We start from the raw sequence: 72089 nt of genomic DNA on the forward strand, positions 1-72089 counted from the left end.
ACGCTGTTCCCCACTCAGGGTATTCAAAAATAATCCCTAAAAGCAGCTCTTTCCAGGGCAATCTTATCAGAGAAATAACAAAACCCCATAGCAAGGCAGCCAGGGACCCAGCCTCTGGGTCCCTATTCCTTTATTGGGAAATGGTAGCACTTGGAATAACCCACACTTTGATCCCTGAGGGATGTGAGATCAAGAACCAAGCTCATGTCTTTCTTCTTTTTTGCCAGCTAGTTATAGGGAACTCTCTCATAAGGTCATACGTGTGAGCTAAGCAGAAGGCATTGGCTCAATAGTGGTAGGTGTTGTGGAAATCTGGGCCACTTGTTCCCACAGCTTACTTGTGACCTCTGGACCTGCTCATGCTTGATTCTAGATGTACCCCTTTAATCTTACGGTGTATTTCTTCTGAGCCCATGTAACCTCATGACTTGGTGGGTGATGATGGGTGTTTATAGCTACAGGTCACTTGGTATCTCGTGATAAGGTATTCCATCTCTTTCATGCCAGGAGTTATTTTTCAGGTGGTATATAATTCTCTATATACCTTCTACATGCAGAACCCTAAGAATATGCTGTGACTCTCCACTTCGGGCTTGCCTGAGACTTCACAAGACAGCTTTTTCTCCCTCTAATATTGTTGAATCTGCCAAATGGTATGACCCAAGTGGTAGGATGGCTTGTACTACAGTCTGAACTTGATACTGATCTCTTCCTTCCTCTGAGCTCCATTCATAATTGGACACCTTCAAAATCATTTGATAATGAATCAGAATGTTATTCCCAAGTGTGAACTATACTTAATACCTATTAACCACTGTGATTTTTTTTTTCTCTTAGTGGTGGTAGGTACAAAGTATAATAAACAGTCTTTATTTTGGAGGTGATGTCTTAGAATGCCCCAGAGTATTAGACCCCAGAATTTTGGAGCTAGAAGGACTCTGAATCTTGGTAGTTTATTTCCCACTCTCTGGAGTCCATATATCTTACAAAGACATTGAGAATACTTACCCCTTCTAGCTTAACAGGTCTAATTAACATGATCTCATCAATACAGTAGATACAGTGTGATGTTCTGCAAAATGTCCAGATGATCTAGGTTGCTTTGGGACTGTGATATAACAGAGAAGGAGAATTAGGAATCTGGGGCAAGATCATGAATGTACGTTGTTTCTTAGACGTGAATGGGATCTGCTTCTGATCTTCCCTTCGCAAAGATATGGAAAATAATACATTAGCCAGATCATTACCTGTATATCACATTCTAGACCATGTGTTAATCTCTTCTAGTAAAGATATCACATGTGGCACAATAACTGCAAGGCTTCTGCTTAAGTTAGTGCTAGTCCACTGCCATCACAATAATTCATCAGGTATTTGTGGAGGCCATACAGGTGAATTAAATAAGATTGTAAATCATGACATGGATCATGATTTACAATTATGGATCATCACCATTGCATTGTTTAAATCTGATAGTGTTATTGAGCAAAAGGGGTCACTGTCTGATGTGGTAGAAACCAATACTATGACACTGGGTTTTTGAGAAAAGCAAAGCGTTATGTTGAAAGTCAACTCCAAGGAAACATAAATCAAACTCAAATTGTTTCCCGATAATGGTTGCAAGGCAATATTTTTATTAGCAAAGCTTCTGCGGGTAGATTCTGAGATTAGAAGGTGGTTGGTAAAAGGAAAGGGGAAGTCTGGAAAGTCTTTGGGCATGTGCAGGTATCTCTTTGTTAACTCATGGGTCACATGTGCAAATTTTGGGAGAGTTAGTATGAAATGTGGTGGAAATTCAGGTTGTGATGTCAGCAAGCTCATTCGGCACAAACTCCAGTCAGCCATCGTGGTTCCAACTGATTTCAGCCAGGTTTTGTTTTTATTTTTTAATCTCTTAAGTAGAGGGCATTTCAGCATGTTCTTATCTTCTGTCCTGCAAACTTGAAAATTTGTTAGTTACTGGTTTCTTACTCTTGAGATGGGGAGAGCATAGTTTCAGCTTTTTTAGTTTCAATTATTTCTTTTCTTACCTGCTGTCCTGTAAGTCTAAGAATGTAGCCATTGATTTATTTAACTCTTTGAGGCATGGCTTCAATAGTAGTCCTAATCTCTTTCATTGCTCCCTGGGAAGCAATATTAATTTTTAATTTATTATTTTGGCTAAAGCCGGCAGCAGTTTCAGAGGCTTCCACTTGACCTTTCCTACTATAATTCTTTTACTTTACTGTTAAACCAGTATCCAATGTGAGAGTTTTACAAATTGGCATGTCCATTCCAATTGTACATTGATGAACTGGAGATACAACCACTAGGTAGATCCATAAACCCAATGGACTCACTATGAGGTCTATAGGATTGGGTCAGGAATTCATTTATAACCTGACCCCAAGCGTCTTCTCTAATAAAAGGTCAGAATGGTACTTTGGTTTTCTGAGTATCAATGTCATTTGGGACCTTGTGTCCCACATCCTTTTAAAAATATGTACAGTTGGCCAGGTGCAGTGGCTCACACCTGTAATCCCAGTACTTTGGGAGGCCGAGGCAGGCGGATCATGAGGTCAGGAGTTCGAGACCAGCTTGACTGATGTGGTGAAACCCCATCTCTACTAAATATACAAAAATTAGCTGGGCATGGTGCCATGTGCCTATAATTCCAGCTACTTAGGAGGTTGAAGCAGGAGGATGCTTGAACCCAGGAGGTGGAGGTTGCAGTGAACCAAGATCACTTCTCTGCACTCCAGCCTGGGTGACAGAGCAAGACTCCATGTCTTAGGAAGAAAAAAAAAATGTGTAGTCTACTTCCCCCAGTACATGGTTATCTGAGTAAATGCCCATGGACCCCTTTCAGGAAGGACTAGGGTAATCACTACTATATAAATTTATTTTGGTATTGAAGCTTCTTTATTTTTATTTTGATATGTATTTTTTAAAATTTTTACATCCTTTCAAATTTATGGAAAAGTTGCAAGAATAGTTCAAAAAATTCCTAGATAACTTCTACCCAGATACCCCAAATGTTAACATTTTACTACACTTACTGTAACCTTTTCTCGATAGATAAATGTATATGTATCACACACACACCTTTTTTTTTTTCTGAACTGTTCAAGACTAAGTTGCAGATATGATTCCCCTTTATTTTTAAACACCTCAGTGTGTATTTTCTAAAAAATAATTCTCTGGCCGGGCACAGCGGCTCACACCTGTAGTCCCACCACCTTGGGAGTCTTAGGCAGGTGGATTGCTTGAACCCAGGAGTTTGAGACCAGACTGGGCAACATGGTAAAACCCCATATCTACCAAAAAATACAAAAATTTAGCCAGCTGTGATGGTGTGTACCTGTAATTCCAGCTACTCGAAAGGCTGAGGTGGGTGGGAGGATCACTTGAGCCCAGGATGTTGAGGCTGCAGTGAGGTGAGATCATGCCACTGTACCCCAGCCTGGGTGGCAGAGTGAGCCCTTGTCTCAAAAAAAAAAAAAAAAAAATTCACAGTACACTATGCAGGAGGATACATTGGTCCCCACCATGGATGCCTGAAATCGTAGATAGTGCCAAACTCTGCACATACTATGTTTTTTCTAATATGAAAATACTCAAGGTAAAGTTTAATTTACAAAATGGGCACAGTAAAAGATGAACAATAGCTAATAATAAAATAGAACAATTATAACAATGTATTGAAATAAAAGTTATGTGAATGTGGTCTCTTTCTCTTCCAAAATGGCTGATTGTACTGTACTCACCTATTTTCCGACTGCAATTGACCTTGGGTAACTGAAACTGAAGAAAGTAAAACTGTGGATAAAGGGAGATTGTGATAATCAAAGCAGGGAATTATCATTGATAAAATACCATTATCTGAACTACAGACCTTATTTAGATTTTGCCAATGTTTCCAATAACATTCTCTATAGCAAAAGAATATTCAAGATTATGCATTGCAGTTAGTTGTCATGTCTCTTTGAGCTCCTTTAATAGACAATAGTTCCTGAGTCTTTGTATTTCATGAAATAGATATTTTTGGAGAGTACAGACTAATTATTTTGTACAGTGTCCTTCATTTTGGGTTTATTTGTCTCATAATCAGATTCAGGTAGTGCATTTTTGGCAGAATTATCACTGAAGTGATGTTGTGTCCTTCTCAGTGCATCATAGCAAGAGGCACCTGCTATAGATTAGTTTCATTACTGGCAATGTTAAATTTGATAATTTGGCTAAGGTGGTTCCTGTCAGGTTTCTGCACTGTAAAGTTCCTATTTTATGTTCTGTAATTAATAGGTATCTTGTGGAGGTGACAGTTGGGATTATGTGAATGTTATTCTATTTCTCATCAAACTTTCACTATTTTAGCAGTCATTAATGATTTTTGGCTGAATCAAGATAATTATTAAATGGTTAATGTTAATTTCCTTATTCCTTCTACATTTATTTGTTGGCTTTCTACTGCAAGAAATAGATTTTCCTTCTTTATTTATATCAGTGTAGGCCCCACGGATTTTTACTTAATGTTATAGTCCTCTACTATCATTTTCTTGATGCTCAAATTGTCCCAGATTTGTCTGTCTTCTCAGTGAATTCTGGATCTGAGACCTTACTCGGGATTGGGCAAAGAATCATGGCTTTCTATTGGGGCAGTGATCTCAACTTTCTGCTTACACATTCTTAGTCTCTTAATTCTATTAAGCAATATTCCCTTTGCTGTCTATATATTTTGCCTCTAGTAATGTGTTTTCTAGATTACTGTAGGTCAGTCAACCTTGGCTACCATTCTGACTTTGCTGCCCATCATTCAGTGCTGATACCAGGCCTCTGCTATTTTGGGGGTTTATGATCCCCATATCTAGTAATAAACCCAGTTCTGAAACTGCATCCTCTACCTTAGAAGAGAGCAACTACTAAGCTTCTCAATGATACCAATAATACCCACTCACCAGTACACTTCATATTATATTGTCTTGATAACCAGAATGATCTCTGGGCTCTTCCAAGAAACAGTCAGCTAGTGGGTTTTCTGGTATGATGGATTATAATAAATCTATTATAAAATGCCTACTTCTCTGAGCTTTTTTAATCCTTCATCTACAGTCTGCCATGGTTGTTCTGGTATCTCTTCTTCATTTACTATGGGCCATCAAATTTTTAGGCTTCCAAGAGCCATTCCAACAGTGGATTAGGAAAAACCTCTGGAGGCTTATCAGGGTAGTAAATCTGGTGTCATGGAAGAGTGGCCCATATTGATAACTCTCCCTTATCCAGCTTTATATTGTCCCTTTGAATTAGTACCCTGAAGATCCATGTCCAGGCAAATTCTCCCCTTTTCTGTTTGTACACCTTTGCCAGCTCCTGCAGCTTCTTCAATGTTCAACCCTCTCATCCCTTAGTAGATCTAAACTTCTGTAGTTGGGGCCATGCTGAGTTTTGACCCTAGTTCTTGGTTCAAACGAGATGTGGGAACAGATTCTGAGGCGGACAAGCATTGTCCTATAAGGTACCTGCCTCCATTGAAGATTCTGCTTTGTCTTCGAGTGAGGGTTAGCTGTTTTCTTCTAATAAGGGGAAACTTTTACAGACTCAAAAGGTTCAGTGAAATTTGTGTATTCAATGTTTTCAAGTGTATCTACTCAGATATCCCCACCCCAAGTGTCAGAATTCCATTCTCTGTCTATCAGGGACCTGAATGTAGTGTAGAAAACCTGCTAGGGCTGATAATTCATCCTGCTAAAATTTCGATAGTCATAAAATTAATTCCTGACCTTGGTCTTAGTTTGATCAGTCCTCTGGCTGTAAGAGATGAGAGTTTCTTTAAACACAGCAGGGATGTAAGGAGGCTTACTGATGTTTACTCTTTGGTGAGTAATTACTGAGAACCTATCATTTTCTCTTTAAAGCATCTGCAACAGCTACCAATTCCACACGTGCTTATAACTCTATTCCCTCCCATGTTTATCTCACACTTGAATTATTCCATAAGCCAGTGCATCTACTCAACCTATATTTCCACCCTTGCCAGTTAGCCACAGGTGACTTTTTTTTGGTTTTGTTATTAATACATTTTTTTGTACAGTTTTAGAGTTAAAGCATAATTGAGCAAATAGTACATTGAGTTCCATATATTCATTCCACCCATGTCCTCCCCCTCCCTGACAGTTTCTTCTATTATTAACATTTTACATTAGTATGGTAAATTTTGTTGCAGTTATTGAACTAATATTGTTATTGACTATAGTTCATAATTTACATTGAGGTTTACTCATGTTATACTATTCTATGGGTTTTGACAAATACTTCAGGGCCTATTTTTAAAAATTACCATTGTAAGCATTTTTAGGTGTACAGTTTAGTAGTGTTAACTATATTCACATTGTTGTAAAACAGATCTCCAAAACATTTTTTATCTTGCAAACCTAAAACTCTACATCCATTAAACAATTTCCCTTTCCCCCTAGCCCTTGGTAACCACCATTTCACTTTCTGTTTCTAAGACTTTGACTACTTTAAATTACTCATATAAGTAGTTTCATGGAACATTTGTCTTATTGTGGCTGGCTTATTTAAGATAATATCCTCAAGGTTCATCTGTAGAGCATATTAAAGGAGTTTCTTCCTTTTTAAGGTTGAATAGTATTGCATGTGTGTTCCCTGTCTTGTCTCCCTTTATATGTTGATGGACATTTGAGTTGCTTCCACCTCTTGGCTATTGTGAATGTTGTACTATGAACATGGATGTGCAAATATCTCTTTGAGACTCTGCTTTCAATTCTTTTGGATATATACCCATAAGTGGGATTGCTGGATTATATGGAAGTTCTATTTTTAGTTTTTCAAGGAACGTCCATATTGTTTCCCATGGCAATTGCACCATTTTGCAATCCCGCTAACCATCCAAAAGGGTCCCAAATTCTCTACATCTTTATCAACACTTGTTGCTGGTTTTTTGTTTGTTTGTTTGTTTGATAGTAGACATCCTAATGGTATGAGGTGATACCTCATTGTGGTTTTGATTTGCATTTCTCTCAATAGTGCTGTTGGACATCTTGTCACATGCTTGATGGCCATTTTATATCTTTGTCTATTCACATGCTCTGCCCATTTAATTTTTCTTTTTAATTCAGGGTCTCACTCTATTGCCCAGGATGGAGTGCAGTGGCACAATCATGGTTCACTGCAGCCTCAATCTCCCAGGCTCAAGTGACCCTCCCACTTCAGCCTTCCAAGTAGCTGGGATTACAGGTGTGTGCCACTATGCCTGGCTAATTTTTGTATTTTTTTTTTTTGTAGAGATGGGGTTTTGCCATGTTGCTCAGCCTGGTCTTAAACTCTGGAGCTCAAGTGATCCTGCTGCTTTGGCCTCCCAAAATGCTGGGATTACAGGAATGAGCTACTGCACTGGGTCTAAGAATTTTAAAATTAGATTTTCTGATTTGTTGTTGTTAAGTTGTAGGATTTCTTTATATATCCTAGATATTAATCCCTTATAATATATATGTTTTGCCAATATTTTCCTCCATCTGTAGGTTGCCTTTTCACTCTATTGTGTACTTTGTACAAAACTTTTAAAGACTGGATGTGGTTTTGTTTTTTGTTTGTCTTTTTTTACTTGTGTTTTATTATGTTATACCCAAGAAATTATTGCCAAGTCCAATGTCATGAAGCTTTTCCCCTATGTTTTCTTCAGGAAGTCTTATAGTTTTGAGTCTTATATTTAAGTCTTTAATCCATTTTGTGTTAATTTTTGTTTTTGGTGTAAGATAACGGTCCAGCTTCATTCTTTTGCATGCAGATATCCAATTTTCCCAGCACCATTTGTTGAAGAGGCTGGCCTTTCCCTATTGAGTGATGTTGTCACCCTTGTTGAAGATCATTTGCCCATACACATGAGGCTTATTTCTGGACTCTCCATTCTATTCCCTTGATATTTGTCTGCCTTTGTTAGCACTACACTGCTTCGATTACTGTGGCTTTTGTAATATGTTTTGAAATCTGGAAGTTTAAGTCCTCCAGCTGTGTGGTTTTTTTTTTTTTTTTCCAAAATTGTTTGGCTATTTGGTATCCCTTGAGATTTCCTATGGCTTTTAGGCTTAATTTTTCTATTTCTGGAAAAAAAGTGCTATTGGGATTTTGATAAGGATTGTGTTGAATCTTTAGATCTCTTTGGGTAATATGGACACTTTGACAATAGTAAGTCTTCCAACCCACGAGCACAGATGTCTCTTTATGTGTCTTTAATTTCTGTCAGCAATGTTTTGTAGCTTTCACTGTACAAGTCTTTTCTCTCTTTGGTTAGGTTTATTTCCAAGTATTTTATTATCTTTGATGCTGTATTAGTCTGTTCTCACACTGCTAATAAAGACATACCCGAGACTGGGTAATTTATAAAGAAAAATAGGTTTAATGGACTCACAGTTCCACATGGCTGGGGAGGCCTCACAATCATGGCAGAAGGCTAATGAGGAGCAAAGTCATGTCTTACATGGCAGCTGGCAAGAAAGCATGTGCAGGGGAACTCCTTTTCGTAAAACCATCAGATCTTGTGAGACTTACTATCAGGAGAACAGCATAGGAAAACCTGCCCCCATGATTCTCTTACCTCCCACCAGGTCCTCCCATGACACTTGTGGCTTATTACAATTCAAGATGAGATTTGGGTGGGGACACAGAGCCAAACCGTATCAGATACTATTATAATTAAACTTTTCTTAATTTTCTAAGTAAGAATGGACATCCTTTTCTTGCTTCTGATCTTTTCCTAGTGAATATGATGTTAGCTGTGGTCTTTTCATAAGTGGCCCTTTAAATGTTGAGATAGTTTCCTTTTAGTCTTAGTTTGGTGAGTGTTTTCGTTTTTGGCTTTTATATCTTGAAAGGGTATTGAATCTTGCCAAATTATTTTTCTGCATCAATTGACATGATCATATATTTTTTTCCTTCATTCTGTTAATGTTACATTGATTTTCTTTCTTTCTTTTTCGTTTTTTGCAGCAGGATCTGGCTGTGTCACCCAGGTGGGAGTGCAGTGGTACAATCATGGCTCACTGCAGCCTCAACCTGCTGGGATCAAGCAGTCCTCCCATCTTGGCCTCCCAAAGTGCTAGGATTACAAGTGTGAGCCCCCACACCTGGGCCCATTAATTTTCATATTTTGAAACACTCCTGCATTCCATAAATTCACGTGGTAATGATGTGTAATCCTTTTAATATGCAGTTGAATTTCATTTCTACTATTTCTGAGGTTACTATATTTCTCCATGTATTTACCTTTATCAGAGAACCTTACATTTTCATTTGGCTTCATGTTGCTATCTAATGTGTTTCATTTCCACTAGAAAGACTTCCTTTAGCATTTTTTGTAGAGCAGGTCTAGTGATAATGCACTCCCTCAGCTTTTGTTTATCTGAGGTCTTAATTTCTCCTTCATTTTTGAAGGAGAGTTTTGCTGGATACAGTATTCTTCATTGACAGGTGTTTTTTCTTTCAGCACTTTAATTATATTATTCCACTCCTTCTGGCCTGCAAATTTCTTCTGAGAAATCCACTGATATCTTGTGGTAACTCCCTTGTATATGAGGTGCTTTTCTCTTGCTGCTTTCAAGATTCTGTCTTTCACTTTAGATAGTTTTATAATGTGTCTTGGTATTCTCTTTGGATTTATCCTAGTTGGAGTTCACTGAGCTTTTTAAATTTTATTTCCATTTCTTTCATTAGATTTAGATGTTTTAGGCCATTAATCCTTCAAATAAGCTCTCTGTTTCCCACTTCTCCTTCTGATAATTTCCATAATGTACATGTTGGTCTGCTTAACAGTCCTTTAGGCTCTCTTTACTTTGCTTCATTTTTTTTTGTTTTATTCCTGTGATTTTATTTCAAATTGCCGCATTCACATTCACTGATTCTTTATTCAGCCTAATCAAGTCTACTGTTAAATCCTTCTAGTGAATTTTTTAGTTTAGTTATTCTATTTTTCAGCTCCAGCATTTCTGTTGTATTTTTGAGTTTATATCTTTCTGTTGATATTTTATTTTGCATAATTTTTCTTATCTTTGTTTAGTTGTCTGTGTTCCCTTTTAGCTTATTGAGGATCTTTTATGACAGTTACTTTAAATGCCCTGTCAGGAAGCTCATAGATCTTCATTTCTTTGGAGTTGTTTTCTGGAGTTTTGTTTTGATCCTTTGGGCCATGTTTCCCTGTTTCTTTTTATACCTTGTAATCTTTTGCTGGGGTATGGGCACTGAAAAAACAACCTCCTATTCATGTCTTTGTGTGCTAATTTCATGCAGGGAACAACCTTTACTGATCAACCCTACTGAAGGTTCCAGAGTAACTCTCAAAGCTTTTCTGATATCTTATTCACCCTGGTGTATGCCTATAGAGCTTCAACTCTACTGTGTAGTGCTGCTCACCTAATTTCAGTGATATCCAAACTCTGCTGTTCCTAAGTGGTCTGAGTTAGGCTAGGCAGAAATCAGTTTATCCAGCAGCTTCCAGACAAGCTATGTTAGATATACAGTCCATTCTTTTCTGTCTCAAGGTAAGAGCCCTAGTATGGAAAGCTTCTTCCCAGTTGCACACACTATTATTGCATAAGAAGAGGGGCATGGATGGGTGTTGGGAATTTTCTTACCCCTATTGCTGAAAACTGCTCTTGGTTTTAAATTCTTCATTGGCCTGGGTACTGTAGCTTCTCAACTGGTCTCTAGAGTTCTCAGAGGAGTATTCTGGTACATAAATTGTTGTTAACATATATGTTTGTAGAAGAAGGACAGCCTGTAGCTTTCTAGTCTACCATCTTGCTGACATCATTCCCTTTGTAAAAGTTTTAATAATATAACTATAATGACAGGGACTATCAATACTCTACCACCTGTGATGGGGTCCGGCCAAATGACGGGTGATACAACTTCAGAATTCTACCCCTAGGTATGCTTCCTGGGGCCACTGCTGATACCAACTCCCTCAGGTCAGATTCCTTGGAAACTGAATTTGAGGAACAGATTCTGTTGGTGTGTCTTACGAAAAAAAAACGTATAAGAGAGGAAGGGAAGTGGGAGATAATCAAAGATATATTTTCAGATCAAGTTTATTTTTTATTTAATTTAGGGGGAGGGGGAAGCCTGAATCATAAATCTCATCATAAATTGTCCTGCGTTGAGATAAAGCGTATATGGTTTGGCTGTGTCCCCACCGAAATCTCATCTTGAATTCTCACCTCCTGTGGGAGTGACCTGGTAGGAGGTAATTGAATCATGGGGCCAGGACTTTCCTATGCTGTTCTCAGGATAGCGAATAAGTGTCAGATCTGACAGTTTTATAAGGGGGAGTTTCCCTAAATACACTCTCTCTTTTTTGCCTGCCACCATTCATGTAAGATGTGACTTGCTCCTCCTTGCCTTCCACCATGATTATGAGGCTTTCCTAGCCACATGGAACTGTGAGTTCTCCATTAAACCTCTTTTTTTAGTAAATTGCTCAGTCTCGGGTATGTCTTTATCAGCAGTGTGAAAATGGACTAATATAGTAAATTGGTACTGAGAGTTAGGTATTGATGGAAAGATACCCAAAAATGTGGAAGCAACATTGGAAATGGGTAACAGGCAGAGGGTGGAACAGTTTGGAGGGCTCAGAAGAAGACAGGAAAATGTGGGAAAGTTTGAAACTTCCTAGATACTTGTTCAATGACTTTGGCAAAAATCATGATAGTGATATGAACAATAAGGGCCAGGCTGAGGTGGACTCAGACGGAGATGAGGAACTTGTTGGGAACTGGAGCAAAGGTGAGTCTTGTTATGTTTTAGCAAAGAGATGGACCGCATTTTGCCCCTGTCCAGGAGATTTGCAGAGCTTTGAACTTGTAGGGTATCTGGTGGAGAAATTTCTAAGCAGCAAAGCATTCAGAAGGTGACTTGGATGCTGTTAAAGGCATTCAGTTTTATTTTTATGATTTATTTTTTATTCAAAGTGAAAGCAAGTTTATTAAGAAAGTAAACAAATAAAAGGCTACTCCATAGACAGAGCAGCCCAGAGGGCTGCTGGTTGTCCATTTTTATGGTCATTTCTTGATACACTAAACAAGGGTGGATTATTCATGCCTCCCCTTTTTAGACCATATAGGGTAACTTCCCAATGTTGCCATGGCATTTGTAAACTGTCATGGTGCTGGTGGGAGTGTAGCAGTGAGAATGACCAGAGGTAACTCTTGTGGCCATTTTGGTTTTGGCCAGCTCCTTTACTGAAAACTGTTTTATCAGCAAGGTCTTTATGACCTGTATTTTGTGCTGACCTCCTATCTCATCCTGTGACTTCGAATGCCTTAAACGTCTGGAAATGCAGCCTAGTAGGTTTCAGCCTCATTTTACCCAGCTCCTGTTTAAGATGGAGTTGCTCTGTTTCACAGGCCTCTGACATTTCCCCCCTCCCTTTTATAAGAGAACTCTTAATCCTAAGGGTTGCAGAGGGTTGAAGATCCATCTTCTGTAACTTCTTGAGGCTGAATAGGGGCAATGATATTCCTGCCTAACTATGAGGGTCTCTTGTATTTAGGGTAGGAAGGAGCTCAGTCAGAAAGCATCAGTATGGTAAGATCTATTTATACCTCTTGAGTTTCAAAAGAAGGTGATATCTGGAAGACTAATAAGTGTACCATTTAAGAAAACATTCAGTAAGCTTGTCCTGTATTACTACACAAAGAATATAACAGCATTATATTCCACAAGAGTAAAGCAAAATAAATAAAGATATTTCAAGTAAACTAAATTAGAACGCTTTCCATGAACTTGGCAACTGTTGGAACTAAGCTGATATGGGGTTGTTAGCTGATTGTAATGTGCCCAGAATTAGAATACAGATTGAGATTTTTACATTACCCATCCCTCTCGTTTCTTATGAGCAGCAGTCAGAGATTACTGGATGGTTCACAGGAATAAGTGGGGTTAGCCTAAATTGCAGAAACAAACTTAAAAACAACTAATGAGACTAGAATTTAATAACAAGTATACCATAGTTTTTGAAACAATATTTCTCTCTCCAGTTTCCCATTTTTAATAAGATAAATCATGGTAAGACTGATTTGCTTTAGTACACTTGGTCTGATTATTTGTATAAAGTGCAGCAAGAATAACTATTTTTCACATAGCCTCTTTTAAAATTGGCTTTGATGGAACTCTGTTCCACAGAAGGAATCTTAGATAAGATTTTTTTTTAAAGCCAAGCCCTGCCATGGGTTTGTACCCTCAGTTACCTATGAATTGGGTAAATTCCTCTCCTTTTGAGGTCCCAAGATAACTTGGGGCTCCTGGACCTGTGAGAAAGTGACATTCTTTACTTACCATAGGTAAGTACAGAGACTGTAGGCAAGGTATGAGGCCAGTTCCCCAAAGGGCTTTTATTGGCTCTACAAGTCAAGTTTGATTCCTTAAAAGAAAGCACACCATTCCAGTCAAAGCCTTGGTAAAATAACCAATTTCTCTAATTGTGTCCTGTTACAAAAGAAAACAGATTCTTATTGCACCTATGCAAATAACTATATTGCCATAAGTTAAGAATACTCACAAGTAGTTTCCAAATTCTGGAGAAATCAGGTAGAAACAAATATGTTCCAAATTTTGTTCACAGCAGTATACTTTACTCAATTGCTACAAGCTGCGAATCACTCAAAAGTTTCTTTGACTCTGAAAAACAAAACAAAGAATCAGCATGTTTTAAGCAAAGTTAAAAAGATTACTTCAGTATTCTATTGGTTCAGTTAATTCAGTTGACTCCTGTTCTAGTTAATATTCATGAACATTCCAGCTCTTATGAGAGTTCTGAAAGTTGTTTCCTCTGTTCTAATGTTATAATTTCCAAAATTATTAGAAACCTGTGTTTAAGAACACCTGCTAGAGTTCTATAGTTGATTATAAACCACCTTCTAAAGAGGATTAAAACAAGACAACAATTGTCTGTAGAAAATAAAAAGTTTTAGGACAGCCACTATTAAAGCTGCAGTTGATAAGGAAATTTGGTTATTTCTGTGGCACACAAAATTTTACGTAACAATTATAATTATTAATAACATACACTAAGTCATATTAGAGGAGTTTCTCATAACTTTGGAACATAAACCAATAACACATTTATGCAAATATAGTCCAAAGAAAGCAAAGCACTATTTCACATTTGATAAGGTTCTCTGTATAAATTTTATACCAAATAAGCCAAATTTCACATTTACATTAATGTGCTATCAATGTTAAACTGAATTTCTAATAAAATATTATAGACACATTTACCCAATTTTAATGTTTAACCACAAGGTAAGATTCTTATAAGCCTTTTATAACCCTTTACATTTTTTCTTTGTGTGTGTGAAAGAGCAGATTAGTGCTCTAAGAAAAACCTGTTGTGCTTCTATTCCAATGTTTAATTTATGGAAAAACTGAATAATACCCCTTAACTTTAGCCAATATGTTCACACACAGAATCTCTTACAATTAACTTTTATAAACCTTCCACAACTTGTTTAAACTTTTAGATTTTTTTCTTATTTAAAACAATCCTTTAACACTTTAGGCAGAAAAAAATCCACGTTCCCATGACTTCTTATAATCTTTCACCAAAAACACATTTTACTTTTTTACACACCTTGTATGTGAAATCATTTCTTTAGTAGTTTAAATTATGTATTGTATTGTTAACTCTTAGCAACTTTTATTTTTGGTGAAAACCTTGGTAAGTAAGGGATTTTAATTATGCACTAGGTGTGAAGCCTAGTCTAGGACACACCAGGCAGAAGTGCAGATAACGAGGGACTCTCCAGCATAGCTAGGGGGCGTGGCTAACTCTACATGTCCCCAGGCATATCAAGAATCTAATGGCTTTAAGGTAGGTAAATTGAACAATTTTCAAAAGTCAAAGAAACAATTTGACCTTAAAGCATTTAGCAAATCGGATATCTGACCTTAATTTCAACCAAATGTCTACATTTTCAAGGCATTTTATTTTACCAATAATCTTTAAAACTTTTTATTTCCAAAAGATTACTAAAGTTACGTGAACAAAAAGGCATTAGTTTCTATTTTTCTGACAAAATATTTGATTTAAGCGCTTATTTTTCTAAGCCAATTAGAGCTCTTTTATATATAAACATAAAACACATATAAATACACAGAAGATTCAGCACTTGTAGGGTTTTTCATTTGCCAGCTTCTTGGATTACGGGCTTCAGGGTAGAGCCATTGGAGAAACAGGGCCAGGAAAGCATGCGTTTTTAGGGTCCAATAAACAGCAAATAAGCAGCTGAAGGCAAAGACAGATCCCCAAAATTAAGGGTGCCATTTTATACTGGTTCCTGGATTCCCAAAAGGAGGGAAATACTACGGGAGAAGACAGTGTAGTGCTTCTACTCTGCATTTCATTATAAGGGAACTCAGCCAATCAGCCCATTTGGTAATCAGCCCATCCCTCATGGAGTCTCATCTGCCAATTGGGGGTGGGGATGTTTCCTAAACTTCCAGGTGGCCAAGAGCATGCTTCTCTGATGCAAGTGTGCAAAGAACCAAGTATCCCTCCATAAGTACTATTAGCCATCCCTTAAAGTATGTTTCCTACCTAGTTATTACACACCAAAGCTCTCTCATAATGCGAAGTGATTTTTGATACCCTTAAAACTGTTAGATAACACAATACAAAACAGAACAGAGACTTTGAGAGGGATCTATTTGCTTTTAATTCCTGGGGTTTCATGAGGAAAACAGAGGTTTTTTTTTTTTCCCATAATGGGATCTGTGTCACCTCCTCTGTTTTTCCCAAAGAGTCCCAGGCTACTAGACATTATGTTAGGGCCTCTCATGTGTGCACTAAGAGTGGCAAGACAAAAAAAAAAGGAGAAAAATAATACAGTCGACTGAGAAGAAAAAGTCTTTTTCCAGAAAAACAAGTTCCAAGAAGAGAAAAACATACAGGCCTTTTAAATATATTTATAGCTTGTTTATCCACTTTTAATTAAGCTGACTTTTAACCACAGTGCTCTTTAAAAAAGAAATACTTGCAGATCTCTTTTTTTTTTCCTTTCTTTTTTTTTTTTTTTTTTTTTTTTTTGCCCAGGCTGGAGCACAGTGGCACAATCTTGGCTCCCTGCAACCTCTACCTCTCATGTTCAAGCGATTATCCTGTCTCAGCCTGTTGAGTGGCTGGGCCTACAGGCACGCACCACCACGCCCAGCTAATTTTTGTATTTTTGGTAGAGATGGGGTTTTGCCATGTTGGCCAGGCTGGTCTCAAACTCCTGACCTCAGGTGATCCACCTGCCTTGGCCTCCCAAAGTGCTGGGATTACAGGCGTCAGCCACTGTGCCCGGCCTCAGATCTCTTATTACCTGACTTTAGCCATGCCAAGCAGCCAGTATTTCTAGCTTCTGAACTTTACCAAAGGTAACCTCCTAAGTGCTTAGAGAAAGGAGGATTTAAGACAGTCCATGGAGAAGAGAATAGAGAGTGTCACACAGATATCAAACCAGAAATGACTGACTTCCTAGGTGGAGAATTGAACCTGGACTGTCACTGTGAAAGTGGAAAAACCCTGACTACTGAGCTACAGAATGGGGCCATCTCGATTTTCTTTCCCAGAAGAAGTCTAGAGTAGTTAACTTTGAGTTTGCAAAGGCTTTTAACTACTTAATATGATTTTTAGAGCTAACCATAACGTGAACCCCAACATTCCCGTTCCCTGAAGTCAGAGACCAAAAAGTACCACCACATAGTTAAAAGGTCAGGCTCTCAAGGACATAAAACAAGATGGAGACTTCATCCAGTTTTTTGTTTGTTTCAGGGACTTGCAGCCAAGTTTGTTACTAACCAGCTTCCTGCGTCATCTTGAAAAGCAGGCTTACAGGTGTTCTAAGCCATGTTTTATCCTGAAGTACCCCTCGACGTGGAAAAATGAATTCATAGCACAAAATAAACCAGCTTAACATTAGCCTTAGAATTCTTTTTCACATTAAAACTTTACAGAGGAGATAAACACTGATTTATGTATTTATTTACCATTCATTCAACCATTTGCACAGAGAGAGAGAAGCCAGAGATCTGACTGTAAGAAATTATCACCCTTTTGCCAGCATACCAGGCTTCTGGGTTCCCTTTCCCTGAGTAGTCCTAGTGATCTGGCTTGCGGCACCATCGCCCTTGGAGCCAAGCCACATCATAAAGGAAAATTATTATTTTTTTTGTTCTGGCTACAGTGAAATACATGTGATAAAACATAGACATTAGCCACTCTGTTTAGCACCCAATATCAAACTGGCAAGGCTTAAATTTGCCCCCAGATGGGCCCCATTGTCTTTAATCCATCCTCCGACTTGGATGGAGGTCTCTGGGCAAGATGATCGCCCTGAGTAATAGAAAAGATAAAAGAAGGATAAAGGAAAAGCAGAGAAGGAAAGCATTGCTTGTGGTAGGGTGGGGAAGGTGACATGATCAGGGAGGCCAGAGAAAGACTCACCCATTGCAGCAACACTGAAAAGTTCAGGCAGCTGCGGCTGCTGTCCTGAAGGGATTTTTTCCAGCGGTCCAGTCAGCTCTCAAGTTTCCCTTTTTAGGAAGGAAAAAGCTCCTATGTCCCATGATGGTATATATGCCTAACCCTGTCGCCCACAACCATCAGCAAAGAGTACAAGGCAGATTAATCCAAAGAGAATAGCAGTTAACACTCTGTAGTGCCAAACCTGTTCTTAAAGTGAATTTACCCAGAGGGGCTTCTAACCCCCTAAATCTTAGAAGGGACTCTAACCCTCCTAAGTCAGGTCTCTAACTGAAGGTTGGTCAAGCGTCCTTGCCTTTTATTAAGAGGGGCCTCTAACCCACTCTGTCTTAAGAAAGACTCTAATTCTCCTAAGTTGGGCCTCTAACCCAATCCCATTCTTTACCCGGGTATAGGCACCCCACTTACCCAGTCAGCCAATTGGGGTGTGCAGGTGATTTTCCTTTGGGTTGTGGGTCTCTTCAGTATTGTCCCTTCTGTAGTCTGCCAGAAATATGTTACAGGACCTCAATACTTACCCAAAGGTAGCCGTTGGGTCAGGGTTTCTGCACTATAGTCCCTTCTGTGGTCACCAGAAATATGTTACAGGACAGGGGTCCCAATCCAGACCCCAAGAGAGGGTTCTTGGATCTCATGCAAGAAAGAATTCAAGGCAAGTATGCAGTGCAAAGTGAAAACAAGTTTATTAAGAATGTAAAGGAATAGGAGAATGGCCGCTCCATAGAGCAGCCAGGCATTCAGTTTTATAAGGGAAGCAGAACATAAAAGTTCAGAAAGTTTGCAGCCTGACAATGCAATAGAAAAGAAAGTCCCATTTTCTGAGGAGAAATTCAAGCCAGCTGCAGAAATTTGCATAAGTAATGAGGAACTGAATGTTAATCCCCAAGACAATTGGGAAAATGTCTCTAGGGCATGTCAGAGGTCTTCATGGCAGATCCTCCCATCACAGGCCTGGAGGTCTAGGAGGAAAAAATTGGTTTTGTGGGCTGGGCCCAGGGTCCCTGTGCTGTGTGCAGTCTAGGGACTTGGTGCCCTGCATCTCAGCCACTTCATCTGTGACTAAAAGGAGACAAGGTACAGCTCGAGCCATGGCTTCAGAGGATACAAGCCCAAGCCTTGGCAGCTTCCACATGGTGTTGAGTCTGTGGGTGCACAGAAGTCAAGAACTGAGGTTTGGGAATCTCCACCTAGATTTCAGAGGATATACGGAAATGCTTGGATGTCCAGGGAAAAGTTTGCTGCAGGGATGGGTTCTCATGGAGAACCTCTGCTGGGACAGTGCAGAAGGGAAATCTGGGGTCGGAGCCTCCACACAGAGTCCCTACTGGGGCACCACCTAGTGGAGCTGTGAGAAGAGGGCCACCATCCTCCAGATCCCAGAATGGTAGATCCACTGACAGCTTGCACTACGCACCTGGAAAAGCTACAGACATTTAACGCAAACCCATGAAAGCAGCTGGGAGGGAGGCTGTACCCTGCAAAGCCATAGGGGTGGAGCTGCCTAAGACCGTACGAACCCACCTCTTGCATCAGTGTGACCTGGGTGTGAGACATGGAGTCAAAGGAGATCATTTTGGAGCTTTAAGATTTGACTACCCCACTGGATTTTGGACTTGCATGGAGCCTGTAGTCCCTTTGTTTTGGACAATTTGTCCCATTTGGAATGGCTGTATTTACCCCATGCATGTACCCCCATTGAATCTAGAAAGTAGCTAGCTCGTTTTTGATTTTACAGGCTCATAGGCATAAGGGACTTGCCTTAGATGAAACTTCGGACTATGGACTTTTGAGTTAATGCTAAAATGAATTAAGACTTTGGGGGACTGTTGGGAAGGCATGATTGGTTTTGAAATGTGAAGACATGAGATTTGGAAGGGGCCAGGGGTGGAATGATGATTTGGCTGTGTCCTCACCCAAATCTCATCTTGAGTTCCCACGTGTTGTGGGAGGGACCTAGTGGGAGGTAATGTTAGTTGCATCATGTTAGATGAAACTATTACCTTGCTATTGTCTTTATTTGGAAAGTAAACATGTTTTAAGGAGGTGCATATGAATGCCAAGTTGACAAAGGGTAGAATTATGAACTTAATTTTAGGTGTTAACTTGACTGGATTAAGGAATACCTAGAAACCTGGTAAAGCATTATTTTGGGTGTGTCTGTGAGAATGTTTCCAGGAAGAGATGAGTGCCTTAGTCTGGGTGGACAATATATGGAATATCAGCCCTCAGTGTTGGTGAGTACCACCCAATCAGCCAGGGGCCTAAAGATAACAAATACAGGAGGCAAATTGGCCTTTCTCTGAGAGCGGGGACAGACTTTTCTTCTGCTCCCTTTGGTCATCAGTACTACAGGACTTAACACTAGTGGCCTCCTGGATTTTAAGAATTTTATTCTTGTACTGAGAGTTACACCATCAGCTTCACTGGCTCTGAGGCCTTTGGACTTGGACTGAGCCACACTATTAGCACCCCAGGGTCTCCAGATGTCCTGTCTTGGGACTTCAGCCACCAAAATAGTGTGAGTTAGGTTCCCTAACAAATTTCCTCTCCTATATCTGTATACATAACTTATTGGTTCTCTCTCTCTGGAGAACCCTGATTAATACAGAGTTGGTACTGGGGAAGCTAAATATAATTTCTTCTTAGTGCATTCCTTACAATACAATGGAAAAGATCTGTGAAATTGTTCCCTCACAAAAAGACTGTGATAAGTGTGCAAGGCTATTTAATGGTAAAAGACAAAAGTTTAAAAACTAATTATTATTGACACTGCAAAAGCAGAAAATCACTTAATTGCAATGGCCAAGCAAAAACCAGATTTTTTTTTTTTTTCTCGAGACTGAGTCTTACTCTGTCACCCCGGCTGGAGTGCAGTGGCATGATTTCGGCTTACTGCAACCTCCGCCTTCCAGGTTCAAGTGATTCTCCTGCCTCAGCCTCCTGAGTAACTGGGACTACGGGCACCCACCACAATGCCTGGCTAATTTTTGTATTTTTAGTACAGACGGTGTTTCACCAGGTTAGCCAGGCTTGTCTCGAACTCCTGACCTCAGGTAATCCACCCGCCTCGGCCTCCCGAAGTGCTGGGATTACAGGCATGAGCCACCGAGCCTGGCCAAAAACCAGACTTTCAAATGGACAGCATATACTTATAAAATTTGCCGATCACAACCACTCTCTCTCTTTTTTTTTGGACAGTCTTGTTCTGTCGCCTAGGCTGGAGTGCAGTGGCATGATTTTGGCTCACTGTAACCTCCACCTCCCGGGTTCAAGCAATTCTTCTGCTTCAGCCTCCCAAGTAGCTGAGACTACAGGTGTGTGCCACCATGCCCGGCTAATTTTTGTATTTTTAGTAGAGATGGGGTTTCACCATATTGGCCAGGCTGGTCTCGAACTCCTGACCTCGTGATCTGCCTGCCTCGGCCTCCCAAAGTGCTGGGATTACAGGCGTGAGCCACCACAACCAGCCACAACCACTCTCTAAATACGAGTGTAATAAGTGTTTTGAAGATCATGGGAGTGAAAATGCAGGCAAAAGATAAACGAAATCTCCCCTGCCAGATTAATCATGTATGACTTCTGCCCCTTCACATATAGTGCCAATTTGCTATGCCATGTATTTCATCTTTGTACCATTTCCAGTACTGGAGATATAAATTATGTAAAGACTTCTAGAGCATTCTGATTTGTTCTATACTTTTTTTTTTTTTTGCAAATTTGATTCCACAAAAGTGCATTATCACAACATTGACTTTGTATGTAAGCTTTGTGCATGTACATAAAAACATTGAGACTTCTTCAGTAAATACATGTCCTTTTTGTACATCTACATTTGTGAAAGATAAAATTTCTCGATCTCAGCTCTTTAGGCTTCTACAAATGCAGTGGTGACCCACTGTGATTATTGATTGATCTCCTCAAAAGAATTAGGATGTCTGTTACAATATTTCAGATGACTGTGGTTATAAAGATAGGTGTGCACAATTACCAACCATAGTTGGCAATTTACCCATTTTTCTTTTTTGACCTATTTCTTTATGATATGGTTCATCTGCTCATAACTATCATACCAGTGGGACCATTGTTAGTGTACCTGAGTGCTTATGCTTTAAAAAATGTGTGTTATTATTGCCTATTGCCTGGACTATTGTGTAAAGTAGTCTATGAAGTGTTCTGTTGTGTTTTGTATGTTTCTTAAATCATTTTTTTTTTTTTTAAGACAGAGTCTTGCTGTGTCGCCCAGGCTGGAGTGCAGTGGCGCGATCTCTGCTCACTGCAATCTCTGCCCCCCAGGTTAATGCCATTCTCCTGTCTCAGCCTCCTGAGTAGCTGGGACTACAGGCACCCACCACCACGCCTGGCTAATTTTTTGTATTTTTAGTAGAGACAGGGTTTCACCGTGTTCACCAGAATGGTCTTGATCTCCTGACCTCGTGATCCGCCCGCCTCAGCCTCCCAAAGTGCTGGGATTACAGGCGTGAGCCACCGCGCCCGGCCTTTTATTTTTTTTCTTAATAGACAGGATCTCACTTTGTTGCCCAGGCTGGAGTGCAGTGGCATGATTATAGCTCAGTGTAACCTCAAACTTCTGGGCTCAAGCAATCCTCCTGCTTCAGGCTCCTGAGTAACTTGGATTACAGGTGTACTTGCCACCATGCCTGTCTATTTTTTTCAAACACTTTTTGTAGAGGTGGGGTCTTGCTGCGTTCTCAGGCTGGCCTTGAACTGTTGGCCTTTTAGTTATCCTCCCACCTTGGCCTCTTGTGGTGTTGGTATTACAGATGTAAGCCACTACACCTGGCCTAAATCCTCTTTTAAAAATATAAATAAATGTTTTAACATTTCTAAAAATTGTTATTTTAGAATTATCTTTTTGAGATTTTGATCTTTCAGGATTGTGATTTTGGAATTTTAGACCTTAGGGATTTTTATCTTTCAGGATTTTGACATTCATATTATGGCATGTGGGACTGTATCTTTAAGTATTGTGACCTCATTTATGTATATATCCTTAAAGTTTTCTAACAGGTTTGTACATCGAGGTCTTGCTTTCCTAAGTAAAGTGTAGATCACCTCTTTTACGACTAAACATTAAATCGATTTGAATGGTTTTTATAAGATTTTCAGGAAATAAGCCTTTTTATTTCTCATAGCTAGCCAAATTTAAAATAACCCTAGAATTTGACAATCTTCATACATTGGTTAGCAGTTCATATAGGCTGTAGACTGCTTATGGCTACCTCACTCAGTAAATATGTTCTCATGAAAACTAGTCTACGAATCAAATGCTTTACATTTAGAATTACATTTTCAGTATTAAAAGAGGACTATCTTTACATAGGGCAGATAATCAACCTTGATTTATATTAAAATCTAGATTTTCAGATGCAACATTTTTGTTAACAAATGCTTAATGCTAACTTCATCACTTGCTATGCCAGTACTTATGGGATACGGGGAAAAATATAGGCCTTTGAGGGCAGAGTGCGTATCTCTACCTAACTGGGTGATGGTATTAGATTGCTATTGCTGCATAACGAACCATTCCCAAATCTAGTGGTTTCAAACACTAACATGTATTATTTCTCACTATTCCTGTAAGTTCTGTTCCTGCTCTTACCTGGGCTTTCTTATGTAGTTGCATTCAACTGGTGGGTCAGCTGGGGGCTGGGCTCTGGGGACAGCTAAGGCATTTAGGCCTTTCTTCTCTAAAATCCTGACTTCTTTACTGCATGGCGGTCTCGGGGTTGCAAGAGGGCAAGCTGCAGCACCCAAGCATTTATCTAGCCTCTGCTTGTGTCACATTTGCTGATGCTCCATTGGCCACAGGAAGCCACGTGGCCAAAGCCAGAGTTAAGGTGGGAGGGGGCCACTCAGGACATGGGTACTAGGAGGCATAATTCCTTGGAGGTCATTACTGTAAGAATCTCCCAGAGGGTATGGAATATACATATGTATTATAAATATAATTTATATATCACTATAGATCACTGTAAATCTCCCAGCTTATATATTTAATATTAAAACAATTCTTTGGAATTGGCTGCACCTTTATTTTACTATGATGGAAAAGACTGAAGTATGGCCTTCATGTCCCAACCCACTGAGAAGAGCCAGGCTTAATGCAGACAGATACAGCCCATTTACAATTCTGCAGCCGTGCCTATTAGTCAACAGGGCAATAGTCTACACCTGGCTATAAACCAGCTTGGGGTGTGTGATGCTTTGCGTACTGATAATATGTCTTCTCTTTCCCTAGATTCTATTATCTCTCTGAACATCTTGCAGCAGCATTGCAGGGAACCCCACACAGGCTCTGGCACATATTATTGTCTTGGGGAAGGAGCATGCATGGCTAGAAGAGTCCAGACAAGGGCCTTAGGCACTGGCCCCAGGGCCAGAGCCCCTGGTCTAAAAACAGCATGAAAGTAAGTGAGGTGTAGCTCCTCCTTTGCAACTTCACTACCAGGCTATAACCAAAGCAAGTTTTCTGATCACATTTTGTCATATGGCCAGTTTGTAGTAACTTGTCACAAAAGCACCTCTTCTAAAAGCTCTGCAAAGGCCGATATTTTATTTTGACCACTGTTCTGTTTGCCTCAGTGCCTACAACATTGCATGATGCCTGAGGTAAACAAGAAGACACTATTCTGGTGCCAGATTTACTTAACTCTATGGCAGATAACTATTTGGGGACCTAGAACCCACTGAACTGGTGGTGGAATCCAGGACCTTTTAGGGATTAAACCCAGGGCACCATCCCCATGAGTAATAAGATGAGTGCTGTCCAATAAACATAAAATATGAACCATATTTAAAAAATTACAAACATATATAATGTGAATAATATATATTTTTATAAACTAGTATATCCAACATATTATTTTAACATGTGTAACTGTTACATTTCAACTGCTCAACAGCCACATGTGGCTAGTGGCTACCACTTTGGACAACACAGTTCCAGATTCTTAAGCACTATTTATCTAAGGGTTGGGAATGTGTCTAAATATTTTAGCCACTGCACATGTATTTAATACCATTAACTTCCCCAAAGAGAATCCGATTTGAACACTCACTGTTGACAAAGTGTCTAATGTTGATGAGAAAAGGATTACTAAAGGGTTTGTAGGTACTTCTGGAATGGAGAGTTTTTTTATGGAATGTGTAGCTGACTGAAACTGGGGTGTATATTCCTGACCAGCACAACTGACTACCTCTATGGTGAGACCTAAAGTGACCCATGCAGAGTGAGACTTAAAGTAACAGCATGGAGTTGATGCTGGTATTTTTACAGTATTTTATAAGTAAATCAATATTACCCTTACTTGGGGAAATGGTCCTAAAGAGCTCTGAGAACAGATTTTTCAAAAATCTTACATATGCATAAACACAAATATTGTTTCAAAGTTAGGTATATGTGTTCACACCCATACACAAAGGATGAATACTATAAGTCAAGCTGTCTTGGGTTTCTTGCTAAAGCTCTGTCCCATTATTATTTTAAAAATTTTAATATAATAGTACCAGGCAGCCGAAGGCAGCAGGACCTATACTGGTGCAGCAGAGAAATGTTTTGAGATACTCACTTGAATTTTGTTTGCTGAATATTTTATTCTTCTCTTGAATTCTAACTAGACAACTAGACCCCTTGTATTTCCTGCCTGAGGTATTCTTATAGGACCGCAGTGCAGAAGCTGCTTGAAGTCAGTGCCTCCTCTTTTTTTTTTTTTCTTGATTTGCCAAGCTTCTTGAAAAGAGGATGCTGGGACAATCCCATTACTGGGTGTATACCCAAAGGATTATAAATCATTCTACTATAAAGACACATGCACATGTATGTTTATTGTGGCACTATTCACAACAGCAAAGACTTGGAACCAACACAAATGCTCATCAATGATAGACTAGATAAAGAAAATGTGGCACATATACACCATGGAATACTATGTAGCCATAAAAAAGGATGAGTTCATGTCCTTTGCAGGGACATGGATGAAGCTGGAAACCATCATTCTCAGCAAACTAACACTAACAGAAAACCAAACACTGCATGTTCTCACTCATAAGTGGGAGTTGAATAATGAGAACACATGGACACAGGGAGGGGAACATCATATACCAGAGCCTATTGGAGGGTGGGGGGCTAGAGGAAGGAGAGCATTAGGAGAAATACCTAATGTAGATGATGGGTTGATGGGTGCAGCAAACCACCATGACACATGTATACTTGTGTAACAAATCTGCATGTTCTGCACATGTACCCCAGAACTTAAAAGTAAAATAAAACAAAAAAGATGCTGGGAATCCCAGAGATGAGAGGAGAGAAGAGGGTGCTGGAGAGGTGGGGTGCCTCAGCCTGGGAGGCAGTGGACAGTTGACAGGTTGATGAATGAATAATGGGAACAGGAGCAATGCTCTGTGGCATTGCTCCAGAGATCCTGAAGGACCGACACAGACAGGTTGGGGAGATTGGACACCAGGCTTCAGGATTTCCAGCCTTGTCAAAGATACTCATATCTTGATGAAAACCAGTGTGGACTGATAATGAGAGGGGCATTTGGAAAGCTTGGGTGGTGCATGCATCTCCCAAGAACTTGGCCTAATCATGGGGCGGGGACAGGGGAAGGAAGGCCCAGTAACTATGAGGCTAACTGCTCAGTGGTAGAGCATTCAGAAGGATTTAAAGAAAATAAGCATTGTGCTGCTGTTTCACACCTGAGTTGGGACTGAGTCATCCTGATACAATGGCTTAGCAGACACATGCAGATTTAGGACTGAGAACTGGAGGGTTTCCTGTGCTGTCATCCTCTAGTCCGGTGGATCATAAATGGGCCAAGACCCAGTTGCTGGCCAGGCGCAGTGGTTCACACCTATAATCCTAGCACTTTGGGAGGCTGAGGCGAGCAGATCACCTGAGGTGGGGAGTTCAAGACCAGCCTGGCCAACATGGTGAAACCCCGCCTCTACTAAAAATACAAAAATTAGCTGGGCAGTGTGGCACATGCCTGTAATCCCAGCTACTTGGGAGGCTGAGACAGGAGAATCGTTTGAACCTGGGAGGCGGAAGGTGCAGTGATCTCACCACTGCACTCCAGCCCGGGTGACAGAGCAAGACTCCATCTCAAAAACAAGCAAACAAATAAACAAAGCAAAACCAAAAAAACAAAACCCCAGTTGCTAATTACTAAAAGCAACTTAACACTGAATCAGAAGCAGGAAGCCTGATTTGTAGCCATGGTTCTGTCTTGGGTAAGTTGTACCACTTTACTGGGCCATGGTTCATCTGAGGCCCAGGGATTCTGTGAGATGTTTATGCTTCACCTTCTATATGATAAGCACTGGGCAGAAACCACAGCTCTAGAGAAGTCAGTATGTCTAGACAGATATGAGCTGGTGGAATTTTCCAGTCTCCTGCAGATTTTCCTAATGATTTCAGAAGCAAGACTTGAAGTTACTTAATAGGTAAAGAGAAACACTTAACAGACAAATTCATCTGTCATTACAGGTTTGTCTGAGGCTCTGTGTAAGTATTTCTGTTGTAAGGCTCTGGCTTTTGTATCCATGAGAAGCTCCACATAGGATGATTCTCTGATAGTTTCCAACAGGGCATTTTCCTCTGCATGCCAGGACTGCAACTGAATGCCCAGGTCCTGAGGGTTGGGAAGAAGTTTCAGTTCTTTTGAAAACGGCTGTTTGCTCTCCTTTTAAATTTCTAGAGCATTTTCTCTGACTTGGAGAAGTGGTGGCCAGAACCTGACCTGTAGGTCACAGTTTGAGTTTCAAAAAAACACAGGAGGAGACGCTTATAAAGGATCTTTGACTTTGTGCAGCTTGCTGGACAGAAGAGTTGGGTGGGCAGTCAGACCGCCGGAGCTTGAGGCTTACTGATATTTTCTGCTAAGTGGTTCTTAAGGGGCGGGTTTTCTCAATATTTTGGATGGATCTTTACTACTCCTCATTTTTATAATCCAAATTTGAAATGTTATCCAAAGAATTGTGTAAGACTAGATAAAACCTTCAACTTAGGTAAACCTCAGGGCCCTAATGACTGTTTGTCTTTCAAACTGGGTATCCTAGGGTATGTATTTAAATAGGGTAAAATATTTTAAAAGGTTTTACTAACAATCATGGCAGCTTGCTAAGAAGGGGTGAGGTATTTTACAGTGTGTATTATATAATCATGATTTTGTTCAAAAAGACATACATGTTTACAGTTATTAAGAGCTTCCAGTGTTACATCTAGCATTATGTTGAGGGTTTGACTTGGAGCACTTCATTGACTGCCCATGATACCAGGGAGGTCTTGATCACATTCCATTCATAGAGAGGGAAACAGGATGGAGAACCTAGATATCTTACCCATAATCACACAGCCCAGGGGGCAGGCAGAGCTGGGGTTAAACTAAAGCCATCTGACTTGGGGCTTGCTGTCTTCTTTCCAATTGGTTTACATTCATATATAGGTAATATTTATACCTAGAATCCATATGCATAGGGTAGTTGTGTGTACATGCTTCATATATCATCATTCACTCCATCAAATATTTATTGACTACCTACTACTACTCTGTGCCAGGTACTGTTCCAGGTGCCAGAAGAGAAGGAAGAAATATGACAGACCAGGTCTTTACCATCCATGGGGAGAGACAGGACACAGATCAATAAGATCATTTTAGAAAATGAGTGCTACGAAGAAAATGAAATAGGGCGCTGTCATGTAAGATGGACCAATAGGAGGCAGTTATGTGGTAGTTGTAAAATGTTATGTGGTAGTTGTAAAATCTATCTTCGGGAGGGTAGTATTTGACTTCAGATCTGAATGGAGAGAAAATCCTTCCTGCCAAGATCTGGAGGGAGAGCTTTCTAGCTTGAACAGAAGCCCCTGGATGACAGCAAGCAGGATGTGTTCAAGGCACAGAAGAGAAGGTAAGTGGAGCTAGAGCATAATGGGCAGGAGGAGGAGTGGGTGAAAATGAGGTTGCAGGGATGGGCAGAGCCAGATCTCAGAGGGCCTGTGGCTTGTGGTTGATGAGAAGGAGGAAGATAAGGATGCTGTGTAAGTGTTGGCCTCCCTTGGACAGGTGATGGCCTAAGGTTTATAAAAATGTGCCTTAAAGTGGGGGTTACATCCCAATGAACCCATCATGAGCTGAAAATATCGTAAGCAGAAAATGCATTTAATGTACCTACTGAACATTATCGCTGAGTCTATTCTGCCTTAAACATGCTCAGAACATTTAAATTGTCCTACAGTTGGGCAACATAACCTGGTAACACAGGACACTGCAGAATGTCAGTTGTTTGCCCTGGTGATTGTGGAATGGATGGGGAGCTGTGGCTTGGCTGCCCCCCATCACCAGAGTATCGTACTCCTTTCCACTAAATGTGTATTACTTTTGCGTCATTATGAAGTTGAAAAATCCTAAATTGAACCACTGTAAGTAGGGGACTGTCTGTACATATTTATCCTATTTAATCCAACAACTCTGGGAAGAAGGAACTGTCATCCACACTTCATAAAGATCAACGGTTAAATATGAGCCCTAAGTGCTTACTATGAGCCTTCAGTGTTTCAAGGATGACTTCAGAATCCTGCTAATCCAGCTGAATTCAAAGGCAAAGTGATGAAAACACCCACTGGATGTTTGTGATTGATTTTCACTGTTAAATTAATACTCTTATTTCTCTTCAGTCTAGCTGTATTGGAGGTCCTCTTAAAATAGTCACTCTTGTTTAACATTGAAACATGCTACACAGCTTTCACTTGTCTATTCTGTCTAGTCAGTTAACATTTATAATCAAAATATTTTCTTTTTTCATCATTAACAGCAATATTCTCTTCACTAAGAATCCTTGTACTTCTCATGCAGTCTATGAAGAGAGAATCTTATTTTTCATTCATTCTTTGAGCCTGTATTGACCGACCAAGTTACTGGTTGAGAATTTCTCATGTGTCCCCACTGGGACTTCCAGAGGTGGAGCTGGTGCTGTGAGCCGGAGTCTTTGTGGTTTACAGTGGCTTGGGGGTCACAGTGATCTACCCACTCACAGACTACCTTCATCCAGGTATAAATCACTTTTAGCTTTTTCACTATTACAGCAGAAAGAATTTTGTAGCAAGAGTTTTAAGAAAAAACTAGTTTGACGTTTTGCTTGGTCTCTTTCCTTCTATATGACTTCTAGGCAGGTCATAGAAATTCTGTAAGCCTTAGTCTAGATGGAGCAGGATCTTTCAGGATCATTGTGAGAATTAAATTAAACATAGGATGTAAATAGGCTTTTGACCCAGTGTTTATCTCTAGTTACTATCCCTTTTCTCGGCCCTCCTCTTTGAGTAAAACTACTCAAAAGTGTTTTCAATTCTGTGTCTGGTTCATCTTCTATTCTCTATTGAACCTATTCCAAATAGGTCTTACCTTTCCACTGAAATTGTCTCTATCAAGGAGAGCCACATCTTCCTTTTACCAAAACCAGTAGTGGATTCTCAGTCTTCTTACTTGGCCACTCCCCTGCCGTTAGCCCTGAGGGCTCATGCCATCTCCTCAGACACTCTCCCTGGCTATTCCCATTCAACACAGCTGCCCCTCTCTCTTCCTCCATTATTTTCTTCACAGTACTTGCATTAGTTTCCCGTGGCTGCTGTAACAAATCACCATGAACTTGGTGGCTTAAGACAACATAAATTTATTCTCTCACAGTTATGGATGCCAGAAGTTCAAAATCAGTTTCTCTAAGTATGGGCAGGACCATGCTCCCACTTGAGGCTCTAAGGAAGATTTCCTTCCTCGCTCTTCCAGTTTTTGGTAGCTGCCAGCAATCCATGGCTTGTGGCTGTGTTACTCTGTCTCTGTGGTGGTAATACTGCCATCTCTTCTGTGTGTGCCAAATATCCCGCGGCCTCCCCCTGATAAGGACAGCATGTATCCTTATACATGCAATTGTCTTCAACACCCACCAGGATAAGCTCTTACTCAAGACCCTTTAGTTAATACCATCTGCAGTCTCTTTTTGCCATATAAGGAAATACTCACAGGTTGCAGAGATTAGGAGGTGGATTGATCGGGGGGATATTTTCCAGCCTACCATCACATTTAACATTCCAGATTTCTCAAAATCTAGTTAGCAGAGTCTCTTACGTCTCTCCTTCTAGACTGTAAACTTTATGTGGGCAAAGCCTTTTGTTTTGTTTTGTGTACCTCAACAAAATGTGAAGAAATATCTTACTTTGCTAGAACTCTGGAATGGGGAAGAGAATTGAAAGTCTTTTTAGTTTTAGATGGAATTTGATACACATAGACTATTTCTGCCACACATGAATGCAAGTTTTCAATTTGCTTGATTTCCCAGGAGCCACAGAAGCATAATGGTTTTTAAGCCTTTTTAAATTTGTAAGACATGTCATACAACTGCATATGCTGCTGCTCGCTACCTGACACTCCAGCAAACTATATTAATCTATTGATTTCTAAGGTAGCAATGGGACTGAACCAATTGGCATTACATGGGTTCTATGTAATAGATGTTTAAGTGGCACATGCCCAGAAGGAAACAACACATTAAACGTTTGGGCAGAAGATTTAATGTATTAAACATCCAGTGTGGAAGGTCAAGTCTGGATTTTCTCTCCACTTATTTTGCATCTGAGAATGGTAGCTCAGGGGACTGTCTGTATAGCACAGCTTTTCATTGCGCATTGCAAAGGCTTTCACACATGTCTCCTCATTGGGAAGTTAGGTGGTGCTCTAAAACCATATAAATCACCAAGGAAAGTGCGAATGAGCTAACAAGCTGCAGTAAAAGTCCCACCTTTCCTCCTCCCCTCTCCAATTGATTTACACTTTGACCAAATCTGTGAAATAGTATCTCCATGAGCCTTCTCACTTCCTATGGCATACAGGCTTCCAGATAATATTTGCAAAACTTGGCCCCTGACATGTTTATTTATGGAAAATAAACATTAACTATAATATCACTTCATAGGTAGGAGTGTTTAACATACAAAAAATATGGCTTCTGAGCTTACATTCTAAAATTATGCTTATATCCAAAGGTTGAGATGCGCAAAGCAATTATAAGAGTTTTGACAAAACTTTAAAGAGAGAAACTCCGTGTTAAGGACAAGTGCATAGAAAAACTACATTGGGATTCAGGGAACCTACATGGGTTTTGTTAATGACAACTGTACTTCCAAAACCCAGTCTGTTTATTTAGTCACAAATTCATATTATGGGAATGCTGTGAGCTAGGCATAATACTAGATTTTGTATAAAAATATAGAATTTCCGAGGCTGGGCGTGGTGGCTCACGCCTGTAATCCCAGGACTTTGAGAGGCTGAGGCAGGTGGATCACCTGAGGTCAGGAGTTCAAGACCAACCTGCCAAACATGGTGCAACCCCGTCTCTACTAAAAATAAAAAATTAGCTGGGTGTGGTGGTGTGCACCTGTAATCCCAGCTGCTTGGGAGGCTGAGAAAGGAGAATTGCTTGAACCTGGGAGGCAGAGGTTGCAGCGAGCCGAGATCATGCTACTGCACTCCAACTTGGGCAACAGAGCAAGACTCTCTCTCTCTCTCTCTCTCTCTCTCTCTCTCTCTCTCTATATATATATATATATATATATATACACACACACATATATATACACGTATATATATACGTATATATATAAATTTCCCTCCAAAGACTTTCTAGAAAGAGAGAAAATAATTTTTAAAGCATTTTGATTAATGTTTGTGTTGGAAGACGATACTGTCCATCTTTTTTTTCCAACCCAACCCTCACTGGTGGGAAGAACTCTCCAGAGCTTCAGTGCCCCAGGTAGGCTGCAGGCCGTAGCCCCTGTGGGCACACAGGCAGCTGATCTCAGCTCTGATACCTACTTTATTTAAATTATGTCTTTCTTTTATTACCAGTGATATAGCTTTGTTCTTACTGATACATTTTCACTAAATATGTGAGAGCAATATATTCTTGCTACACAATTGTAACACTTCAACATTTTATCAATCTTTATTCCATTTTTTTCTAGGTTTTAAACTGTTCGGGAAAAAGAACTTATTTCGTAACCCTTAGGAAGTTTATTACTATGAGTTTAAAGGAGCCCCTGTGATCTCCATCTCCTGGTGTTCACGCCTCCCGTATAATGCCTTCCCCTTGAGTATAGGCAGCACCTGTATCTTGATTGTAACCAATGGACTATGGCAAACGCAATAGAGTACATATGATCAAATAAGAATGACGCATCCCTCTTGCTGGAGGCTCTGTTCCTGGCTTTGAATAAGCAAGCTACCATGAACCTTTGGCCACAAGGAACTGAATGTTTCCAATAACCATGAGTGTGGGAAAGTAGATGCTTCCCCAGTAGAATCTGCAGATGAGAGCCCAACCCTGGCTGGCACCTTGGTTGCAGGCTTGTGAGATCCTAATGTATTCCTGATCCACAGAAATTGTGAGATAATAAATGTGTGTTGTTTTAAGCTGCTAAATTTGTGGTAATTCGTTACATAGCAATAGAAAACTTGTGTAGTCTCCAGAGCCACCTCCCTCTTCTCCCCCAAGCCCCAAAGTATGGCTTGGTCTTAGTTTCAGCCCTGGATAAGCAGAGGCAAGAAGCAGATCGGCGGGGGGGTGGGGAGGGGGTGTGTGTGTGTGGGGGGGGGAAGGGCTCAAAGGCTAGAGTTCATATCAAGGGCATTGGGGACACTTTGGAGAGTTTTAAATAAAGAAACAACAAATCTAGATCTCTGGGCTCTAATTTTCCTCTCAATAAAAATGAGGGCAAAAGACGGCCTTAAATTCTTTGTACCTGAAACCCATCACCTGCTCTTATGCTCTTCTCCCTTCCTGGACTCCATGCCTTCGTGGGCTTCCTTTCTTGCCCTGTGTCACTGGGGTCATCATGTTTCCTATCCCCATTCTCCCATCTCTTCCCAAACGCTGAACTGTTATTAATGGCAAAACTGCAATTGCTTTTGCACTAACCTAATATTTCTAAAACTTACTTCTTCCAAAGTTTCTAAAGATGAGTGGAGTGAATATACTATTGGCTGTTAGAAAGTATTAATAGCTTCAGAGATAATCCAAACAAAAACCTGCAGAGTTGAGACATTCTAGAGGGGTCCTTAAGGGAGTCAGTATTTGATAGGCAAATGAAGCTTGGGCACGGGGGGAGGGGATCATTTCACAGGCACACAGGCAGCTGGTCTCAGCTCTGATAGCGACTTTATTTAAATGATCTGTTTCTATTATTGCCAGTGATATCGCTTTGTTCTTTCTGACACATTTTCACTAAATATGTGAGAGAAATATATTCTTGTCACACAACTGTGTCACTTTAACACTCTACCAGTATCAGGTCTCTTGATTTCATCTTTTTCTAATTTTTAAACTTTGGGGAAAAAAACTTACTTCCTAACTCTTACCAAGTTTATTCCTTTAACTAATCAGAGTTGTTTCCGACTCATCACCATCTACCTTTTTTCCATGCCCTCTTGCTGTTGTCCTGGTGTTTGTTCCTCCTGTCCTTCCCTCTCTCCGTACCCTCCCCCCCACTCCCCGGGGACTCCTCCTCCCATCTGTTCATGTATGAGATGCATATATCATGTATTCACCTATCCAGCATTTGATAAGTGGCCCCCGTGACCTAGGCAGTGAGAATCAAAAACAGAGAGGTTGTCCCTGCCCCTAGATGATTAGCAATCAAAGTGGAGACAGGCAAAACCAACACCTGTGCGTTTAAAGTCCCGTGTCTATCCAGTTGCCCTCTGACTGTGTCCACTGAGTCGCTGACAGCCACTTCAGCCTCGGGGCTCCATCCTGGCCTCTTTCTTACTGCACTCACCCCCCTACCTCTGCTCATCCTCTCTGACTCTATTCCAGCAAAATCAGCACCACCATCCACTCGGTCATCTGAGGCTGAAACCAGGAGCTATCCTTGATTCCTCAGTTGCTCTCTCATCCAGCTAGTCCAGGCATTTTGTTTATTCTGTGTCTCTATCACATGACTCTGTCTGCATCCCATCCACTTCTGTGCTGTGGCTCCGACCATTTCGCACTAGATTGTCCCAGTAGCCTCCTCAGGGTTTTTCTTCTCCGTCCAATCCATTCTTTTCACAGAAGCCACAGGCATGTTTTTAAAGTACAAACCTGGTCAGGGCACTCCTACTTACCACCCTTCCAAGGTCCTCACTGCCCTCAGTGTGGAGTCCCAGCTCCTCCTGCTCCGGCTTCTGGGTCCCTGCCTGGTCTCCTGGCTACCCAGCCTTGCTTCCCTCTCCATTCCAGCCCTGGGGAACTGCACGCGGGTCCTTGAGCAGACTACGTGAGCCTCTCCTCCCTGGGACTTGGGGGCATGCTGTTTCCTCTTCCTCATAAATACTGCTGCCCCTGTTCTCCTCGGACTACGGCCTCCTCACGGGGAGTTTACCTTGACCACAAGACAGGATTATGTACCTCAACTTTTCTATACTTTTGCATATTTGTTCTTACATAATAATTGCCTATCTTGTTTCTTTACTCCCCACCCCCAGCCTAAGGGTAATTTCTTTTTTTCTTTTTTTGAGAGTCTTGCTCTGTCGCCGAGGCTGGAGTGCAGTGGCGCAACTGCAAGCTCCGCCTCCCGGGTTCACGCCATTCTCCTGCCTCAGCCTCCCGAGTAGCTGGGACTACAGGCACCTGCCACCACACCCAGCTAATTTTTTGTATTTTTAGTAGAAATGGGGTTTCACCGTGGTAGCCAGGATGGTCTCAATCTCCTGACCTCATGATCCGCCTGCCTCGGCCTCCCAAAGTGCTGGGATTACAGGTGTGAGCCACCGTGCCTGGCCGGGCAATTTCTTAATGTCTGGGATAGCTCTTGGGCGATGTAATAGCACAATAGAAATATATGGGCTAACAAATGCAGCCTGCATGGTTTAATGGCTTAGAAGTTAGGCTCCTGGCCGGGCGTGGTGGCTCACGCCTGTAATCCCAGCACTTTGGGAGGCCGAGGCAGGCGGTTCACCTGAGGTTGGGAGTTCGAGACCAGCCTGACCAACAGGGAGAAACCCCGTCTCTGCTAAAAATACAAAATTAGCTGGACGTGGTGGCACATGCCTGTAATCCCAGCTACTCGGGAGGCTGAGGCAGGAGAATCACTTGAACCCGGGAGGCGGAGGTTGCGGTGAGCCGAGATCCCGCCATTGCACTCCATTCTGGGCAACAAGAGCAAAACTCCATCACAAAAAAAAAAAAGGCTCTTGAGTCAGTCTGAATTCATTTTCCAATCTCACTCCTTATTGGCTATAATCACCTTGGACAAGTTACTTAATTTTTCTTAATCTCAGATTCTTCATATGTGGATGGGGATAATAATAGTTACCTCAAAGGACTGTTGTAAGCATTAAATGAATTAATAGGCCAGGCATGGTGGTGTGCACCTGTATTCCTAGCTACTTCGGAGGCTGAGGTGGGAGCATTGCTTGAGCCCAGGAGTTGGAGGCTGCAGTGAGCTCTGATTGCACCACTGCGCTCCAGCCTGGGTGACAGAGGGAGACCCTGTCTCTAAAAAAGTAAAAATTAAAATAATAATACATAGAAATCACGTAGCAGAGTCCTCAAAATGCAGCAAGTATATTTTCCATAAACAGAGTGGTAAGTATTGTGATTGTCAGCACCAGGTGTGGACTCATAGGGGTAGGGTGTAGGACTCAACCTGGGGTGGAGGAAGATTTGCAAGGTTTGTCTCAGCCTCTAAGGCTTGTTTGTATAATAGAAAAACTCAAGACCAATGACTCCAATCCAAGCTCCGGTCTCATTCTAGTGTTCCTCTGTGGCTGAATTCCTGAAGCCCATGTCTAAGGGTGTCCCTGCTGGGCAGGCAAGGGAGCTCAGTGGGGCCCTCTAGTGATGACTTCCTCCCATGCCCTGAGGCACAGCCTTGCTCAGAGGCCTCCCAAGGGTTCCCACATCCTTGGGGATTCTCTATTAGTCAGGAGCAGAGCACAGCTAGCAAACAGGAGAGCAGCCCTGCTGGCACTTGTGGCTCCCTCTGTGGTGGCTTTGAGGTCATTCATGCAAAAGGCACTGTTAGGAAACCCAGATCAGCTGTGAAGGAGCATTTCAGGTGAAAAAACAAAAATGCTTCTTAGTGGTTGACTTAGGGTTCTGAATCTATAGATACTAGATTTGGAAACTTTATCCAAATGGAGCAATTACCAGAGTGTCCGTTTCCTAGGGAGCATTCACTTTTCATCCAAGGAGTAGAACAGCAGCCTTGTTTCCTGCTGTTCCTGTAGGATAATGGAGTCCCAGGATTCAGTGTCCTGATGCTGTTCGGGAGGCCGTGGATGTGAAAAGGAACCAATGTTCTGCTCCATGAACAGAGAGCAGACGAGAAGCAGAGCATTTGTTCCTTGCCCACCTCAACCTAATGAGGACACGGAGAGATTCTGATTGCTTTTCCATAATTATGTAGGCCTGTCAGAACCACAGCAGCTGGACAGACTTGATCCCTAACTGTGAGGGTGGAGAGAGTCACTTTCTACTTGGTTCCCAGCTTTGGACTCATTCTTCTCCCCACAGCTGCAGTCACTTGACTACCTGCTTTCATGACCTCCTGTCTGGTTCTTCCTTCTTTATTTCATTTTGAATATAGCAATGTAAAGATAGCTTATATGCTATCTCCAATAAAGGATACAGATACTGCAAAAATAGCATACAGAAAGGCCTAATGGAAACTGGAGGTACAAATGATAGTAAATCATCAGATGCACAGGTTCTGGAGGTGGGGGGACTAGATTTCACTTCTATACCTCTCTGTTTCTACCTGTATGAACTGGGAAGGTTCTATTGTCTTCAGTTTGATGTCCCATCTGTGAAATGGAGAGTGTAATTGTACTAGTCAGAGTTCTTTGTTGCAAGCAATAGAAACCAACTCTGATTTAAGTTAAAAATAAGGAGCAGGAGGAGAACTAACAAAAAGACATTGAGATGGCTATTTCGCAGATTTGTTATAAGGATGAAATTAGATAAAAATCATTTAGCGCAATATGTGGCATGCCGACAGTGTTAGATATGTTAGCTATTACTGTATCATCATCATTTATTATGATGATGAGCTCTGTCCTAACTTTCTTACCTGTAACTTTGGCTCGATAGAAAGTCAATGCTGGTGTTGATGCTATACAGTCTTTTGATTTTTGAGAATGGGTTTCCAAAACACATGGTCGGCGAGCAGTCTCTGGTCCAACCAACTATTGTCAAAAGGCATAGGGTCACATGGCATAAACCTGGACTATAGCTTTTTTTGAAACAAAAATTTAAAATATATATATTTAGGGGGTACAAGTGCAGATTTCTTAACATGCTTGTCTTGTGGAGCGGTGAGGTTGGGGCTCTTAGTGAACCCATCATCTGAATAGTGAAAGTTGAACCCAACAGGTTATTTTTCAGCTTTCACCCCCCTCCTACCCTCCCAGCTTTTGGAGTCTCCGATGTCTATTATTCCATTCTGTACATCCATGTATACTCATTACTTAGCTTTCACTTATATGTGAGAACATGTAGTATTTGACTTTCTGTTCCTGAGTTATTTGATAATGGCCTCCAGCTCCACCCATGTTGCTGCAAAAGGCATGATTTTATTTTTTTATGGCTGAGAAGTATTCCATGGCATATGTGTGATTGATGGACACTTAGGTTGATACCATGTCTTTGCTATTGTGAATAGTGCTCACAATATTGTGAATATGATAAACATATGAGCACAGGTATCTTTTTGATATGATTTCTTTCCCTTTGGGTAGATACCCAGTAGTAGGATTGCTGGATGGAATGGTAGTTCTATTTTTAGTTCTTTGAGAAATCACCATACTGCTTTCCAATAAGGGTTGTACTAATTTGTATTCCCACCAACAGTGTATAACTGTTCCCTTTTCTTCGCCTTGTTGCCAACATCTGTTGTTTTTAGACTTTTTAATACTAGTCATTCTGACTGGTATGAGATAATATCTCACTGTGGTTTTAGTTTGCATTTCTCTGATTAGTGATATTCAGCATTTTTTCACGTGCTTGTTAGGCTTCTAGCCTCTTAAGTCAGCTGGGGCTGTAGACAGGGTGCAATTCTCTGAGAAAGGCAAGCAAAACTAAGTCTAATTTACCTAAATACTTGCTTGCTTTGTAGGACCATTTCCAATATCATGTAAGAGGCACGTAAAGGTTCTAGATCAGTAGTCAACATCAACTCACTTCTATTGCTTTTGATAACTAGGCACTTGGCTGAATCAATTGAATGTTTACTGAGCACCTACTATGTTGGAGACAGGCATTGTGTTGTATACCCAGTGCAAAAGGGACTTCTAGGAAACCCAGGTCAGCTGTGAAGCAGGGTTTCAGGTAAAAAACAAAAATCCTTCTTAGTGATTGACTTAGAGTTCTGAGTTTCCAATTTATACTAAATTTAGAAACTTTATCCAAAAGGAGCAATTACCAAAGCGTCAGTTTCCTAGGGAGTATTCACTTTTCATCTGAGGAGTAGAAGAGCATCCTAGTTGCCTGCTGTTCCCTGTAGGATGATCGAGTCCCTACATTATACCCCATCAAAAACTGGGTATACAGAAAAGAATGCCTGTGTTCAAATCACTTACTGTTTCACAGAGGAGGCAAGGGATAGATGAATAATAACAGTCTCATGGAAAAGTTGACATTTGATTTGGGTGTTTGAAATGAGTAGGAGCTTGCTAGGCTGGCAAATGGAAAATGGTATGAACAAGAGTACAAGGACCTTCAAATCCAAGCTATGTGGTTTATGTTTTACTGTCTTGAAGTTTACAAAGTAGGAGAATGACGTGATCAGATTGGGTTTCTGGTGGCAGTGTGGAGGATGCTTTGGAAGGGGGGGACTGCCAGAGCCAGGGAGACCAATTAAGAAACTGTTACAGGAGTTTAAGAGATGGTGAGGACTTGACTGGAGACAGTGGAGGAGGGGAATGGATCTGAAGTCATAGGGCTGGGACCAATTAAGCACAAATAGTGAGGAATTGGGGGGAGTTGGGGCTATTTTGAGAATTCTTATTTGCCTACTTGGGTGAATGGAGGTGCTATTGTCTGATGAAGGACTCGAAGAAGACAGAGCTTGTTTTGAAGGGAGGAGGCTGAGTTCCATTTTGACATGTTGCATTCATTGTACTGGTGGAACATCTTAGATGAGAAGTCTGTGGGCACATAGAGTTCTGGATGTCAGGAAAGAAGTTTGAGGCTGCTTGGGAAAGGCTCATACCTGGAACTAGCCCATAGGTAGAAAGAGGACCTGTCTTGGACCTGAGCCCCTGAGTTTCTTTCTGCCTGGGGCCCTGGCTTGTTGTGGCTGGATACCCACCCAGGGCCTGGAGTTCTTCCCTGAGCTTCCCCATGGCGGCTGCCTCCTTGCTGGCCTAGTCCCGTCCTCAGTGATGGCTGCATGCAGTATCTTGGCTTTCCGAATGTTGTACCACGGCATGTGCTCCATCCACCTGCAAAAAAGCCAGGCACCAAATGTTGGGCCTTCTGGTTGCTGAAGGTCATCCTGGCCAGGGTTGCCTCAGTCTGTGGAGATGCCTCTGGAAGCTTTGATCCGCCTGTGCTGAGAACTCCCTCTCATCTCCTGTGGGAGATCTCAACCCGAACCTACAAGCCAGTCTTTGTAGCTGACGTTCATCTTGTCCTGTCCTGAGATAACTGGAAAATTTTGTTAACTTCAAATAAAAAAATCCGTGAAAATGTCCAGAGGTCCAGCATTTGGGCAGGTTGGAAATGTGCTGCAGCCATTTAAAGAAGAGAAGATGATCTTCAGATTAGCAACTTCTCCCAGCTTCCAGAGGCAAACACAGGTGGGAAGTCTCAATAAATCAAGTATGAAGGTGTTGCCCCCAAGTGGCATGGAGGAGATGAGATTCCAACTCTCATTTTCTATTAATGGGCCTTTGAAGACTTTATGGAGTTAGCGTTTTTGTTTTTTGTTTTTTTGGTTTTTTTTGTTTTTGAGATGGAGTCTTGCTCAGGCGCCCAGGCTGGAGTGCAGTGGCGTGATCTCGGCTCACCGCCACCTCTGAATTCCTGGTTCAAGCGATTCCCCTGCCTCAGCCTTCTGAGTAGCTGGGATTACAGGCACATAACACCATGCCTGGCTAATTTTTTTGTATTTTTAGTAGAGATGAGGTTTCACCATGTTGGTCAGGCTGGTCTTGAACTCCTGATTTCAGGTGATCCACCTGCCTCGGCCTCCCAAAGTGCTGGGAAAACAGGCAGAAGTTAGCATTTTTTAGTAATGACATCAATGAAAGTATTTGATTTGTAAATTGGGGGACACATAGCTACAATTACTTTGGATTTGGCAGTTATTCCCATCAGCACTGTTACCCCCACCTCTGCCACCAGCATATATACTTATGTCCTGTCCCACAACCCAGCCCCTCACCCCCACCACTCAGTTTTTTTTTTTCTTCTTTTTAAGCACAGAGCCGAGTCTGGAGGGGGTTGGCCCAGCTTTCATCTTTATCCGTCATGGACACACTTGGGCCACCTTTACCTTTCCTCCTCACATGATTACGTGCTTCTGAGCAGTGTCCTTAGACCTTTTTTCCTTGCCCTCTGAGGCATTGAACTCATTTTTGAAAGATAAGAGCACTGAACCAGGAGACAAGAGTTGCATTCTAGTCCTAGTTCAGCCACAGTGAAGTTGGGTCACCTTGGGCAAGTCTTTGGACTTCCTGGGCCCAGCTTTCCTTATCCACACAGGAAGGAAGGTAAGTTGAAACACCTGGGCAACTTATTTCACCTCTCAATTAGATATGTCACCCTGTGCACTTCAACCATCCTCCCACACCCCCTCTCTACTTCTGAGGGAAACCCACTGCTTGACCGCAGCTCCTGCCACCCAGGTGGCCGTGTCTCCTGCTGTGCGAGGAGACCTTCCCTTCCTCTCCTCCTCCCTTCACCGAACTGGCCCAGGGAAGGGGTTTGTGATCCAAGAGCAGTCATTTCATAAGCTGGTTCTGTGGTCAGGCTTAAAGAAGATAAACTGGATGCATCCCTTTTGATGGGGGATGGGGGAAGGCAGGGATTTGAAATAAGGAACCCCAAAGGAATTTTTCGGTTAACAGTAAGGATAGAAGAGATTCTATATCACATAAGGCTCAGACAAACTTCTTTTCTCTTCTTGCACATTCTTCAAGATTTAACGCTCTATCTGTAGAATAATCTTGCTTTACCCAAACACAGAATTTTGACTAGGCTATGGGAATGGAAAGATGAAGCTCCCCTACCCGAGTTTCTAATACTGAGTAGGAGACACAGACAGGTAACCCACCTGCAGCCTCTTCCCAGCTCGGAACCATCTTCCTCAAATAGATTACGGGAAAAGGGAGTTAGTTTCCTACCTGTTCCTGAGTTGTCTTCACTACAGCTGTCTTCTATATGGCATGCTCAGGGAAATCTGAGTTAAAATCCCAGGGCTGCCACTTATTAGCTAGATGATATTGAGCAAATTCCTTAACCTGTTTATATCCCAGTTACCGTGTCTGAAAAGGGGGGATAATTATTGTTTCGATATTACAGTTGGTTGTGAGAATTGCAAAAGCATTGTTTTCTGTTTGGTTGTTTTTTGGGTTTTGTTTCTGCTCTGCTGTTCAACTCCTGAGTTGTAAATGTGGATGCATACCTGAGGGAAAGATTATTCTTCCTCATGTCTGTACTGTTTCAGTGTGTGTTTTGCAATTGGTAGCTAATCAAATGATTTTGGGATGGGAACCCAGAAACAGTGGGAAAGGGAGTCTGCCCACACTCTCACAGCATGTTTATGACAGAAACACAGAATTTGCTTTCTTTAGCTCTTGGCCTACTTTCTTATTCTTTAAGTTGCATTGCTTCTCTGTGCACATATGTGTGTGCACACACAGCCATACAGGTATGTGTGCATGCATGTGTATTATTGTGTGACTGTGTGTGCACGTTGATTTCAACTTCTACAAAATAGCCACCAACTGATAATTCTACTATAGCTCAATGGAAGAGAAACATCCCAAAAGTTGGATGGAGAGCTTCCAGGGAGGAAGGCAGGCTCAGATACAATACATTTCTGGCCCTGTCAGCTTTTAGTGCTTTCTGTTTTGAGGGGAAAAAAATGCAAATAAATAAAAAGTACAATTCACATTAACCTGAGAATTACCTTACAGTGTTTTTTGAAAGGAAAAAAAATAGAGAGTTGAGCTAGCAGATCTATTTCAAGATGATTTAACAGGTGAGAGGGAGTTAGCTGCGATTGTTTTATGTCTCAGTCTATTAGGTACTGTACAATGCGACAGATCTATTCTAATTTATACAGTTGTTCAGCAAAACTTTTGTGGGTTTTTAAATTGACTGTAATGTTTAGCAATTGGAATATAAATTTATTCAAGCCTCTTATTTGGTCGCCTCAATGGTGCATTAGAAAGTATTTTATAGTGTCTGATCTGCTTAAGTTTTACAACCAGCTTCCATTGTTCTGCACTTTTTACAGCTAGTGCTGAGAGCAGGGCTGGGTGCCCCTGCCTCCTGTTGGCCCCTAAGGCTGCTCCCAGGGACTAGGGACAGATTCACCAGGTGAACCCGGGATGTAAACAGCACCCACCCCCTGCCCCAACTCCTTTTTAAATGCCCTCCTTTCCCTGGCTTCCTGCCAAGTGTCTATGGTGTGAGATTCTGTTTTGACCTAACCCAACCCCAGTTGGGAATTTGCCTGCCTGGTCCTAGCTATGATGATTAATACTAAATTCTCAAGCTGCTTCTTGCCATGGTTTTTTCCCTTGTTACCAACCTTCTTGAAGTAATGGAATATTACAGTCAGTCTTCATGTTCTCATGAGCTGCTTTTTCCATCGTCTTTTGGCTTCAACCATTACCCACTTATACAAACTACTTTCCCAAAGATCTATAATGACCTCTGGTTGTCAAATTTAAGTGCCTATGTTTTCTGGGTGTCTGCAGTGGTTGACATTGAACACACACTTCTTTCTCGATACCATTTCTCTCCTGATCAGCCTGACATAGCTGATATGCCTACTTTCATTCATTCTTCTCTAAACTCTTGGTCTTCCCATGCCATCTGGGAACAGCCCAGGCCTCCTCATCTTACATGGTGCATGCACAGATCACATCTCTGCAGCCTTCCCTGTGCATTGCATTTCCACTCACCTCCTCCTCTGAACTCCCCCGTGTCTACATTTTTAATGCTATTTATCACATTTTACTTTATACTAATTGTCATAGCTGGGTCCTTCTTCCCCCATGACTGTTAAGTTCCTTGATACGGGCAGATACGGTGACTGATACAGTTTTGAAATCCCCATGCCACCTGGCACACCACAGAGCCTCAATTAGTTTACCCACTTTCAAACATGGGTTTTTGAGAAGGAAAGGCAAGAGTAGTGTGAGACGAGGCTGGAGAGGTAGCACAGGGCCAGATAAAGATGACAAGTTTAGGAGTCTTTGACGATTCTGGATTTTACCCAAGGAACTATATTAGCGCAGGATTTTAAATGTGGGATATGACATGGGTAAAACCAACATTTAGAAATATTTCTCTGCTGGAATGGAGAGGGGCAGGTAAAAGATGTGGTGGTAGCTTAGACTGATGGTGGGGGACAGTGGGAAGAAAAAAAGGAAAAGAGATCTGAAGAAAAATCTAGTAGATAGAGTGGACAGGAATCACAATTGATTTGATGTGAGGAATAAAATAAATGTAAATATTAAGAGCGTTTGCCAAATTTGACTTAAATACCTGGCTGCACGGGGATGCAAATTTCACAGTGAGAGACTGCTGAAGAGCTGGGTTCACTGTGTGTGCAGCAGGAGGAGGTGCAGGAAGTGAGGAGGTAATTTAGTTTGGTTCATATCGAGCTTGAGGTGCCTACGAGACATTCAGGGGTGATATCCAGGAACATGGGTTTGGAGATGGAGCTGGATCTGTAGCAATAGACAAAAGCACCTAAGAAGGGGGTAGAATAAGAAAAGAAGAGGGCCTGAGACAGAGCCTGGAAGATTCTAGCATCAATAGGCTAGGGCAAGATGGCAGAGTCAGCCCCAGACACTGAGGAATAGTTTGGTGTTCCTGGGCCTGAGGGACAGCAGTGTTCTAAGAAGGTCACCTGTGGCAAAGCTGCCAAGAGGTCAAGTAAGAAGAGAACTGAAGAGCTTAGACTGGAGGTAGCGTGGCCATGTGAGGCACTGTGAGGGCAGGCAGACGGAATGACATTGGAATGAGCTAAGAAGTGGGTAGACAGGAGGAAACGGGACTGGCTTGCAGGGAGCTCTGCTGAGAAGTTTCATTGCAAAGTGAGGAGAGATAGAGGCTGTAGCTCAAGGCATCTGTGGGGAGTGGGAGAGGTTAGGGTTTGTTTACTTGTTTTTGCTTTTAAGATAGAAGCGACTAGAACGTGTTTAAATGTGAGAATGGAAGGAGGCAAGGAAGAGGGAGAAGGTAAAGACTCAGGAGCCAGACATGACAAATGATGACTAAAAGCGTCAAGTTCCCAAGAAGGTGGGAAGATGCAGCCTCCAGGCTGCAGATGGAAGAACTGGCCTTTGTCTGATGAGGAGGGAAATGTCTTCATTTACAACAAGAAAGAGGAGATGATGAGTACAGTGCAGGGGCTTTGTGACAACAGGAAGGCAAGACAGCCTTTGGAGAGGCTTTAATGTCTGTGATATCAATGTGGAGCTAAAACTCTATTACTATTAATAATGAATTATCATAATGAAGCAGCTACCAGTAGCGACTGTTGACTATGCTAAGAATTTGGAAAGCCTGGAGAAGGCTTTCCTCGTCAATCTTAAGGTTAATTGAACTGTGTGCAGCTTATAATTCTAAGAATACTGGAAATGGATGGAGACAATCAGAAGAGTCCTCCCCCACATTGTGTTCCGAAATGCAGTGATTAGGTGTCATATTCTAGCATTAAAATTTTTTATCTGCTCCTTGTCTGCACAGGAGGGCAGCAGATACTTACCAGCACTGGAATAGTTAATGAAGCATGCAGCATTAGGTCTCTTTCTCATAACGGGCTTTGGGATTTTTGCTGTGATTGTTCAATATACACTCTGCCCTCTAGTGGCCAAGATCTCCCTCGACCCGAGGGGTATCCACGAAACCCCACGCAGGGCCGTGGAAGGGGAGTTTCCTTGCACTTCACAATCCCTCTGTCCAAAGGATTTTCTCATGTGCATTTCTGTATTATTTTCATTCATTAGTTTCTCTCTCCATCTTCTACAGTAATGTATGGTCAATTGGAAAACCCAGCTGACCCAAACTCCAGTGCCATTTCATAGCCATACAGCCTTGAATGCAGTCGTTATCACTGTGAGCCGGATCCCGTGGATCTGAACATGGGCTTTGGAGGCAGAAAGACCTGGACTCCAGGCCCAGAGTAGCCCACCTTTGTACACGGACAGTTTCTTCCCCTGGGAAAGGGGGATAACATTACCTGCCTGGGGATTAAATGGGCAAGTGTGTGTAAATGGCCTGGCACCTCACGATTGTCCAACAGATGTTGGTTCTCATGTTTCTTTGGCTTAACTCCCTGATTTCTGGGAAGATCTTTGAAGAGTAAGTGAGAATCGTCTCTGATGACAGTGTTGCGTTTAGCCGGTGTTGCATTGTAATTGTCTGATTATTGTTCATGTGCCCCATTGGACAATAAGCTTTGGTGAAGATAGGGGTCTTGTTGGTATCCCCACACCCAACACATAAGCCATTCAATAAATCTTTGTTGAATGAATAAAAATGAAATGTGTCCTAACACAAAGAAATGAAAAATGTTTGAGATGATGAATATGCTAATTGCCCTGATCTGATCACTGTACATTGTGTCAAAACACCACTATGTACCCCATAAATATGTACGATTATTATGAATCAATAGAAAAAAACTGGCTCGGCGCAGTGGCTCACGCCTTTAATCTCAGCACTTTGGGAGGCCTAGGCTGGCGGTTCGCTTGAGCTCAGAAGTTTGAGACTAGCCTAGGCAACATGGTAAAACTGTATCTCTACCAAAAATACAAAAATTAGCCAGGCATGGTGGCGCATACCTGTGGTTCCAGCTACTTGTGCGGCTGAGGTGGGAGGTTCACCTTAGTCTGGAAGATTGAGGCTGCAGTGAGCCATGACTGCACCACTGCACTTCAGCCTGGGTGACAAAGTGAGACCCCGACTCAAAAAAAGAGAAAAGCAAAGCAAAGAAAGAAACCCTGAACATATGGCTCCCAAATTCAAGCATCTCAAGTCATTTCCTAGGCACACTAAATTTTAAGACCTGCTATAGAGGTTTGACCTCTAGGAGTCAAGCTATGGATAGAACTTAATTTGGGACTTACCTTTGTTCTCTATAATCTGCTTCATATCTGGTGACGTTTGACCTTAGCTGGGAAACAGAGCTCATGACTTCCTGCCAGATTCTTTGTCAAAAGAGCTAGTACGTGTGTTTATGAAATGGAGTCTGACTTAATGCAGAAGCTTTCTTTAAAGGTCTTGACCATAGTTTAGGGTTAAGGGGATTATTACAGAAGGAACAATTAGCATCTTACTAACTGACTGTAGGCTTGAAGTCTTTCCAAATAAACACTTTTCTTAAAAATGTTATTTATCTTTTACTTAAAAATGGCCTCTTTAGTCTCTGTATGCTTCTCTTCTCGAACCTGTGTCTCTAGGGTTTCCAAATGAGCTCATTACCTGATCTGGCTTGCTGCAGTTTCAGGCAGGCAGTTCCTGTAATGCTCCTGATTGTTTGTTCTGACCTTCTTCAGACATCAGTTACACAAATGCAGAAAAAAAGCCCAGGCTTTACTCTAGCTTGAGTTGCCAGTATGTTTCTATGGAATTTGATCCCCCAAAAAAACTACTTATGAGACCCGAATCTGGGGGCAGATACATTTCCATAGCTCTTGCCTCAAGTGACTATTTTTTCAGTTTTATTGAGGTATAATTGACTAATTGTATATGTTTGTAGCGTACGACATAATGTTTTAATATATGTATACATTGTGAAATATTGCCACAGTCAAGCTAATTAACATATCTATCATCTCACATAGTATTTTTTGGGGTGAGAACATTTAAGATCTGTTAGCAATTTTCAAGTGTTTAATATACTTATTAAATATATAATCTGAATAAATAATCTGAAGATTATTGTACAGCATGGTGACTGTACAATAGTAATTCATCCTGTCTACCTGAAACTTTGTACTTTTTGAGCAAATCACCCCATTCCTCCTCAAGTGAGTATTTTAATGTTTAAGTTTCAGAAACTTTAGGGAAAAAATTCTTTTCTCTCTCACAAATTAAAATCAAAGAACCCAGTCTGGTTACATTTAAGTGAGCCAGGAGGGCAAAGTTGGGGAATACTATCCCTGGGGCTACTTGCTCCCAGATCAACAGAGTTGAACAGCAAGAACAATACTTACTGAGCATTTATTACATGCCAGGTGTCGTGCTGATTACATCACAGGTCATAGATCCAATACGATCCTCACAATAGTAACTGTGACACAGTGCAACGCTTATTATCCCCATCTTATCAGCTGAGGCATATAGCACATAAGCGACTTGACAGGGATCATGTGGTCAGTAAGTAATAGCACTAGGATTCAAACCCAGGCCCATCTGATCCACATTCATAAAAACTGGGCTATCCTCGAGGACAACTACTTTTTTCACTGATAGTCTGGAGAAAGACATTGTTGCTATGCCAGCTCTATAGCTCGGGTGTCCCTGGAGCTGCTGCTTCAGGAATGTGGTCTGTATGTCACCATCAGTACCTCCTCTTAGTTGCCTGTGTTAGGTCTAGATTCCTCCCCACCCAAAGTCGGATTCATCCTTGATGTGGAGATTTGGTTTTCTATTATGGAAATTCAGCTGGTTTGGAGATTTGGTTTTCTATTATAGAAATTCAGCTGGTTTGGAGATTTGGTTTTCTCTTACGGAAAGTCAACTGGTTTGTATCTTTTGGTGGCCCTGCTGTGTTCCTTTCCCTTTCTTTTTCCTTCTCTTTGAAAGTGTTCTCTTTCAATCTTGTGGGGGTGATTTGGCACCGTTTATGTTTTAGTGCAAAGGGCTTCTCCTTTCAGAAAACCTCTATATCATGGACTAAGGAGAGTGTTGGAGGCAGGCCCAGGGAGGGATGGCAGAAGGCCTGGGGGATGGGTGAAAATGAACACCATCCAGCAAAGCAGGAGGCAGGCAGCGAAAGAGCCGGAAGTACCAGGGCGAGGGGCGGGGAAGGGGCAGGTGTGTGGAAAAGGGCCAGGAGTGAGTGTGGAGACAAAATCATCTTTTATAAAAACCCTGCTGCTTGCCTTAACCTCAAACCTTTTTCTTATTGAAAAGGTAGTGTTGAGAAGTTAAGTCCTTCCTTGCAGGAGTGTGGGGAAAAGTCAAGAAGCTTGCTGATTTGGCCTGCAGGCACTCGGTTAAGCCACAGAGGGGAAGAGATAAGCAGCTGGTTTTTCTCTGAAACAAGAGGAGGTATCAATTTGACAGTCGGCACCACAAGTGCTTACAACACCTTGGGGGCGGAACCTCCTCTGTGATCTCCCTTAGGGCAAAAACTACTCCTGCTTGGGATGCTTTCAATAAAAACATCTTCTTGCATGACTCACCTTCTCTGGGGATAATTTCACATAATCCGTGGGGATTTTGAGTTGTTTGTGAGATCTCTATATTATACCTGCTTACTCTTTTCCCTGAGAGAAAGCAGTAGAAGGCATAAGAAGCTGCCAGGGTAGGGAGGTACAAATCTTCCCATGAACCCGTTTCTAAGCTTCAGAGCAATAATGACCAAATCTGGATACAATACCAATCGGGGAAGGAGACTTGTTCCTGGAAGACTTCCCTCCACGAGAGCAGAAAATTCTGTACAATGAAACCAACATAAGTAAAACAAACCATACAAAAGAGTATGGAGAGAGATCTGTGATACGCAGAATTCCAGTCCCAATAACCATATCCGTGTATTAGCCTTTGCCCTTAAGTGTGGCCACACCTGTAATTTGCTTCTAACCAATGGAATATGGCAAAGGTGATGGGCTATTACTCTCATGACTCTGTTATATGGCAAAGGTCTGTAATTTTGCACAATGTAGCTTATCAGTCAGTTGACATGAATCAAAAGGAGCTATCCCAGGTAGGCCTGACCTAATCAGGTGAATTTTTAAAAAGAGAGTCTGGTGGTCAAAGACAAAAGACGTCAGAGATTCTTCTGCTGTGTTTGAAAAAACAAACTTCCATATTATGAACAGCACCACATGGCAAAAAGTTGTGGTGGCCTCTAGGAGTTGAGGTCCTCAGCCCTATAACCACATGGAACTCAATTCTGCAGATAACCAGTGAGCTTGGTAGAAGACCCCATACCTCAGACAAGATTGCAGCCCTGGGCCGGGTGTGGTGGCTCATGCCTATAATCCCAGCACTTTGGGAGGCTGAGGCAGGCAGATCACCTGGGGTCAGGAGTTTGAGACCATCCTGGTCAACATGGCAAAACCCCGTCTCTACTAAAGATACAAAAATTAGCCAGGCATGGTGTCACGTGCCTGCCATCACAGCTACTTGGGAGGCTGAGGAGGAGAATTGATTGAACTCGGGAGGTGGAGGTTGCAGTGAGCCAAGATTATGCCACTGCACTCCAGCCTGGGTGACAGAGGGAGACTCCATCTCAAAAAAACAAAAAAAACAAAACGAAAAGGGATCACAGCCCTGGCTAACACAGCGATTTCAACCTGGTAAGACCCTAGGCAGAGGACCCAGCTAACCTACATTTGGTCTCCTGACACGTGGAAGCTGTGAGATGATAAATCTGTATTATTTTAAGCTGCTGTTTGTGGTAATTTGTTAGGCAGCAGTCAAAACGAATACAGATTCTATGTTTTTCAAATGAAAACTCAATGGTTTTCAAGATGACATCTACTTCAAGACTTGATTGTCACTAAGCTAAATTGGAGCCACAATTATCCCCTTTTTCAATCACTACCTGCCATGACTCTTTGGAAACCACCTTTTTGGAAGCTCTGTGGTTAAGGGCTTCGTGTCAGCTTACTTCTGGGGGCCTGTTGGAAGATAGATAAAGAGATGCTTCTGGTCTTGTTTTGTGGAATTATGTTATGCAAATTCCTGTGTACATTGGGCAAAACCCCTCTTTTAGGCTTAGGAGGTGTCCCTCTTTCAGGCTTAGGAGGTGTTGGTGAGGGAGAACCCACAGGAAGGCATTCCTGGGAAGTCTGGCTCACTCCAGAATGTAAATCATCCAGCAATATGCAAATGACTTCTCAGGCCTACGGTCCTTTCCTCTGTGATCTTCCTAGGCTCTGCCTGGGAGTTGAAAAGCCTCTACATTTGGCTGTGTTTTAGCTCATTCTTGTTGTGAGCATCTTCAAGTGCCTGGAAAACGTGGTTTTGTAGTTAAAACTGTAGAAGTGGGACGCATAAAGGACATTGGGAGTGCCAAGACCTGGCGCCAAGCTGGCTGCGTGTGTCACTGCAGCCCAGGGCTGTACTGTAGTCGATTACAGTCCAGCTCTTGCCAGGAAATAGGGCACTCTCACTTTACTCACCTTGGCATGAGCAGCGCAGTACCGCCTGTTGTGTTTGCTGAATGAATGAAACCTTTTATTTTATGGAACAAATGAAGGCCAGTAGAGATTCAAACTCCTGCCCAAGGCCACATAACTTGCTAGTGGCAGAGCTGGTTCTGCAGCACCAGCTTTCTGAATTGCTGTGTCTTTCTACTTCCACCTCCCAGCCATGGCACAGGCCTGGTGTGCCCCTGAAGAGGTGGAGGCAGAAAAAGGACTGTGCCTTTTGTCCAAGGACATCACTAAGTGAGAAGCAGCATCCCAATTCCAGTTGAGGCCCTGCCTCCACATCCACCCGGTCTCCATCAAGCAGCACTTAGCTCCGTTTCTGTGTTGTACATGCTCTTGCTGATGGCCTCCCTGCCCAATTCCCTTCAGTGCCGTTTTCAGCTTCACACTTCATGAATTTTATTTGCAATCGATAAATAAACCTATTATCATCAGGGTTTTGTATTCTCATCATATATCGTCATCTGTCATAAACCATTGCATGCGGGAGTCCGGTTCATTCAGCATATCCCACTCATCATTATTTCTGAGTCAGTGGCTGAGAGACACAAACTGAAAGTGCAATGCCAAGAATTTAGTTTTTACTCAATAACATAAAGTCTAAAGATAAAAATCTTATTTAGATATTATTATTATATTTGAGATTAGTGCCGGGGGAGAAAAAATCATTTACCTTGTCAGGCTCTCTGTACTTATTAGAAGTGACAAAGTATTTTGTTTTTCCATTCAAATGTGACGGATCTGATGGAAAAGCAGTTTTTCATTAAGGTGTGTTTTCAGAATGCTTCTGGCCATCTCTAGCAGTTTTGTGGGGGGCATCTGATTTGAGTACAGCTTTGGGTTGGCACATAAGTTGGAGGTCACATTTGTCTGTCAAAGTAGATTTTGGTAGGAGAAGCTAAATAATGCTGTGGTCTAATGGGGAGTCACATTTCCTGGTTTCTGCCACAGTCTTTTTTTTCTTTTAATTTTATATTTGTAATTTGGTGTTCATCTTTTAAAATTTTCTGTGCATTTTATTTTGTTTATTTATTTATTTATGAGACAGGGTCTCACTTTGTCACCCAGGCTGGAGTGCAGTGGTGTGATCACAGCTCACTGCAGCTTCGACTTCCCAGGCTCAAGCGATCCTCCCATCACAGCCTCCCTAGTAGCTGGGACCGTAGTTATGTGCCACCACACTTGGCTGAGATGGTTTGTTTCGTTTGTAGAGATGGGCTTTCGCCGTGTTGCTCAGGCTGATCTTGAACTCCTAGGCTCAAGTGATCCACCAACCTCGGCCTCCCAAAATGCTGGGATTACAGGTGTGAGCTACCACGCCCCATGATGTTTTTATTTTTGTGGGTATGTAGTATATATATTTATTTTTGTGGCTATGTTGTATATATATTTATGTAGTATATATATTGGCCTATAGTTTTCTTTCTTGGATATGTCTTTGTCTAGTTTTGGTATCAGGGTAATACTGGTCTTGTAGAATGATTTGGAAGTATCCCCTCCTCCTCTATTTTTCAGAATAGTTTGAGTAGGATTGGTATTAGTTGTTCTTTAAATGTTTGGTAGAATTCAGCAGTGAAGCCATCAGGTCCTGGGCTTTTCATTGCTGGGAGACTTTATGTTGTGGCTTTTATCTCATTACTTATTATTGGTCTGTTCAGGTTTCGGGTTTCTTCGTGGTTCAATTTTGGTAGTTTGTTTGCTTCTAGAAATGTATTCATTTTTTTCTAGGTTTTCCAATGTATTGGCATAGGGTTGCTCATCGTAGCATCTAATGAGCCTTTGAACTTCTATAGTCTTGATTATGATATCTTCTTTTTTATTCCTGATTTTATGTAGTTTGCCCTTCTCTCTTTTTTCTTTTCTCTTTTTTCTTTTTTTCGTTTCTTTTCTTTTCCTTTCCCTTCTATCTTTGTTTGTTTGTTTCTTTCTTTCTTATTATACTTTAAGTTCTAAGGTACATGTGCACAACATGGAAGTCTGTTACATATGTATACATGTGCCATGTTCGTGTGCTGCACCCATTAACTCATCATTTACATTAGGTATGTCTCCTAATGCTATCCCTCCCCGTCCCCCAACCCCATAACAGGCCCCGGTGTGTGATGTTCCCCACCCTGTGTACAAGTGTTCTCATTGTTCAATTCCCACATGTGAGTGAGAACACGCAGTGTTTGGTTTTCTATCCTTGCGATAGTTTGCTCAGAATGATGGTTTCCAGCTTCATCCATGTCCCTACAAAGGACATGAAGTCTTCCTTTTTTATGGCTGCATAATATTCCATGGTGTATATGTGCCATGTTTTCTTTATTTTTTTTAAAAAATATATATATTTTATTATACTTTAAGTTCTAGGGTACATGTGCACAACATGCAGTTTTGTTACATATGTATACATGTGCCATGCTGGTGTGCTGCACCTATTAACTCATCATTTACATTAGGTATATCTCCTAATGCTATCCCTCCCCCTCCCCCCCACCCCACAACAGGCCCCAGTGTGTGATGTTCCCCTTCCTGTGTCCAAGTGTTCTCATTGTTCAATTCCCACCTATGAGTGAGAACATGCGGTGTTTGGTTTTTTGTCCTTGCAATAGTTTGCTGAGAATAATGGTTTCCAGCTTCATCCATGTCCCTACAAACGACATGAACTCTTCTGTTTTTATGGCTGCATAGTATTCCATGGTGTATATGTGCCACATTTTCTTAATCCATTCTATCATTGTTGGACATTTGGGTTGGTTCCAAGTCTTTGCTATTGTGAATAGTGCCACAATAAACATATGTGTGCATGTGTCTTTATAGCAGCATGATTTATAATCCTTTGGGTATATAATCAGTAATGAGATGGCTGGGTCAAATGGTATTTCTGGTTCTAGATCCCTGATGAATCACCACACTGTCTTCCACAATGGTTGAACTAATTTACACTTCCACCAACAGTGTAAAAGTGTTCCTGTTTCTCCACATCCTCTCCAGCACCTGTTGTTTCCTGACATTTTAATGATCGCCATTCTAACTGGTGTGAGATGGTATCTCATTGTGGTTTTGATTTGCATTTCTCTGATGGCCAGTGATGATGAGCATTTTTTCATGTGTCTTTTGGCTGCATAAATGTCTTCTTTTGAGAAGTGTCTGTTCATATCCTTTGCCCATTTGTTGATGGGGTTGTTTGTTTTTTCTTGTAAATTTGTTTGGGTTCTTTGTAGATTCTGGATATTAGCCCTTTGTCAGATGAGTAGATTACAAAAATGTTCTCCCATTCTGTAGGTTGCCTGTTCACTCTGATGGTAGTTTCTTCTGCTGTGCAGAAGCTCTTTAGTTTAATTAGATCCCATTTGTCAATTTTGGCTTTTGTTGCCATTGCTTTTGGTGTTTTAGACATGAAGTCCTTGCCCATGCCTATGTCCTGAATGGTATTGCCTAGGTTTTCTTCTAGGGTTTTTATGGTTTTAGGTCTAACATTTAAGTCTTTAATCCATCTTGAATTAACTTTTGTATAAGATGTAAGGAAGGGATCCAGTTTCAGCTTTCTACATATGGCTATCCAGTTTTCCCAGCACCATTTATTAAATAGGGAATCCTTTCCCCATTGCTTGTTTTTCTCAGGTTTGTCAAAGATCAGATGGTTGTAGATGTGTGGCATTATTTCTGAGGGCTCTGTTCTGTTCCATTGATCTATATCTCTGTTTTGGTACCAGTACCATGCTGTTTGGTTACTGTAGCCTTGTAGTATAGTTCGAAGTCAGGTAGCATGATGCCTCCAGCTTTGTTCTTTTGGCTTAGGATTGTCTTGGCAATGCAGGCTCTTTTTTGGTTCCATATGAACTTTAAAGTAGTTTTTTTCAGTTCTGTGAAGAAAGTCATTGGTAGCTTGATGGGGATGGCATTGAATCTATAAATTACCTTGGGCAGTATGGCCATTTTCATGATACTGATTCTTCCTATCCATGAGCATGGAATGTTCTTCCATTTGTTTGTGTCCTCTTTTATTTCGTTGAGCAGTGGTTTGTAGTTCTCCTTGAAGAGGTCCTTCACATCCCTTGTAAGTTGGATTCCTAGGTATTTTATTCTCTTTGAAGCAATTGTGAATGGGAGTCACTCATGATTTGGCTCTCTGTTTGTCTTGTATTGGTGTATAGGAATGCTTGTGATTTTTGCAAGTTGATTTTGTATCTGAGACTTTGCTGAAGTTGCTTATCAGGTTAAGGAGATTTTGGGCTGAGACGATGGGGTTTTCTAAATATACAATCATGTCATCTGCAAACAGGGACAATTTGACTTCCTCTTTTCCTAATTGAATCCCCTTTATTTCTTTCTCCTGCCTGATTTCCCTGGCCAGAACTTCCAACACTACGTTGAATAGGAGTGGTGAGACAGGGCATCCCTGTCTTGTGCCAGCTTTCAAAGGGAATGCTTCCGGTTTTTGCCCATTCAGTATGATATTGGCTGTGGGTTTGTCATAATAGCTGTTATTATTTTGAGATATGTCCCATCAATACCTAGTTTATTGAGAGTTTTTAGCATGAAGATTGTTGAATTTTGTCAAAGGCCTTTTCTACATCTATTGAGATAATCATGTGGTTTTTGTCTTTGGTTCTATTTGTATGATGGATTACATTTATTGATTTGCCTATGTTGAACCAGTCTTGAATCCCAGGGATGAAGCCAACTTGATCATGGTGGATAAGGTTTTTGATGTGCTGCTGGATTCGGTTTGCCAGTATTTTACTGAGGATTTTTGCATCAATGTTCATCAGGGATATTGGTATAAAATTCTCTTTTTTTGTTGTGTCTCTGCCAGGCTTTGGTATCAGGATGATGCTGGCCTCATAAAATGAGTTAGGGAGGATTCCCTCTTTTTCTATAGACTGGAATAGTTTCAGAAGGAATGGTACCAGCTCCTCTTTGTACCACTGGTAGAATTTGGCTGTGAATCTGTCTGGTCCTGGACTTTTTTTGGTTGGTAGGCCATTAATTGTTGCCTCAATTTCAGAGTCTGTTATTGATCTATTCAGAGATTCAGCATCTTCCTGGTTTAGTCTTGGGAGGGTGTATGTGTCCAGGAATTTATCCATTTCTTCTAGATTTTCTGGTTTATTTGCGTATTTATACTATTCTCTGATTGTAGTTTGTATTTCTGTAGGATCGGTGGTGATAGCCCCTTTATAATTATTTATTGTGTCTATTTGATTCTTCTCTTTTTTTTTTCTTTATTAGTCTTGCTAGCAGTCTCTCAATTAAAAAGAAACCAGCTCCTGGATTCATTGCTTTTTTTGAAGGGTTTTTTGTGTCTCTATCTCCTTTAGTTCTGCTCTGATCTTAGTTATTTCTTGCCTTCTGCTAGCTTTTGAATGTGTTTGCTCTTGCTTCTCTAGTGCTTTTTTTTTTTTTTTTTTTTTTTTTGAGACGGAGTCTCGCTCTGTCACCCAGGCAGGCTGGAGGGCAGTGGCGCTTTCTCGTCTCACTGCAAGCTCTGCCTCCCAGGTTCACGCCATTCTCCTGCCTCAGCCTCCCAAGCAGCTGGGACTACAGGTGCCCATCACCACGCCCGGCTAATTTTTTGTATTTTCAGTAGAGATGGGGTTTCACTGTGTTAGCCAGGATGGTCTGGATCTCCTGACCTCGTGATCCACCCACCTTGGCCTCCCAAAGTGCTGGGATTACAGGCGTGAGCCACCGCGCCCACCCTCTCTAGTTCTTTTAATTGTGATGTTAGTGTGTCAATTTTAGATCTTTCCTGCTTTCTCTTTTGGGCATTTAGTGCTATAAATTTCCCTCTACACACTGCTTTAAATGTGTTCCAGAGATTCTGGTATGTTGTGTCTTTGTTCTCATTGCCTTCATTTTGTTATGTACCCAGTAGTCATTTAGGAGCAGGTTGTTCAGTTTCCATGTAGTTGAGTGGTTTTAAGTGAGTTTCTTAATCTTGAGTTCTAATTTGATTGCACTGTGGTCTGAGAGATAGTTTGTTATAATTTCTGTTCTTTTACATTTGCTGAGGAGAGCTTTACTTCCAACTATGTGGTCAATTTTGGAGTAAGTGTGATGTGGTGCTGAGAAGAATGTATATCCTGTTGATTTGGGGTGGAGAGTTCTATAGATGTCTATTAGGTCCGCTTGGTGCAGAGCTGAGTTCAAGTCCTGGAAATCCTTGTTAACTTTCTGTCTCGGTGATCTGTCGATCTGTCTAATGTTGACAGTGGGGTGTTAAAGTCTCCCATTATTATTGTGTGGGAGTCTAAGTCTCTTTGTAGGTCTGTAAGGACTTGCTTTATGAATCTGGGTGCTCCTGTATTGGGTGCATATATATTTAGGATAATTAACTCTTCTTGTTGAATTGATCCCTTTACCATTATGTAATGGCCTTCTTTGTCTCTTTTGATCTTTTTTGGTTTAACATCTGTTTTATCAGAGACTAGGATTGCAACCCCTGCTTTTTTTTGTTTTCCATTTGCTTGGTAGATCTTCCTCCATCCCTTTATTTTGAGCCTATGTGTGTCTCTGCACATGAGATGGGTCTCCTGAATATAGCACACTGATGGGTCTTGACTCTTTATCCAATTTGCCAGTCTGTGTCTTTTAATTGGAGCATTTAGCCCATTTACATTTAAGGTTAATATTGTTATGTGTGAATTTGATCCTGTCATTCTGGTGTTAGTTGGTTATTTTGCTCGTTAGTTGATGCAGTTTCTTCCTAGCATCGATGGTCTTTACAATTTGGCATGTTTTTGCAGTGGCTGGTACTCGTTGTTCCTTTCCATGTTTAGTGCTTCCTTCAGTAGCTCCTGTAAGGCAGGCCTGGTGGTGACAGAATCTCTCAGCATTTGCTTGTCTGTAAAGTATTTTATTTCTCCTTCACTTCTGAAGCTTAGTTTGGCTGGATATGAAGTTCTGGGTTGAAAATTCTTTTCTTTAAGAATATTGAATATTGGCTCCCACTCTCCTCTGGCTTGTAGAGTTGCTGCTGAGAGATCAGCTGTTAGTCTGATGGGCTTCCCTTTGTGGGTAGCCCGACCTTTCTCTCTGGCTGCCCTTAACATTTTTTCCTTCATTTCAACCTTGGTAAATCTGACAATTATGTGTCTTGGGGTTGCTCTTTTCGAGGAGTATCTTTGCAGCGTTCTCTGTATTTCCTGAATTTGAATGTTGGCCTGCCTTGCTAGGTTGGGGAAGTTCTCCTGGATAATATCCTTCAGAGTGTTTTCCAACTTGGTTCCATTCTCCCCGTCACTTTCAGGTACACCAATCAGATGCAGATTTGGTCTTTTCACATTGTCACTTATTTCTTGGAGGCTTTGTTTCTTTCTTTTTACTCTTTTTTCTCTAAACTTCTCTTCTCACTTCATTTCATTATTTGATCTTCAATCACTGATACCCTTTCTTCCACTTGATCAAATTGGCTACTGAAGCTTGTGCATGAGTCATGTAGTTCTCGTGCCATGGTTTTCAGCTTCATCAAGTCATCCAAGGTCTTCTTTATGCTGTTTATTCTAGTTAGCCATTCGTCTAATCTTTTTTCGAGGTTTTTAGCTTCTTTGCAATGGGTTCGAACATCCTCCTTTAGCTTGGAGAAGTTTGTTATTACCATTCGTCTGAAGCCTACTTCTGTCAACTCGTCAAAGTCATTCTCCATCCAGCTTTGTTCCGTTGCTGGCGAGGAGCTGCGTTCCTTTTGGAGGAGAAGAGGCGCTCTGATTTTTAGAATTTTCAGCTTTTCTGCTCTGGTTTCTCCCCATCTTTGTAGTTTTACTACCTTTGGTTTTTGATGATGGTGACGTACAGATGGGGTTTTGGTGTGGATGTTCTTTCTGTTTGTTAGTTTTCCTTCTAACAGCCAGGACCCTCAGCTGCAGGTCTTTTGGAGTTTGCTGGAAGTCCACTCCAGACCCTGTTTGCCTGGGTATCAGCAGTGGAGGCTGCAGAACAGCAAATATTGCAGAACAACAAATGTTGCTGCCTGATCCTTCCTCTGAAAGCTTTACCTCAGAGGGGCACTTGGCTGTATGAGGTGTCAGATGGCCTCTACTGGGAGGTGTCTCCCAGTTAGGCTACTCAGGGGTCAGGGACCCACTTGAGGAGGCAGTCTGTCTGTTCTCAGACCTCAAACTCCATGCTGGGAGAACCACTACTCTCTTCAAAGCTGTCAGACAGGGAGGTTTAAGTCTGCAGAAGTTTCTCTGCCTTTTGTTCAGCTATGCCCTGCCCCAGAGGTGGAGTCTACAGAGGCAGTCAGGCCTCCTTCAGCTGCAGTGGGCTCCACCTAGTTGGAGCTTCCCAGCAGCTTTGTTTACCTACTCAAGCCTCAGCAATGGTGGATGCCCCTCCCCCAGACTCGCTACTGCCTTGCAGTTCTATCTCAGACCGCTGTGCTAGCAGTGAGCGAGGCTCCGTGGGCATGGGACCCTCCCAGCTAGGGGCGGGATATAATCTCCTGGTGTGCCATTTGCTAACACCATTGGAAAAGCACAGTATCAGGGTGGGAGTGTCCTGGTTTTCCAGGTACTGTCTGTCATGGCTTGCCTATGCTAGGAAAGGGAATTCCATGACCCCTTGCCCTGCCCTGCTTCAGCTCACACTCTGTAGGCTGCACCCACTGTTCAACAAGCCCCAGTGAAATCAACCTCATATCTCAGTTGGAAATGCAGAAATCACCCATCTTCTGTGTCGCTCACGCTGGGAGCTGTAGACTGGAGCTATTCCTATTCGGCCATCTTGGAATTGCCTCTTCTCTCTTCTTTTCTTAGTTAGTCTGGCTAAAAGTTTGTCAGCTTTATCTTTTCAGAAAACCAACTTTTTGTTTTGTTGATCTGTTGTATTGCATGGTTGTTTTTTTGTTTCAATTTTATGTATTTCTGCTCTAATCTTTATCATTTCTTCTAACTCTGGATTTGATTTGTGCTTGTTTTTCTAGTTGTTTAAGTTGTATCATTATGTTGTTTATTTGAAGTTTTTATACTTTTTTGATGTAGGTGCTTTAAACTTTCCACTTAGTACTGCTCTCACTGTACCCATAGGTTTTGGTGACTTGTGTTTCCATTTTCATTTGTTTCAAGAAAGTTTTCAGTTTCCTTCTTAATTTTTTCATTGACCCACTGGTCATTAAGCAGCATATTGTTTAATTTCCACATATTTGTAGAGTTTCCAAAATTCCTTGCTATTTATTTCTCATTATATTCCATTGTGTCAGAGAAGGTAGTTAATAGTATTGCAATTTTTTTGAAATTTAAAGACTTGTTTTGTGGCCTAATATAGGGTCTGTTCTTGAGGATGATCCATCTGCTGAAACAAAGAATATGTATTCTGCAACTATTGGATGAAGCGTTCTGTAAATATCTATTAGGTCCATTTGGTCTATACTGCAGATTCTGTCTAATGTTTCTTTGTAGATTTTCTGTCTGGATGATCTGTACAATACTAAAAGTGAGGTGTTGAAGTCTCCAACTATTATTGTTTTGGGGTCTACTTCTCTTTTTACCTTTAATAATATTTGCTTTTTATATCTAAGTGCTGCAGTTTTGGGTGCATATATATTTATAAGTATTATATCCTTTTGCTGAATTGACCCCTTTGTCATTGTATAATGACCTTTTTGTCTCTTTTTATAGTTTTGTCTTGAAATATATTTTGTCTGATATAAATATAGCTACTCCTGCTTTTTTTGGTTTCTGTTTGCATGGAATATCTTTTTTCATCCCTTTATTTTCAGTCTATGTGTGTCTTTATAGGTGAAATGTGTTTCATGCAGGCAACAAATTGTTGGGTTTTCTTTTTTTTTAATCCATTCAGCTACCCTCTGTCTTTTGATTGGAGAATTTAGTTCATTTACATTCAATGTCATTATTAATAAGAAAGGATTTACTCCTGCCATTTTGTTATTTGCTTTTCTGGGTTATTGTTTGTTTGTTTGTTTCGGTTCTCTCTTCTCCTTTTTTTCCCTTTCTTCTTGTCTTCCTTTTAGTGAAGGTGATTTTCTCTGGTAGTATTTTTTTTTTTTTTTAAGAGACAGAGTTTCACTCTGTTGCCCAGGCTGGAGTGCAGTGGCATAATCATAATTCACTGTAGCCTTGAACTCCTGGGCTCAAGCAATTCTCCCACCTCAGCCTCCTGAGTAGCTAGGACTGTAGATAAGTGCCACCATGCCCAGCGAATTAAAAAAAGTGTTTTTTTTTTGTAGAGATGAGATCTCACTTACATTGCCCAGGCTGGTCTTGAATACTTAGCCTCACATAATCCTCCCACTTTGGCCTCCCAAAGTACTGGGATGAGCCACCATGTCTGACCTTTGGTGGTATGTTTTAATTTCTTGCTTTTTATTTTTTGTGTATCTGTTGTATATGTTTTGATTTGAGGTTATCATGAGGCTTGCAAATAATCTTATAACCCATTTTTTAACTAATAAGAACTTAACACAGATTGATTAAACAAGCAAAGAGGAAACTAATAAAATTCTGCACTATAACTTCATGCCCCTGCTTTTTGACTTTCCATTGTTTTTATTTATATTTTATTGTACGATTTGTCTTGAAAACTTGTAGTTACTATTTTTGACAGGTTCATCTTTTAGTCTTTCTGCTCAAGATATGAGTAGTTTATATACAACTACAGTGTTAAAATATTGTGTTTTTTTATGTACTTACTATTACTGGTGAGATTCTTATCTTCAGATGATTTTTTATTGCTCATTAATGTCCTTTTCTTTCAGATTGAAGAACTTCCTTTAGCATTTCTTGGAGGACAGATCTAGTGTTGATGAAATCTCTCAATTTTTGCTTGTCTGGGAAAGTCTTTATTATTCCTTCATGTTTGAAGGATATTTTCACTGGATATACTAGTTTTTCTCCTTCCGCACTTTAAATATATCATGCCACTCTCTTCTGGCTTGTAATGTTTCCACTGAGAAGTCTGCTGCCAGATGTATTGGAGCTCCACTCTGTTATTTCTTTCCTTTATCTTGCTGCTTTTAGGATCCTTTCTTTGATTATTAAATGTCTTGAGGTGGTGTGATTTGGGTTAAATCTGCTTGGTGTTCTGCAACTATCTTGTATTTGAATATTGATATCTTTTTCTAGGTTGGGGTGTTCTCTGTTATTATCTCTTTGAAGAAGTTTTCAACCCTGATTTCCGTATCTCCTCTTTAAGACTGATAATTCTTAGGTTTACCCTTTTGAGGTTATTGTCTAGATCTAGGCATGCTTCACTGTTTTTTATTCTTTTTTCTTTTGTCTCTTCTGAACGTGTATTTTCAAAAGCCTGTCTTCAAGCTAATTGTTTCTTCTACTTGATCAATTCTGCTGATAAGAGACTCTGATGCTTTCTTTAGTATGTCAGTTGCATTTTTCAGCTCCAGAATTTCTGCTTGATTTTTAAAAATTATTTCAATCTCTTTGTTAAATATATCAGATAGGTTTGAATTCCTTCTCTGTGTTACCTTGAATTTCATTGACTTGCCTCAAAACAGCTATTTTGAATTCTCTGTCTGAAAGGACACATACCTCTCTGTCTCTCCAGGATTGGTCCCTAGTGCCTTATTTAGTCTTTTTGGTGAGGTAATATTTTCCTGGATAGTCTTGATGCTTATGGATGTTTGTCGGTTTCTGGGCATTTAAGAGTTAGGTATTTATTGTAGTCTTCACAGTCTGGACTTGTTTGTACCTGTTCTTCTTGGGAAGGTTTTCAAGGTATCCAAAGGGACTTGGGTGTTGCTATTTAAGTCTTTGGTCACTCACTGCAGCTGTATCTACATTAGAGGACACCCCAAGCCCAATATTACTGTGGCTCTTGGAGATTCATAGAGGTACCACCTTGGTGGTCTTCGGTATGGTCCAGGAGAATTCCCTGGATTAGCAGGCAGAGACTCTTGTTCTCTTCCCTTACTTTCCCCCTAACTAACAGAATCTCTGTCTCTGTTTTGGGCTGCCCAGAGCTGAGGGAGGGATGACACAAGCACCCCTGTGGTCACCACCACTGGGACTGTGCTGGATCAGACCCAAAGCCAGCACAGCACTGGGCCTGGCCCAAGGCCGGTACCACCACATATTTTTGGATGGATTATCAAGTGGGAGAGTCAAGCACTCCACAGCTGGATGGTTTATGGTCAAGGAATTTTGATTGAAAGGCTAGCAACTAGGATTCTAAATCACAGTGGTCCATAGTTCTTTTTTTAATATAGAAATATAGTATATAATAAAGGTGACATTTTAAATAATTGGTGAAAATATGGATGGTATAGCAACATCTAACATGGATGTCATAGTAACAATAAGACAAAGCTAAATAATGTGAAATGTAAATGCCACAAATTGAGTCAAAAGAATATCATGACAATTTGGGAAAAGTTACTTTCAAACTATATTACTTGAGGTAAGATTAATAATACAAAAGTCTGTGAAAAATTGAGATAGAAATGACCAACAAAATGATATGAACATGTACAAAATATATGAATAAATAACAGAAAATGAAATTTAGATTAGCATAAATATATAATTAGATGCTTATAATACTACATAGAAAAAGATTGATTCTTCCTATCCATGAGCATGGAATGTTTTCCCATTAGTTTGTGTCATCTCTGATTTCTTTGAGCTTTGTAGTTCTTCTTGTAGGGATCATAGTCCATAGTTCTTCAGTAAGCATTGGACAAGTAGTTCTGAACTCTGTTGATGAAAAGAATCAAACTACGTAAAATACTTGAAGAAATTTATCCTGAGCCAAATATGAGTGACCATGGCCCATGAGACGGCCCTCAGGAGCCCCTGAGAACATGTACGTAGGGTGGTTTGGACAAAGCTTGATTTTATACATTTCAGGGAGACATGAGGCTTCAATTAAATACCACGAAAATATACACAGGTTTGGTCCAGAAGGGTGGGACAACTCGAAGAGGCAGGAGTGGGGTTCTAGGTTCTAGGTAGATTTAAAAATGTTCTGATTGCCAATTGGTTGAAAGAGTTATTATCAATGGAAAGCAATGTCTGGGTTAAGATAGGAGGTTGTGGAGACCAAAGTTTTGTCATGCAGATGAAGATTGGTGTCCAGCCTTGCGAGACTGTAATTTTCAATGCATGTATAATTGCATTAACGTATTTAAAGAAATGACACATCCAAAGCAGAGGGCTTAGTGAGCTGTGGGAAGCATAGAAAAAAGGAGAATCACCCAAGACCCCTGTTTTGAAAATCCCATACGAGCTCTGTCCCTTGGAGTGGGAGAATTCATCATCACATTTCCAGAAATTCCAGTCCCAAAGGCAAGAGTGTTCCTATTGTGCACCTGATGTGAAAACAGGAGCTTCATCTGACTCCCCTTTTGCTGATTCTGTGTCCTCACAGCAGTTTTCTGGTTCCAGTGAAGTTCTGCTCCTGGAGACAGAGAATGCAGAAAATACACAGATTTTAAATATTTCTGAGTCTTTTCACAGTGATTTCTCATGGTGATGAGTGGCTTCTGATTACCATTTGGTCTTCCCTGACTACAGGGAGAAAAGGAGATTATTATGCCAACCTGAATAATTCCAGTCTGTGTGACAATTCTATTTCTCACGTTAAATTAATATATTGCCACCCTGATGCCTTCCTCAGGCGTTCTGTACATTATAGTTAGTGTGAGTCAGTATTTGTGTCTGATTGCCCCAGGACATTGACAAGAGTGAGCCCGCCTTCTGCTAGAAAACTCTGATTCTATTTCCATCTTGCGTCCCTTATTTATTTCTACATCAAACACAGCTATGTATTTGGTTAATTCATCTGTGTTAAAATGTGTTAGTACCAGATAACATTTAAAATACCTCAAGAAAATTTACGAAAAACTTTTTGTGGATCTCATTTGTCTCTACTTCAGTGTTTTGGGACAGGAAGAGTAGCATGGGGAAACTGAGGCAGTTTCTTGCAATGGCCTCAAAGATCACTTTTAATTTTGTGGGTCGATGTCTCACCATTTGATGGGTAAAGTTGTTCCTACTAAGTTTCCTATCCAATCTAAAGGTACTGAGGCCATTAGTAGAAGCGAAAGGTGACTATGAAATAACAGGACGAGCATGGGACATGGAATTTTTGGAGAGGACCAAAGATTAAAGTGCTTTCCTATTCATTGGCACGGGCATTTCAAATGCTTGTTCTTGTTGTGGTCTTACTTGTCTCAGATTGACCTGTTCTTTTGAAAAGTCTGATAATGTGATTAAAAAGCACACAAGCAGGGGTTGAAGAATCAGCATTTGAACCATTTCAGGATGCCAAGGAGATTTTATAGAAGCTGGGTGCCTGTTAAGACCACTGTGTTTGATTCTTTTCTCTTTTTTTTTGAGACAGAGTTTTGCTCTGTCACCCAGACTGGAGTGCAGTGGCATGATCTCAGCTCACTACAACCTCCCCTTCCTGGATTCAAGCAATCCTCCTGCCTCAGCTTCCCAAGTAGCTAGGACCACAGGTGTGCACCACCACGCCTGGCTAATTTTTGTATTTTTAGTAGAGGCAGGGTTTCGCCATGTTGGCCAGGCTGGTCTCAAAACTCCCGACCTCAGGCAATCCACCTGCCTCAGGCTCCCAAAATGCTGGGATTACAGACATGAGCCACCGTGCCTGGCTTGAAACCACTGTGTTCAGTTCTTATAAATGGAATCCTAATTATGAAATTACAGAAGAAAACTTGTTATCTAACAAGATCAAGACAGTTTAATTAAAAAGTTGGATAAAGCATAGAATGTGTTTAAAAACTAGCCGTAAAAACCCAATGCATATGCACCTAGAACATTTTGTATTAAATTAAGACACCTAAATGTACTCATTTACATAGACTTGATGTAGATTCTAGGCTTTTTAAAGTGCAAGTCTACTATTTATAGTCCTGCATCATCTTTCTTACATAAATGACGCCCCCAAATATTGTCTTCATTGTCCAAACTTTAGTTTATTTAAAGAGAAGTACAAATTTAAAGATCTCTGACACAATCTGAGAGATACTTTCCCTTCAGTGTTTTATAGTTGTCAACATCAAATTTTTGAAGCAAGTCTCCTCTGTGTAATCATCTTTACAAAAGACTCACTCTACTTCTCATAGAAACAACAATCTTCTTTCGCTCTCATAGTTGAGTATTTATGTAATATTAAATACATTGTTATGATAACAAGCACAACAGATTTGTATACACGCTACAGGCTCTTGGTGAGCAGGAGACTCTGTCATTCACAGTCACAGACTGACCCAATAGTGGCAAGAATACAGCATTCTCTGTGGACCAGCCATGAAGAACGGGGCATGTCAGTGACTCTAGCTGGCTGCTAGGCTGAGGTCAGATAGGAGAACCTCTCCTTTTGGAGGTCACCTGCAAACTTACCTCACTCTGCAGTTAAGTCAAGTGGACCCCAGAGAGGTTAAGGGACAAAAGGCAGGTCACAAAGTTAGAGAGTTGTTATTATTGTCTGTCTTTCTTGACTCATAGTCTAATATGTAGTATTTTTTTGTGAGGATTCATTTGGAATATTCTTTAAAAAGCTTTTTTCCCTACATTTAATCTAAATATGTTCTTTGTATCACTAGATGTAATTATTTTTTGAGATTTATGGTTAAGACTTCGTAAGAGCTCATAGCCATGATATTATAATAGCATTTAATAACAAAAACAAATTTGCTATATTGGCACCTTTTCCAAGGAATAGAATTGTTCCATGAAGTGAGGCATACTCTATGGATTCTTACTAACATTTCATTTTCCTGACAGTGCTAGAAACTTGGACAACGTTAACTCCATTTATCCTCATCCTAACTTATGGTATGTGCTGGTGTGCTTTAGTTTTCTCTATATTCTTAGCCCCACAAGATATTATTATTGCTTCATGGAATCAAGATTTATTTAAATTTATTAACATATTTGCTCTTTGCTTTGTTTTTAATTACATACTGTAGCTCTTAGTTTCCATCTGGGGTCATTTCTCTTTTTGAAGAATGTTTCAGTGTTTCTTTAGTACAGTTTCCCGGTGATAAATTTTGTTTTGCATCTGAAAATATCTGTATTTCACTTCCGTTTTTTTTTTTTTTTTTTTTTTTACTGGATATAGACTTCTAGATTTGTAGACTTATTTTTTAATACTTTGAAGAGATATTATTCTTTTCTGGTTTTTCTGGTTTCTACTGGAAAGTTAGCTTTTGGTCTTATTACTGTTTTTTGAAAGAAATAAGTCTGTATTTCCCCTCTGTTTGCTCACATGGTTTTTTCTTTGTCTTTGGTTTTTGGCAGTTTTACTACAAATACCTATGTGATGTCCATGCATGTATTTTAATTCATTGTACTTGGGTTTGAATCTGCAACTTTGAAGGCTTTAAACAGTTTTGGAAAATTCTTAGTCATTATCTCCTCACATTTTTCTTCTGATTCATTCTTTTTTGTCTCTCCTCGGACAATGACATGTAGGCTAGGCCCTTTCATCCTATCCCATATAACCTTTATGCTCTTTCCTGTATTTTTCTAGACTTCCATCTCTTGGCACTTTACTCTGGATATTGTCTACCTGTTTACTAATAGGAATTCTCAAATAATCTAATTTTCTGTTAAATCCATTGTTTGAGTTTTTAAGTTCAGTTATAAAACTTTGGCTACAGAATTTTTCCATTCATTTCTTTTATAATTTGAACATTTCTCTTAATTTTCAATATTGACCATTCACTTCTCAAACACTGATTATAGTTAAGGTCCATATTTGATAATTCAATTCTTTGGATTTTGTTTAGGTTTATTTTTATTGTTTGTTGTTTCTTTTGATTTTCAGTCACATTGTTATCTTGCGTACCCATATGAATGGCTAATTTTGATTGAAAGTTCCCTGGAGTATTTAAAATTGAAGAGATAATGTGATGCTCTGATATATATTATGTCCTCAAGGGGGATTTATATTTGCTTCTGCCTGATGACTAGGAGAGAGGTATGTTTAAATATTCCAACATGATTGTAGATTTGAACTTGCAGTTTTGAATTTAGCATTGTACATTTTTAGACTGTTACATGGGAATACAAATGTGATTTTTAATAAATTTCTGATGAGTCAAACATTTTATTATGAAGCAATCCTTTTATTTTCAGTGAACTTTTTTTGGTCTTAAAAATCTCTATTTTATAAAGTATTAAAAAATAGGTGTGATGACTTTGAGGAATAATTCTCTCTTCAACATCAAGGTGGGGAGGAACCCATAGCATAGTGGTTAAAAAATCAATCAAGCTTTGAAACCGGGGAGGCTTGGGTTATTATTCTGGCTCCACCAATTATTAGTTAAGAGACTGTGGATAAGTCATCCAGCTTCTTGGATTCTCAGTTTCTAGACCTTAAGATAGTGATAACAATAGTTTCTACCATTATTGGGTTATGAGAATGCAATGAGCGAGTGAATGTAAAGTGCTTACTATAGTGCTTGGCAGATGGTAAATGGTGGCTGTGATGATCTTGTGATCTTGTCATAGCCTGATTGGTTTTTTTGGAGTTGTCCTCAGAATTTTTAGTTCCTCACATTAGGCAATATTGAAAGCACCCAGCTAGGAGTGTGTGAGTCTCTAGGTAACCGGTAGCTGCTTAGTAGCATCATTTTAGATTCTCATTATTAGTTCAGCTTCCATAAGGGTTTTCCAGTTCCATCCCTGCCAGGTATCAGTGTGCGCATGAACCTTCTCCCTGTAACGGAGAGCAAATGAAGCATTGCCTAATTCATTCTCCAAGTTTACTCTAGAGTTTTTTTTTTTTCAACCTTTTCTTTGAACTGTGAGAGTCCCTGGTGTTTAAGAACAGTTCAGATGATACTTCTGAGATATGTGATTTCACAGAAGGGATCTCCTTGCAACAAATGGGATATAGAACTTCTACGTATTGTCTGTGCAGCCAGAATTGGTTCTTTTTAGGCTGTGAAGTACTTCTTTGTTTCTGTGGGATTCTTTCTTGTTGGATATGTGGAGTTAGCTAGAATCATCACTTGTCAACCATTTGCTAGAGTTTAAAGACCTCTTTGCATCCTTCATACAACGTTGAAGCTTCTAGCTTTTCCCACATTTGATCTCTCATGCTTTCCTATCCTTGTGCTAGAATATGTAAGGAGCAATGCAGGTCAAAAGACAAACTCTAAGAAAGAACTAGGGAATTTGCTTTAGTGATGAACAGCCAAAGGATATTTTTAATTGATCTAATCTAATAGTTATATCAGTTAAGAATTAAATTCAGTAGCAAAGTAAATCCCTCTTTCCAAAATGACGTGGCTTAAACAAGATAGAAGTTTATTCAGTTTCATATAAAAGTGGTTCAGAAATAGGTAGTTCATGGCTAGAGTAATGCCCCCAGAACTAAGCTCTGCTCCCCTATCCTAGCTCATGGCTTTTATTTTTAAGGTCATTTCATGATCCAGTATGGCTGCTGGAACTCCAGCCATTATGTCTGAGTTGCAGCCTAGAATAAGAAGGAAAGACAGTGTATCAGCTTTCTTGGAAATTTTCATTCTGTGTTAAGATTTCATGGGCTAGAACTTTGTCATGTGGCTATATTCAGTTGCAAGAGAGGCTAAAAAACAAAATATTTTATTCTAAGTAGCACTGTGCCTAGCTAAGAAAAGTTTTGGGTTCCATTACCAAGGAGAAAAAACAAAAGGATATCAGGTAGTCAATCAACAATTTTGTTGGCATGGCTATAGTGGCTTAACTAGGGTCAGTGATTCCACACAATTCAACGCTAGTCTGATACAGGTTTGGGACCAACCTTATTCTTTCTCCATTGAATAAAGCCCCAATCATACACTTTATTACTTTCTCTTTCCTAGAAGTTTCTTTTCAAAAATATAGAATATCACACAAGAGCCTCTGTGGATGATCAGATAGGTCATACCAAACAAAGTCAATTAATTTCTCTGGGGAGAAATTGAGAGTACAGAAAGTCCTTGAAACATGCACAACATCTTACATGCCTGACCTTAATGCATGCATAGTGTCTTCTCTGAATGCAGTGCTGGGGCCAGAGCCTAGGCTGTGGGACAAATCAACGTGAGGCACATAGGAAGGTGACAAGATAGATTCTGCAAGGGCAAGACTTTGCCTCAAGCCCTCTTGTTCAGTAGCCATTTAATATGAGTGATGCAGGGACTACAGTTTTTTAAAGAAAGATCATACCAATCAGTGACAAAAAGAAGTTGCTTGTTAGAAATATGGCCCTTTTATTTCCTTCACTGCCAAATTTCTGGTAGGGGTAGCCATCTTATGCTGTCTTTGTTCACCATGTCCATTTAATACTTCAGTCCTTACCTGGCCTTCTGGAAACATTTTTCTTAACTGATTTCTGTAACACCAATCCCTTTCATTCTTCTGGCCTCTTTTAAACATTTCTGTCATGGGCTTATTCCTCTGATCACTCCTTTGACACATGCTAGCACCCCATTCTTGGCCGTTTACTCATCGACACCATCTCTCCTGTGTAATGTCATCTAGACCCATGGCTTCTCCTATGAATGCTGATGTTTCTGATGCTACCTTTAAAACCAATTTCTCTCCAGAGATCTAGAACTATTTTTCCACCTACTCACCGGACATTTCCTGCATTTTCTATGAGCACTTAAAACTTACCATGTCTAAAATGGAGCTCTTCAACTCCTCCTACTCATCTCTTCAATCTTTCTTTGCTCCTGTGTTCTCTGCCTGTCTTGTTCAATGACACCCACACACCCAAGCCAGAAACCTGAGTCATCTTTTACTCTTTCCTCTCCACCATCTCTCTCCATATCCGACCAGTCACTGTCACTTCTCCCATAACCCTCTCAAATCCACCCCTCTACCTGCTCTACTCCTGCTCAACTCTCATCCTTTGCCACGTGGGATATCACTCCTGTCTATATTTAATCTGGCTCATCCTTCAAATGCCATCAGAGGGGCCTTTCCAATGCAAAAACTGCATTGTTATACTTCTCTGAATAAATTGATCATCCCATTGCCTAGAAGTACCATTCAAACTCCACATATAACATTCAAGGTAGGCCACTCACAGGGCTGCTGTTTTTTGTGGCTTCTTTGTATGAATGAGAAAAAGATGACCCCTCTGAACAGATGCAGCCCAGCAAATGTGGAAGGAGGGCTTGGTGAGTGGCACACGCCTTTATGTGAGAGTAAGGTACTCGTTTTGTTAGGAGGATGCAGCCCTGAATTAGGGGTGGGGCTGGCTAGCAAAGCATACACTGGGTTTCATGAACTTGTCAGCTGACCTCTCCCTATATCTCCTAGGTGTATCCATCACTCCAGCGCACTGAATTACTTGCAAGTTCTCTCCTGCCTCTATGATGTTGCTTATACCTTCCAGGAATCATTCTTTCTCTAGCATCTGTGGTTAACTCCTACTTGTTTTTCAAGTCCCACTTTAAGCATCCCCTCCTTTTGGGAAGCTTCTCTGCCCTCATGGCCTGAATTCGTTGCCATTACTCAGGCCACCCATAACACTGGGTGTATATATATGTCTGTCATGCCACTTGTCATACCATTGTAATGATTAATTTTGACATCTGTCTCCCTTTCTACTCTGTGAAGAACTAGAGCACAGAGGGTAGTACTTTATCCATCTTTATATTTCTGGTGTGGCTTGGGTAGCTCCTCACTTAAATTAATTACAGGCCACTACCAGAAATTAAGCAAAATTACAGATTCTAGGTTTAGAAAGAACTGTCGGGCTTCTATTTGTTAATAAAAAATTAAGAAAATAATAGTACTATTTAGTGATGCAAAATACTATTTATACAAAGTACTATTTAGTATTACAAAATACTCCAGAAAGGAGTTGTCATTTCTTATTTACAAGCAAAGGCACGAATAGGAAGAGGGCAACTGCTGACAGTAGGCAAAGCAAGCATTCCTCTTTCAAGAAGCACATTAAGGGCCTTAAGGCAAAATTTAAGAGGTTGCCAGACATGGGAGGCAGCTGTGATGTAAATAGGGCAGATGAGCTAAGAACAAACT

The sequence above is a fragment of the Gorilla gorilla genome, chromosome 15 (assembly GCF_029281585.2).
Source record: "Gorilla gorilla gorilla isolate KB3781 chromosome 15, NHGRI_mGorGor1-v2.1_pri, whole genome shotgun sequence".
NCBI classification, from domain to species: Eukaryota; Metazoa; Chordata; class Mammalia; order Primates; family Hominidae; genus Gorilla; species Gorilla gorilla.